Source organism: Hypanus sabinus, chromosome 14, assembly GCF_030144855.1.
Source record: "Hypanus sabinus isolate sHypSab1 chromosome 14, sHypSab1.hap1, whole genome shotgun sequence".
NCBI lineage: Eukaryota > Metazoa > Chordata > Chondrichthyes > Myliobatiformes > Dasyatidae > Hypanus > Hypanus sabinus.
The window spans coordinates 103,334,224-103,406,312 of NC_082719.1; positions in this window are offsets into that span (position 1 = coordinate 103,334,224).

Sequence of the window (72,089 nt, forward strand, 5' to 3'; positions counted from 1 at the left end):
TGCCTGTGATGGACTGGTTTTGTCTGTGATGGACTGTGTTTACCTCTGATGGATTGGGTTTACCTGTGAAGTCCTGGGTTTACCTGTGATGGACTGGGTTTTCCTCTGAGGGACTGGATTTACCTGTGATGGATTGGCTTTGCCTGTAATGGATGGGGTTTTCCTGTGATGTATTGGGTTTACCTGTGATGGAGTGGTTTTGTCTGTGATGGACTGTGTTTACCTCTGATGCATTGGGTTTACCTGTGATGGATTGGGTTTACCTGTGAAGGATTGGGTTTACCGGTGATGGACTGTGTTTCCCTATGATAGACTGGGTTTACCTGTGATGGACTGGGTTTACCTGTGATGGATTGGGTTTGCCTATGATGGTCTGTGTTTTCCTGTGATGGATTGGCTTTTCCTGTGATGGAGTGGTTTTGTCTGTGATGGACTGTGTTTACCTCTGATGCATTGGGTTTACCTGTGATGGATTGGGTTTACCTGTGAAGGATTGGGTTTACCGGTGATGGACTGTATTTACCTATGATAGACTGGGTTTACCTGTGATGGACTAGCTTTGCCTGTGATGGACTGGTTTTCTCTGTGATGGACTGGGTTTACCTGTGATGGATTGGCTTCGCCTGTGATGGGCTGGGTTTACCTGTGATGGACTGGTTTTGCCTCTGATGGACTGGGTTTACCTGTGATGGATTGGATTTACCTGTGATGGACTGGGTTTACTTGTGATGGACTGGGTTTACCTGTGATGGACTGGGTTTACCTGTGATGGATTGGATTTACTTGTGATGGACTGTGTTTACCTGTGATGGATTGGGTTTGCTGGTGATGGACTGGGTTTACCGGTAAAGGACTGGGTTTACCGGTGAAGGACTGGTTTACATGTGAAGGATGGGCTTTGCTGGTGCTGGTTTGGAATTGCCTGTGATAGACTGGGTTTGCCTGCGGTGGTCTGGGCTTACCTGTGATGGACTGGCTTTGCCTGTGATGTACTGGTTTTCTCTGTGATGGACTGGGTTTACCTGTGATGGATTGGCTTTTCCTGTGGTGGTCTGGGTTTACCTGTAATGGACTGGGTTTACCTGTGATGGATTGGGTTTACCGGTGATGGACTGGGCTCGCCTGTGATGGATTCAGTTTACTTGTGATGGACTGGGTTCACCTGTGAATGATTGGGATTACCGGTGATGGACTGTGTTTACCTATGATAGACTGGGTTCACCTGTGATGGTTTGGGTTTACCTGTGATGGACTAGGTTTAACTGTGAAGGATTGTGTTTACCTGTGCGGTATTGGGTTTGCCTGTGATGGTCTGAGTTTGCCAGTGATGTATTGGCATTTCCTCTGATGGACTGGGTTTACCTGTGATGGACTGGGTTTACCAGTAATGGACTGGGTTTACCTGTGAAGGATTGAGTTTACCTGTGCGGGATTTGTTTTGCCTGTGATGGATTGGGTTTACCTATGATGGTCTGGGTTTACCTGTGACGTATTAGCTTTTCCTGTGATGGACTGGGTTTACCTGTGTTGGAATGGGTTTACCAGTGATGGACTGGGTTTGCCTGTGATGGATTGGATTTGCCTGTGATGGATTGGGTTTACCTGTGAAGGATTGGGTTTAACTGTGATGGACTGTGTTTACCTGTGATGGTCTTGCTTTACCTGTGAAGGACTGAGTTTACCTGTGATGGATTGGGTTTACCTGTGATGGATTGGGTTTACCTGTTATGGACTGCCATTTTCCTGTGATGTTTTTGTTTCGCCTGTGAAGAGTTAGGTTTGCCTGTCCTGAATTTTGTTTTCTTGTGATGGACTGGTTTTACCAGTGATGGACTGGGTTTACCTGTGATGGATTGGCTTTGCTGTGATAGACTAAGTTTACCTGTGATGGACTGGGTTTTCCTGTGAAAGATTGTGTTTACCTGTGCAGGATTGAGTTTGGCTGTGATGGACTGGGTTTACCTGTGATGGATTGGGTTTACCTGTGATTGTTTGTGTTTGCCTGTGATGGGTTGGCTTTTCTTGTGATGGACTGAGTTTACCTGTGATGGATTGGGTTTACCTGTGAAGGATTGGGTTTACCTGTGATGGACTGGGTATGCCTGTGATGGATTGCGTTTACCTGTGATGGATTTGATATACCTGTGATGCATTGGGTTTACCTGTGATGGACTGGGTTTACCTGTGATGGATTGGGTTTACCTGTTATGGACTGCCATTTTCCTGTGATGTTTTTGTTTCGCCTGTGAAGAGTTAGGTTTGCCTGTCCTGAATTTTGTTTTCTTGTGATGGACTGGTTTTACCAGTGATGGACTGGGTTTACCTGTGATGGATTGGCTTTGCTGTGATAGACTAAGTTTACCTGTGATGGACTGGGTTTTCCTGTGAAAGATTGTGTTTACCTGTGCAGGATTGAGTTTGCCTGTGATGGACTGGGTTTACCTGTGATGGATTGGGTTTACCTGTGATTGTTTGTGTTTGCCTGTGATGGGTTGGCTTTTCTTGTGATGGACTGAGTTTACCTGTGATGGATTGGGTTTACCTGTGAAGGATTGGGTTTACCTGTGATGGACTGGGTATGCCTGTGATGGATTGGGTTTACCTGTGATGGACTGGGTTTACCAGTAATGGATTGGGTTTGCCTGTGAAGGATGAACTGGGTTTTCCTGCGATGTATTTTCCTTTCCTGTGATGGGCTGGGTTCGCCTGTGATGGTCTGGGTTTTCCTGTGATGGATTGGCTTTGCCTGTGATGGACTGGTTTTGTCTGTGATGGACTGTGTTTACCTCTGATGGATTGGGTTTACCTGTGAAGTCCTGGGTTTACCTGTGATGGACTGGGTTTTCCTCTGAGGGACTGGATTTACCTGTGATGGATTGGCTTTGCCTGTAATGGATGGGGTTTTCCTGTGATGTATTGGGTTTACCTGTGATGGAGTGGTTTTGTCTGTGATGGACTGTGTTTACCTCTGATGCATTGGGTTTACCTGTGATGGATTGGGTTTACCTGTGAAGGATTGGGTTTACCGGTGATGGACTGTGTTTACCTATGATAGACTGGGTTTACCTGTGATGGACTGGGTTTACCTGTGATGGATTGGGTTTGCCTATGATGGTCTGTGTTTTCCTGTGATGGATTGGCTTTTCCTGTGATGGAGTGGTTTTGTCTGTGATGGACTGTGTTTACCTCTGATGCATTGGGTTTACCTGTGATGGATTGGGTTTACCTGTGAAGGATTGGGTTTACCGGTGATGGACTGTATTTACCTATGATAGACTGGGTTTACCTGTGATGGACTGGGTTTACCTGTGATGCATTGGGTTTACCTGTGCAGGATTGTGTTTGCCTGTGATGGACTGGGTTTACCTGTGATGGATTGGGTTTACCTGTGATGGATTGGGTTTACCAGTAATGGACTGGCTTTACCAGTGAAGGATTGGTTTTACCTGTGATGGATGAACTGGGTTTTCCTGCGATGTTTTTGCTTTTCCTGTGATGGGCTGGGTTTGCCTGTGATGGTCTGGGTTTTCCTGTGGTGGATTGGCTTTGCCTGTGATGGACTGGTTTTGTCTGTGATGGACTGTGTTTACCTCTGATGGATTGGGTTTACTCGTGAAGTCCTGGGTTTACCTGTGATGGACTGGGTTTACCTCTGAAGGACTGGGTTTACCTGTGATGGACTGGGTTTACCTGTGATGGACTGGGTTTACCTCTGAAGGACTGGGTTTACCTGTGATGGATTGGCTTTGCCTTTAATGGACTGGGTTTTCCTGTGATGTATTGGGTTTACCTGTAAAGTACTTGGTTTACCTGTGATGGTCTTGGTTTTTCTGTGAAAGACTGGGGTTATCTGTGATGGACTCGGTTTACCTGTGATGGACTGGGTTTACCTGTGATGTATTGGGTTTACCTGTAAAGCACTTGGTTTACCTGTGATGGTCTTGGTTTTTCTGTGAAGGACTGGGTTTACCTGTGATGGATTGGGTTTACATGTGAAGTAATAGATTTACCTTTGATGGACTGGGTTTACCTGTGATGGATTGGGTTTGCCTATGATGGTCTGTGTTTTCCTGTGATGGATTGGCTTTTCCTGTGATGGAGTGGTTTTGTCTGTGATGGACTGTGTTTACCTCTGATGCATTGGGTTTACCTGTGATGGACTGAGTTTACCTGTGATGGATTGGGTTTACCTGTGAAGGATTGGGTTTACCGGTGATGGACTGTGTTTACCTATGATAGACTGGGTTTACCTGTGATGGACTGGGTTTACCTGTGATGCATCGGGTTTACCTGTGCAGGATTGTGTTTGCCTGTGATGGACTGGGTTTACCTGTGATGGATTGGGTTTACCTGTGATTGTCTGGATTTGCCTGTGATGGATTGGCTTTTCCTCTGATGGATTGGGTTTGCCTGTGATGGATTGGGTTTACCTGTGATGGATTGGGTTTACCAGTAATGGACTGGCTTTACCAGTGAAGGATTGGTTTTACCTGTGATGGATGAACTGGGTTTTCCTGCGATGTTTTTGCTTTTCCTGTGATGGGCTGGGTTTGCCTGTGATGGTCTGGGTTTTCCTGTGGTGGATTGGCTTTGCCTGTGATGGACTGGTTTTGTCTGTGATGGACTGTGTTTACCTCTGATGGATTGGGTTTACTCGTGAAGTCCTGGGTTTACCTGTGATGGACTGGGTTTACCTCTGAAGGACTGGGTTTACCTGTGATGGATTGGCTTTGCCTGTAATGGACTGGGTTTTCCTGTGATGTATTGGGTTTACCTGTAAAGTACTTGGTTTACCTGTGATGGTCTTGGTTTTTCTGTGAAAGACTGGGGTTATCTGTGATGGACTCGGTTTACCTGTGATGGACTGGGTTTACCTGTGATGGATTGGGTTTGCCTGTGATGGACTGGTTTTGTCTGTGATGGACTGTGTTTACCTCTGATGCATTGGGTTTACCTGTGAAGGAGTGGGTTTACCTGTGATGGATTGGCTTTCCCTGTAATGGACTGGGTTTGTCTGTGATGGACTTGGTTTTCCTGTGATGGTCTTGGTTTACCTGTGAATGACTGGGTTTATCTGTAATGGGCTGGATTTACCTGTGATTGATTGGGTTTACCTGTGATGTACTTAGTTTACCTTTGATGGATTGGGGCTCCCTGTGAAGGACTAAGTTTACCTGTGATGGACTGGGTTTACCTGTGATGTTTTGTGTTTGCCTGTCATGTGTTGGGTTTGCCTGTGATGAATTGTGTTTACCTGTGATGAACTGGGTTTAGCTGTGATGGATTGGGTTTACCTGTGAAGGGATAGATTTACCTGTGATGGATTGGGATTACCTGTGATGGCATGGGTTTACCTGTGATGGGCGGGGTTTACCTGTGATGGATTGGGTTTATATGTGATGGAATAGGTTTACCTGTGATGGACTGGCTTTAACTGTGACGGATTGGGTTTACCTGTGATGTATGGACTGGGTTTGCCTGCGATGTATTAGCTTTTCCGTTGATGGGCTGGGTTTGCCTGTGATGGTCTAGGTTTTCCTGTGATAGATTGGCTTTGCCTGTGATGGACTGGTTTTGTCTGAGAATGTCTGTGTTTATCTCTGATGCATTGGGTTTACCTGTGAAGGAGTGGGTTTACCTGTGATGGATTGGCTTTCCCTGTAATGGACTGGGTTTGTCTGTGATGGACTTGGTTTTCCTGTGATGGTCTTGATTTACCTGTGAATGACTGGGTTTATCTGTAATGGGCTGGATTTACCTGTGATTGATTGGGTTTACCTGTGATGTACTTAGTTTACCTTTGATGGATTGGGGCTCCCTGTGAAGGACTAAGTTTACCTGTGATGGACTGGGTTTACCTGTGATGTTTTGTGTTTGCCTGTCATGTGTTGGGTTTGCCTGTGATGAATTGTGTTTACCTGTGATGGACTGCCATTTTCCTGTGATGTTTTTGTTTCGCCTGTGAAGAGTTAGGTTTGCCTGTCCTGAATTTTGTTTTCTTGTGATGGACTGGTTTTACCAGTGATGGACTGGGTTTACCTGTGATGGATTGGCTTTGCTGTGATAGACTAAGTTTACCTGTGATGGACTGGGTTTTCCTGTGAAAGATTGTGTTTACCTGTGCAGGATTGAGTTTGCCTGTGATGGACTGGGTTTACCTGTGATGGATTGGGTTTACCTGTGATTGTTTGTGTTTGCCTGTGATGGGTTGGCTTTTCTTGTGATGGACTGAGTTTACCTGTGATGGATTGGGTTTACCTGTGAAGGATTGGGTTTACCTGTGATGGACTGGGTATGCCTGTGATGGATTGGGTTTACCTGTGATGGACTGGGTTTACCAGTAATGGATTGGGTTTGCCTGTGAAGGATGAACTGGGTTTTCCTGCGATGTATTTTCCTTTCCTGTGATGGGCTGGGTTCGCCTGTGATGGTCTGGGTTTTCCTGTGATGGATTGGCTTTGCCTGTGATGGACTGGTTTTGTCTGTGATGGACTGTGTTTACCTCTGATGGATTGGGTTTACCTGTGAAGTCCTGGGTTTACCTGTGATGGACTGGGTTTTCCTCTGAGGGACTGGATTTACCTGTGATGGATTGGCTTTGCCTGTAATGGATGGGGTTTTCCTGTGATGTATTGGGTTTACCTGTGATGGAGTGGTTTTGTCTGTGATGGACTGTGTTTACCTCTGATGCATTGGGTTTACCTGTGATGGATTGGGTTTACCTGTGAAGGATTGGGTTTACCGGTGATGGACTGTGTTTACCTATGATAGACTGGGTTTACCTGTGATGGACTGGGTTTACATGTGAAGTAATAGATTTACCTTTGATGGACTGGGTTTACCTGTGATGGATTGGGTTTGCCTATGATGGTCTGTGTTTTCCTGTGATGGATTGGCTTTTCCTGTGATGGAGTGGTTTTGTCTGTGATGGACTGTGTTTACCTCTGATGCATTGGGTTTACCTGTGATGGACTGAGTTTACCTGTGATGGATTGGGTTTACCTGTGAAGGATTGGGTTTACCGGTGATGGACTGTGTTTACCTATGATAGACTGGGTTTACCTGTGATGGACTGGGTTTACCTGTGATGCATCGGGTTTACCTGTGCAGGATTGTGTTTGCCTGTGATGGACTGGGTTTACCTGTGATGGATTGGGTTTACCTGTGATTGTCTGGATTTGCCTGTGATGGATTGGCTTTTCCTCTGATGGATTGGGTTTGCCTGTGATGGATTGGGTTTACCTGTGATGGATTGGGTTTACCAGTAATGGACTGGCTTTACCAGTGAAGGATTGGTTTTACCTGTGATGGATGAACTGGGTTTTCCTGCGATGTTTTTGCTTTTCCTGTGATGGGCTGGGTTTGCCTGTGATGGTCTGGGTTTTCCTGTGGTGGATTGGCTTTGCCTGTGATGGACTGGTTTTGTCTGTGATGGACTGTGTTTACCTCTGATGGATTGGGTTTACTCGTGAAGTCCTGGGTTTACCTGTGATGGACTGGGTTTACCTCTGAAGGACTGGGTTTACCTGTGATGGACTGGGTTTACCTGTGATGGACTGGGTTTACCTCTGAAGGACTGGGTTTACCTGTGATGGATTGGCTTTGCCTTTAATGGACTGGGTTTTCCTGTGATGTATTGGGTTTACCTGTAAAGTACTTGGTTTACCTGTGATGGTCTTGGTTTTTCTGTGAAAGACTGGGGTTATCTGTGATGGACTCGGTTTACCTGTGATGGACTGGGTTTACCTGTGATGTATTGGGTTTACCTGTAAAGCACTTGGTTTACCTGTGATGGTCTTGGTTTTTCTGTGAAGGACTGGGTTTACCTGTGATGGATTGGGTTTACATGTGAAGTAATAGATTTACCTTTGATGGACTGGGTTTACCTGTGATGGATTGGGTTTGCCTATGATGGTCTGTGTTTTCCTGTGATGGATTGGCTTTTCCTGTGATGGAGTGGTTTTGTCTGTGATGGACTGTGTTTACCTCTGATGCATTGGGTTTACCTGTGATGGACTGAGTTTACCTGTGATGGATTGGGTTTACCTGTGAAGGATTGGGTTTACCGGTGATGGACTGTGTTTACCTATGATAGACTGGGTTTACCTGTGATGGACTGGGTTTACCTGTGATGCATCGGGTTTACCTGTGCAGGATTGTGTTTGCCTGTGATGGACTGGGTTTACCTGTGATGGATTGGGTTTACCTGTGATTGTCTGGATTTGCCTGTGATGGATTGGCTTTTCCTCTGATGGATTGGGTTTGCCTGTGATGGATTGGGTTTACCTGTGATGGATTGGGTTTACCAGTAATGGACTGGCTTTACCAGTGAAGGATTGGTTTTACCTGTGATGGATGAACTGGGTTTTCCTGCGATGTTTTTGCTTTTCCTGTGATGGGCTGGGTTTGCCTGTGATGGTCTGGGTTTTCCTGTGGTGGATTGGCTTTGCCTGTGATGGACTGGTTTTGTCTGTGATGGACTGTGTTTACCTCTGATGGATTGGGTTTACTCGTGAAGTCCTGGGTTTACCTGTGATGGACTGGGTTTACCTCTGAAGGACTGGGTTTACCTGTGATGGATTGGCTTTGCCTGTAATGGACTGGGTTTTCCTGTGATGTATTGGGTTTACCTGTAAAGTACTTGGTTTACCTGTGATGGTCTTGGTTTTTCTGTGAAAGACTGGGGTTATCTGTGATGGACTCGGTTTACCTGTGATGGACTGGGTTTACCTGTGATGGATTGGGTTTGCCTGTGATGGACTGGTTTTGTCTGTGATGGACTGTGTTTACCTCTGATGCATTGGGTTTACCTGTGAAGGAGTGGGTTTACCTGTGATGGATTGGCTTTCCCTGTAATGGACTGGGTTTGTCTGTGATGGACTTGGTTTTCCTGTGATGGTCTTGGTTTACCTGTGAATGACTGGGTTTATCTGTAATGGGCTGGATTTACCTGTGATTGATTGGGTTTACCTGTGATGTACTTAGTTTACCTTTGATGGATTGGGGCTCCCTGTGAAGGACTAAGTTTACCTGTGATGGACTGGGTTTACCTGTGATGTTTTGTGTTTGCCTGTCATGTGTTGGGTTTGCCTGTGATGAATTGTGTTTACCTGTGATGAACTGGGTTTAGCTGTGATGGATTGGGTTTACCTGTGAAGGGATAGATTTACCTGTGATGGATTGGGATTACCTGTGATGGCATGGGTTTACCTGTGATGGGCGGGGTTTACCTGTGATGGATTGGGTTTATATGTGATGGAATAGGTTTACCTGTGATGGACTGGCTTTAACTGTGACGGATTGGGTTTACCTGTGATGTATGGACTGGGTTTGCCTGCGATGTATTAGCTTTTCCGTTGATGGGCTGGGTTTGCCTGTGATGGTCTAGGTTTTCCTGTGATAGATTGGCTTTGCCTGTGATGGACTGGTTTTGTCTGAGAATGTCTGTGTTTATCTCTGATGGATTTTGTTTACCTGTGACGGTCTGGGTTTGCCTGTGAAGTATTGGCTTTTCCTGTGATGGACTGGGTTTACCTGTGATGGATTGGGTTTACCTGTGAAGGACTGGGTTTACCAGTGATGGACTGGGTTTGCCTGTGAATGATTGGGTTTGCCTGTGATGGACCGGGTTTTCCTGTGATGGACTGTGTTTACCTGTGATGGATTGGGTTTGCCTGTGCTGGGTTGGCTTGGCCTGGGATGGACTTTGTTTACCTGTGATGGTCTTGGTTTACCTGTGAAGGACTCGGGTTATCTGTGATGGACTGGATTTACCTGTGATGGATTGGGTTTACCTGTGATGGATTTGATATACCTGTGATGCATTGGGTTTACCTGTGATGGACTGGGTTTACCTGTGATGGATTGGGTTTACCTGTTATGGACTGCCATTTTCCTGTGATGTTTTTGTTTCGCCTGTGAAGAGTTAGGTTTGCCTGTCCTGAATTTTGTTTTCTTGTGATGGACTGGTTTTACCAGTGATGGACTGGGTTTACCTGTGATGGATTGGCTTTGCTGTGATAGACTAAGTTTACCTGTGATGGACTGGGTTTTCCTGTGAAAGATTGTGTTTACCTGTGCAGGATTGAGTTTGCCTGTGATGGACTGGGTTTACCTGTGATGGATTGGGTTTACCTGTGATTGTTTGTGTTTGCCTGTGATGGGTTGGCTTTTCTTGTGATGGACTGAGTTTACCTGTGATGGATTGGGTTTACCTGTGAAGGATTGGGTTTACCTGTGATGGACTGGGTATGCCTGTGATGGATTGGGTTTACCTGTGATGGACTGGGTTTACCAGTAATGGATTGGGTTTGCCTGTGAAGGATGAACTGGGTTTTCCTGCGATGTATTTTCCTTTCCTGTGATGGGCTGGGTTCGCCTGTGATGGTCTGGGTTTTCCTGTGATGGATTGGCTTTGCCTGTGATGGACTGGTTTTGTCTGTGATGGACTGTGTTTACCTCTGATGGATTGGGTTTACCTGTGAAGTCCTGGGTTTACCTGTGATGGACTGGGTTTTCCTCTGAGGGACTGGATTTACCTGTGATGGATTGGCTTTGCCTGTAATGGATGGGGTTTTCCTGTGATGTATTGGGTTTACCTGTGATGGAGTGGTTTTGTCTGTGATGGACTGTGTTTACCTCTGATGCATTGGGTTTACCTGTGATGGATTGGGTTTACCTGTGAAGGATTGGGTTTACCGGTGATGGACTGTGTTTACCTATGATAGACTGGGTTTACCTGTAATGGACTGGGTTTACCTGTGATGGATTGGGTTTGCCTATGATGGTCTGTGTTTTCCTGTGATGGATTGGCTTTTCCTGTGATGGAGTGGTTTTGTCAGTGATGGACTGTGTTTACCTCTGATGCATTGGGTTTACCTGTGATGGATTGGGTTTACCTGTGAAGGATTGGGTTTACCAGTGATGGACTGTGTTTACCTATGATAGACTGGGTTTACCTGTGATGGACTGGGTTTACCTGTGATGCATCGAGTTTACCTGTGCAGGATTGTGTTTGCCTGTGATGGACTGGGTTTACCTGTGATGGATTGGGTTTACCTGTGATTGTCTGGATTTGCCTGTGATGGATTGGCTTTTCCTCTGATGGATTGGGTTTGCCTGTGATGGATTGGGTTTACCTGTGATGGATTGGGTTTACCTGTGATGGATTGGGTTTACCAGTAATGGTCTGGCTTTACCAGTGAAGGATTGGTTTTACCTGTGATGGATGAACTGGGTTTTCCTGCGATGTTTTTGCTTTTCCTGTGATGGGCTGGGTTTGCCTGTGATGGTCTGGGTTTTCCTGTGGTGGATTGGCTTTGCCTGTGATGGACTGGTTTTGTCTGTGATGGACTGTGTTTACCTCTGATGGATTGGGTTTACTCGTGAAGTCCTGGGTTTACCTGTGATGGACTGGGTTTACCTCTGAAGGACTGGGTTTACCTGTGATGGATTGGCTTTGCCTGTAATGGACTGGGTTTTCCTGTGATGTATTGGGTTTACCTGTAAAGTACTTGGTTTACCTGTGATGGTCTTGGTTTTTCTGTGAAAGACTGGGGTTATCTGTGATGGACTCGGTTTACCTGTGATTGACTGGGTTTACCTGTGATGGATTGGGTTTGCCTGTGATGGACTGGTTTTGTCTGTGATGGACTGTGTTTACCTCTGATGCATTGGGTTTACCTGTGAAGGAGTGGGTTTACCTATGATGGATTGGCTTTGCCTGTAATGGACTGGGTTTGTCTGTGATGGACTTGGTTTTCCTGTGATGGTCTTGGTTTACCTGTGATGGTCTTGGTTTTTCTGTGAAAGACTGGGGTTATCTGTGATGGACTCGGTTTACCTGTGATGGACTGGGTTTAGCTGTGATGGCATGGGTTTACCTGTGATGGGCGGGGTTTACCTGTGATGGATTGGGTTTATATGTGATGGAATAGGTTTACCTGTGATGGACTGGCTTTAACTGTGACTGATTGGGTTTACCTGTGATGTATGGACTGGGTTTGCCTGCGATGTATTAGCTTTTCCGTTGATGGGCTGGGTTTGCCTGTGATGGTCTAGGTTTTCCTGTGATAGATTGGCTTTGCCTGTGATGGACTGGTTTTGTCTGAGAATGTCTGTGTTTATCTCTGATGGATTGTGTTTACCTGTGACGGTCTGGGTTTGCCTGTGAAGTATTGGCTTTTCCTGTGATGGACTGGGTTTACCTGTGATGGATTGGGTTTACCTGTGAAGGACTGGGTTTACCAGTGATGGACTGGGTTTGCCTGTGATGGACCAGGTTTTCCTGTGATGGATTGTGTTTACCTGTGATGGATTGGGTTTGCCTGTGCTGGGTTGGCTTGGCCTGGGATGGACTTTGTTTACCTGTGATGGTCTTGGTTTACCTGTGAAGGACTCGGGTTATCTGTGATGGACTGGGTTTACCTGTGATGGACTGCAGTTTTCTTGTGATGTTTTTGTTTCGCCTGTGAAGAGTTAGGTTTGCCTGTCCTGAATTTTGTTTTTGTGTGATGGACTGGTTTTACCTATGAAGGATTGGGTTTACCTGTGATGGATTGGCTTTGCCCGTGATAGACTAAGTTTACCTGTGATGGACTGGGTTTACCTGTGAAGGATTAGATTTATCTGTGATGGACTAGTTTTGTCTGTGATGGACTGTGTTTACCGCTGATGGATTGGGTTTACCTGTGGTGGATTGGGTTTATATGTGATGGAATAGGTTTACCTGTGATGGACTGGCTTTACCTGTGATGGATTGGGTTTACCTGTGATGTATGGACTGGGTTTGCCTGCGATATATTGGCTTTTCCTGTGATGGGCTGGGTTTGCCTGTGATGGTCTGGGTTTTCCTGTGATGGATTGGCTTTGCCTGTGATGGACTGGTTTTGTCTGTGATGGGCTGTGTTTACCTGTGATGGATTGGGTTTACCTGTAAAGTACTTGGTTTACCTGTGATGGACTGGGTTTACCTGTGAAGGACTGGGTTTACCTGTGATGGATTGGCTTTCCCTTTAATGGACTGGTTTTGTCTGTGATGGATTTGGTTTTCCTGTGATGGTCTTGGTTTACCTGTGAAGGACTGGGTATATCTGTGATGGACTGGATTTACCTGTGATGGACTGGGTTTACCTGTGATGGTTTGTGTTTGCCTGTCATGAGTTGGGTTTGCCTGTGATGAATTGTGTTTACCTGTCATGGACTGGGTTTACCTGTGATGGATTGGGTTTACCTGTGATTGTCTGGGTTTGACTGTGATGGATTGGCTTTGCCTGTGATAGACTGCGTTTACCTGTGATGGACTGGGCTTACCTGTTATGGACTGTGTTTACCTGTGAAGGACTGGGTTTACCTGTGAAGGACTGGGTTTACCTGTGATGGATTGGGTTTACCTGTAAAGTACTTGGTTTACCTGTGATGGACTGGGTTTACCTGTGAAGGACTGGGTTTACCTGTGATGGATTGGCTTTCCCTTTAATGGACTGGTTTTGTCTGTGATGGATTTGGTTTTCCTGTGATGGTCTTGGTTTACCTGTGAAGGACTGGGTATATCTGTGATGGACTGGATTTACCTGTGATGGACTGGGTTTACCTGTGATGGTTTGTGTTTGCCTGTCATGAGTTGGGTTTGCCTGTGATGAATTGTGTTTACCTGTCATGGACTGGGTTTACCTGTGATGGATTGGGTTTACCTGTGATGGACTGGGTTTGACTGTGATGGATTGGCTTTGCCTGTGATAGACTGCGTTTACCTGTGATGGACTGGGCTTACCTGTTATGGACTGTGTTTACCTGTGAAGGACTGGGTTTACCTGTGAAGGACTGGGTTTACCTGTGAAGGACTGGGTTTACCTGTGATGGATTGGGTTTACCTGTGATTGTCTGGGTTTGACTGTGATGGATTGGCTTTGCCTGTGATAGACTGCGTTTACCTGTGATGGACTGGGCTTACCTGTTATGGACTGTGTTTACCTGTGAAGGACTGGGTTTACCTGTGAAGGACTGGGTTTACCTGTGATGGATTGGGTTTACCTGTGATTGTCTGGGTTTGCCTGTGATGGATTGGCTTTTCCTGAGATGGACTGGGTTTACCTGTGATTGATTGGGTTTACCTGAGATGGACTGGGTTTACCTGTGATGGATTGGGTTTACCTGTGATGGACTGGGTTTACCTGTGATGGACTGGGTTTACCTGTGATGGATTGGGTTTACCTGTGATGGACTGGGTTTACCTGTGATGGATTGGGTTTACCTGTGAAGGATTGGGTTTACCTGTGATAGATTGGGTTTACCTGTGATGGATTGGGTTTACCTGTGATTGTCTGGGTTTGCCTGTGATGGATTGGCTTTTCCTGAGATGGACTGGGTTTACCTGTGATTGATTGGGTTTACCTGTGATAGATTGGGTTTACCTGTGATGGACTGGGTTTACCTGTGATTGATTGGGTTTCCCGGTGATGGGCTGGGTTTACCTGTGATTGATTGGGTTTCCCGGTGATGGACTGGGTTTACCTGTGATTGATTGGGTTTACCTGTGATTGATTGGGTTTCCCGGTGATGGACTGGGTTTACCTGTGATTGATTGGGTTTACCTGTGATTGACTGGGTTTACCTGTGATGGATTGGGTTTACCTGTGATTGTCTGGGTTTGCCTGTGATGGATTGGGTTTACCTGTGATGGATTGGGTTTACCTGTGATTGATTGGGTTTACCTGTGATAGATGTGCTTTGCCGGTGATGGACTGGGTTTACCTGAGATGGACTGGGTTTACCTGTGAAGGACTGGGTTTACCTGTGATAGATTGGGTTTACCTGTGATTGATTGGGTTTGCCTGTGATTGATTGGGTTTCCCGGTGATGGACTGGGTTTGCCTGTGATGGATTGGCTTTTCCTGAGATGGACTGGGTTTACCTGAGATGGACTGGTTTTACCTGTGAAGGACTGGGTTTACCTGTGATAGATTGGGTTTACCTGTGATTGATTGGGTTTCCCGGTGATGGACTGGGTTTACCTGTGATTGATTGGGTTTCCCGGTGATGGACTGGGTTTACCTGTGATTGATTGGGTTTACCTGTGATGGACTGGGTTTACCTGTGATTGATTGGGTTTACCTGAGATGGACTGGGTTTACCTGTAATTGATTGGGTTTACCTGTGATTGATTGGGTTTACCTGTGATAGATGTGCTTTGCCGGTGATGGACTGGGTTTACCTGAGATGGACTGGGTTTACCTGTGAAGGACTGGGTTTACCTGTGATAGATTGGGTTTACCTGTGATTGATTGGGTTTACCTGTGATAGATTGGGTTTCCCGGTGATGGACTGGGTTTACCTGTGATTGATTGGGTTTCCCGGTGATGGACTGGGTTTACCTGTGATTGATTGGGTTTACCTGTGATGGACTGGGTTTACCTGTGATTGATTGGGTTTACCTGAGATGGACTGGGTTTACCTGTGATTGATTGGGTTTACCTGTGATAGATGGGTTTGCCTCTGATGGACTTGCTTCTCTGTAGACTTTTCCTACTTTGAGCATTGGTGTTTCTATATGACCATGATGCAACCAGTTAGGATACAATTTTATCTTGTTGGACAATAGACAATTGACAATAGACAATAGGTGCAGAAGTAGACCATTCAGCCTTTCGAGCCTGCACCGCCATTCTGAGATCATGGCTGATCATCTGCTATCAATACCTGGTTCCTGCCTTGTCCCCATATCCTTGATTCCCCTATCCCTTCTTCAAAGCATCCAGAGAATTGGCCTCCACTGCCTTCCAAGGCAGTGCATTCCAGACCATCATAACTCTCTGGGAGAAGGCGTTTTTCCATAACTCTGTCCTAAATGACCGACCCCTTATTCTCAAACCATGCCCTCTGGTACTGGACTCTCCCAGCATCTGGAACATATTTCCTGCCTCTATCTTGTCCAATCCCTTAATAATCTTATATATTGCAATCAGATCCCCTCTCAATCTCCTTAATTCCAGCGTGTACAAGCCCAGTGTCTCTAACCTCTCCTCGTAAGACAGTCCAGACATCCCCGGAATTAACCTTGTTAGAGTTACCAGTTCGAATACAATTTTATCAAGGAAAACAACACTTTGGAGTGCTTTGAAAAGTTAAAGCTACGGCACAGAGTGGCCACTTTATTATTAGATACCATAAGACCATATTACACAGGAGCAGAATTCCGCCATCTGGCCCATCGAGTCTGCTCCACCATTCAATTCTTTTTACGATTTCCTCCTCAACCCCAGTTCCTGGCCTTCTCCCCATAGCCTATGATGCCATGTCCAATCATGAAACTATCAATCTTTGCCTTAAATACACCCAACAACCTGCCCTCCACAGCTGCATATGGCAAAAATTCCACAAACATACCACCTCTGTCTCAAGAAATTTTGCTGCATCTCTGTTTAGAATGGACACCCCTCTATCCTGAGGCTGTGCCCTCTTGTCCTAGACTCTCCCACCATGGGAAACATCCTTTCCACATTTACTCTATCTAGGCCTTTCAACATTCAAAAGGTTTCAATGAGATCCCCCCCTCATCCTTCTAAATTCCAGTGAGTACAGATCCAGAACCATCAAATGTTCCTCATATGATAACCCTTTCGTTCCTGGAATCATCCTTGTGAACCTTGTCTGAAACCTCTCCAATGCCAGCACATCTTTTCTAAGATGAGGGGTCCAAAACTGTTCACAATACTCAAGGTGAGGCCTCACCAGTGCCTTATAAAGCCTCAGCATCACATCCCTGCTCTTGTATTCTAGTCCTCTTGAAATGAATGCTAACATGGCATTTGCCTTCCTCACCACCGACCCAAACTGCAAGTTAACCTTCTGGGTGTTCTGCACAAGGGTTCCCAAGTCCCTCTGCATCTCAGATTTTTGGATTTAAAAATAGTCCACACATTTATTTCTACTACCAAAGTGCATGACATGCATTTTCCAACTGTACCATGTTCAGAAAGCCTGTTGTACACCATTTCTCTAAAATAATAAATGCAGACTCTAATTATTTACCTTATATGTAACTGTAAATATAAAGACAAGATAAATTCTAATATTTACTCAGTGGCTACTTTATTATTTAATTCCTGTAGCTAATAAAGCAGCCACTGAGTGTGTGTTCATTGCCTTCTGCTGCTGTAGCCCATCCACTTCAAGGTTCAATGTGTTGTGCATCCAGAGATGCTCTTCTGCACTCCATTGCTGTGGCGCATGAGTATCTGAGTTACTGTCACTCTCCTGTCAGCTTGGACCGGTCTGGCCATTCTCCTCTGATCGCTCTCGTTAACAAGGCATTTTTGCTCACAGAACTACAGTTCACTGGATGTTTATTTTTGTTTTTAACACAATTCTCTGTAAACTCTAGAGTCTATTGTGCATGAAAGTCCCAGGAGAGCAGCAGTTTCTGAGATACTCAAACCACCCTGTCTGGCACCAACAATCATTCCACAGTCAAAGTCATTTAGATCACATTGCTTCCCCATTCTGATGTTCGGTCTCAACAACAGCTTTTGGCGTTCTCTCTTGACCATGTCTGCATGCTTTGAGTTGCTGCCATGTGAACGCTTTCAAAAGTTTCAAAGATATATTTAACATCAGAGAAATGTATACATATACATCCAGAAATACTTTTTCTTTGTCTGATCAGATATTTGCATTCATAAGCAGGTATTCAGGTGTACCTAATAAAGTGGCCACTGAGTGTTTATCAACACTCATGAATTGTGCGCCAACACAAAGATACTATGCCCTTGAAGTCATCTGTAATCTGACCCTCGTTATCCTTTCTATTCCCCGCCCTTAGAAATAGTTAAAGCACAAACAAAACAGTTGTGGCTCCATAGCCTTAAACCTGTAGATATCTGATATCTCAGAGGAAAGTCTGTGAAAACATCACCCTGCATCTGTTAATTACAACATTCAATTACAGATATTTCAGGGATCAAGGATTGACTTTGTTTGGCACATACGTCAATATGTACTCGGGATTTGTGGTGGTGGTTGTGTTGGTGAGGATGTGACATGCAACAAAAAACAACAACGTTCAACTCCTGCCTGAGAAGAGACACGGATCTACTCCAATTTTCCTCCGGGCACAGCAGATCCCATCTCAACCCAGAACACCTGGACTGCAAAGATGCATACATTAGGAAGCTCTTTATCAACTACAGCTCAGCATTCAATGCCATCATCCCCTCAAAACTAATTAATAATCTTCACCTCCTTGTGCAATTGGTTTCTCAATTTCCTCACTTTTATATCCTAGTCAGTTTGGATTGGCAGCAACATCTCCTCCATGGTCTCCATTAGCACAGGTGTCCCATAAGGTGTGTCCTTAGCCCCCTGCTCTACTCACTTTACATATGACTGTGTGGCTAAGCACAGCTCCAATATCATATTCAAGTTGTAGGCCGAATCAAAGCTGATGACAAATCAGCATGTAGGAGGGAGATTGGAAATCCGCCTGATTGGTATCACAACAACTACCTCCCAAAACCAAGAAACTGATTATTGACTTCAAAAGGAGGAACCCAGAGATCCACGAGTCAGTCCTCATCGGAGGATCAGAGGAGGAGAGGGTCAGCAACTTTAAATTCCTCGATGTTATTATTTTGAACTACCTGTTCTGGGCCCAGCACATAAGTGAAATTACAAAAACAGCACAGCAGCTTAAGAGTCTGTGGAGATTTGGCATGACACCTGTAACTTTGATGAACTTCTATAGTTGTGTGGTGGAGATCATATTGACTGGCTGCATCACGGTCTGGTATGGAAACACAAATGCCCTCGAATGGAAAATCCTACAAAAAGTAATGGATATGGCCCAGTCTATCACAGCGAAAGCCTTCCTCACCATGAGCACATCAGCACGGAGCATTGTTGCAGGAAAGCAGAATCCATCATCAGAGACCCCCACCACACAGGCTCTTCTCGCTATTGCCTTCGGGAAGAAGGTACAGGAACCTCAGGACTTACTCTACCAGGTTAACTTATTACTCCTCAACCATCAGGCCCTTGAACCAAAGTGGATAACTTCAATTGCCCCATCACTGAACATTTCCCACAACCTATGGATCACTTTCTAGGACTCATTTTCTTTGTTATTCCATCATAATTGATTTATTATCCCACTCAACCCATTTTCCTGCCTTCTCCCCATAACCTCTGACACCCTGGCTAGCCAAGAACCTATCAACTTCCGCTTTAAACATACTCAGAGACTTGACTTCCACAGCCGTCTGCGGCGAGGAATTTCACAAATTCACCAACCTCTGGATAAACTTTTGAGATAGCATGAAGTTTTTGTTTTAATAGCTCTGCTTTGAACCTTTTTGAGCTGCTTTCAAAAAAGAATCAGTCAATTTGATGATGGCTTCTATGTCCTAGTAATCTTATACTTTGATGAGATGCACTTTTATAATGTGCTAGTGCAGAGAGTAAAAGGTAGTTAATACCAACACAGAGTGTGTAAAGGCATTAACAGTGAGACATTGATGTGTGTGGCAAAATTTCCCATTAGTAGACAAAAGAGAAAAAATACAAAAGGCACACAAAACATTGGAAGTACATTTTTAAGGTGGAAATGAATCAGATTGGAGAAACCACTGTAATCAGATGACAAGAAATAATCAGATTATTTTCACTGCCCAGGAAAAGAAGCGGTAAGCAAGCAGTGATTAAGAGTTGTGGTTTATTTATCTACTTACTCATATAGCTGGATAGCCTATTATTATGTAAGCTTTGAAAATTCCGCTTCAAAATTCTCCCTAAATCTCTTGCCAGCTTTGAAAACCCATTAGCTACTTCTTTGTTCCACAGAACATTTTGCTTTTTTAATGACTTTTCCTCCAACAGCCTTCAATTTTGAATTTGTTACCAGCTCTTCTTAGTCAATGCAACATGACAACTTGTGTTTGGCCATATATTTACTACTGTATAGAGTGGTGAGGGAGGGCGAGGTTCTTTCATCCATAGAACATAAAGCAAAGTTAAAGATCAAATTAAAGTTATGGCCAAAGTATGTATGCGTCACTATTTACTACCCTGAGATTCACAGTAGAATCACAAAAGAATCAATGAAAAGTTATATGCAAAGGACGGACAAACCACCGATGTGCAAAAGACAACAAAATGCACAAATACAAAATAAAAAAGCAAAATAATAACTATCGATAAATATGTCACAAATGATTTTGAGAACATGAGTTGTACAGTTCTTGAAAGTGAGTCCATAGGTTGTGGAATCAGTTCAGTGTTGAGTTGAGTGAAGTTATCCACACTGGTTCAAGAGCCTGATGGTTGAAAGGTAATAATTGTTCCTGAACTGGTGGTGTGAGATCTAAGACTCTTGTATTTCCTTCCTGATGGCAGCAGTGAGAAGAAAGGCACCAGAGGGGGATCGCAAGGATGGTTCCGGAAATGAAAGGGTTATCTTACTAGGAACATTCAATGGCTCTGAATCTGTACTCGCTGGAATTTAGAAGGATGAGGCGAATCTCATTGAAACCTTTCGAGTGTTGCAAGACCTAGACAGAGTAGATGTGGAAAAGATGTTTCCCATGGTGGGAGAATCTAGGACAAGAGGGCACAGCCTCAGGATAGACGGATGTACATTTAAAACAGAGATGTGGAGAAATTCCTTCCCAGAGGGTGGTGAATTTGTGTAATTTGTTGCCACAGGCATCTGTGGAGGCCAGGTCATTGAGTGTATTTAAGATAGAGCTTGATAGGTTCATGATTGGACACGGCATCAAAGGTTACAGGGAGAAAGCTGGGCAGTGGGGCTGAGGAGGAGAAGATGAGGATCAGCCATGATTGAATGTCAGAATAGACTCGATGGGCTAAATAGCCTAATTCTGCTCCTATGTCTTATAGTCTTATGGAAAGCATGGCCTGGAAGGTGGGATCTCTGATGGGTTCTGCTTTTCTGCAACAGCACTCGGTATAAATATTCTCAATGGTGGGGAGGCCTTTACCCGTGAGGAACTGAGCTGGGGTACTCATTAATTTTTGTAGGCTCTTCCATTCAAGGGCATTGGTGTTTCCAAACCAGGAACCATTACAGCACAGTACAGACCTTTCGGCCCACAATGTTGTGTCAACCTTTTAACCTCCTCTAAGGTCAATCTAACCCTTCCCTCCTCCATGGCCTTCATTTTTCTATCATCCATGTGCCTAGCTAACAGTTTGTTAAAATGTTCCTAATGGATCTAGCTCCACCAGCACGGTCCACAAACCCACCACTCTCTACCTCTGACATCCTCTTATACTTTCCTCCAACAACCTTAAATAACCCCCCTGTATTAGCCATTTCTGCCCTGGGTAAAAGTCTCTGAATGCCCTCTCGATCTTTGCCTCTTTTCATCTGTACCAGGTCACCTCTGCAGCAGAAGTATATAAAAAAGGAAAATTGAATTGAGTAGTACCGAAAGGGAGCGAAAATACAGTGGTAATGTTCATGGGTCCATTGTCCACTCTGAAATCTGGTGGAGGGGAAGAAGCTGTTCCTGAATCGCTGAGTGTGTGTCTTCAGGCTCCTGTACCTCCTCCCTGATGGCAGAGGGGAAGAAGCTGTTCCTGAATCGTTGAGTGTGTGTCTTCAGGCTCCTGTACCTCCTCCCTGATGGCAGAGGGGAAGAAGCTGTTCCTGAATCGCTGAGTGTGTGTCTTCAGGCTCCTGTACCTCCTCCCTGATGGTGGCAATGAGAAGCGGGCAAGTCCTGGATGCTGAGGGTCCTTCATGATGGATTTTGCCTTTTTCTGGCATCTCCTTTTGGCAATGTCCTCGATGCTGGGGAGACTGGTGTCTATGATGGAGCTGGCAGAGTTTACAACTTTTTCCATTCCGATGCAGTGGCCTCTCCATATCAGACTGTGATACAAATATGAACATGACACAAGTAAGATGCAAGTATGGTATCCCTATTACTCTTTACTTCAGTAAAGTCTATTACTCTATAAAGTATGGTATTCCACGATCCACTGTCCTCTCCTATCACACCTTCCTCTTTTTCAACCGTTTAGCTCTTCCGCCAATCAGCTTGCAGATTCTGATTTCATCACACACACACCCACTTCCTTATTCTGGTTTATGCCCACATGCTTGATAAAGGTCTCGGCACTGTTTATTCATTTCCATAAAGACTGCCTGACATGCTGAGTTCCTCCAGCATTTTTCACATGCTACTCAGGTAACAGTGCCCTGCACTAGGGGAAACTTTCACTAAGAACGTCGCAAGAACAGGATTTTCAGGTTTTGATAAGAACCGATCACACACGTATCTGTTGTCCAGTGACTCCATGACTCTACAATTAGTGCGACATTTTAACAGCTCAGGGCATCAGAATTCGGAGTTCAGTTCTGATGTCCTTTGGAACTGTGTTTGTACCTTGCTTACCATGTGACCACGTGGGTTTCCTCCAGGTGCTCCAGTTTCCTCCCAGAGTCCAAAGATGTATGGGTTATTAGGTCATTGTAAATTGTCCTCGGGTTAAATCGGTGGGTTGCTGGGCAGCACAGCTGGCTGGGTGGGCTGCATTTCTAAATAAAGAAATAAATAAACCTGAGAATAAAGAACTGAAGTTTCGGGCTGAGACCCTTCATCAGAACTCAGGATTTTGGCCCAAAACATCAGTTGTTTATTCCCATTCACAGATGCTGCCTGGCCTGCTGAGTTCCTCCAGCATTTTGTGTGTGTTGCTCTGGATTTCCAGCATCTGCAGAATCTCTCACGTCTGCAAATAAATAAACTTATTGGTCACATCTCCAATACAAACTTTTAGAGCTTGATTTGTGATGTGAATAACAATTGAATTCAAAAGATTCATTGAAACATGCATTAACCACTGTTACGGATTCAGCAACAATAAATATATGAGTGAGGCAGGGGTTTTTATAACAAACAAAAAGTTTATTAAACACTGAAAAACAAACCCCCAAAAGTAAACAAACCATTCACGTAACCGGAAATCAGCTGCTGTGCTTAAACGGTTCTTAAAGCAATGAAGCTTAAACAGTTCTTAAAGCAATGTTGCAAAAACAGTTCTTCAAAGTAGTATTGCAAAAGTTCAAAATGCTTACAGTCCATTTAAGGGAGAGACTTTTTAAGACTATTTAAATTCTCTTTCACATAGTCTTGCTTCGATTCCCAGTTGAACTACTTTTCCCATGAAGAATTTATGAAGATGGAAAATGAAACAGCTGAAAGGCACTGACCTTTCCTTTACAACACTGTACTCAATCTTCTGCTATTTCACAGGGATTAACATGAGCATAGTCAACGAATTCCTTCCGAATGAGGATCAAACAAGGTCAAACCTATTTCACCGTCGAGATCGACTTTCCTCGATCTTTTAACTCCTGAACTCCGATCTTCACTCTCCACTGATTCTCAACTAGCAGTATTATAAAGAAACTGCTGGCAGTGACCTTTTAAACTTTAGGCATTAAATAAAACTCCATCTTTCAACTAAACTGTGTCATAACATTAAATCACGCAGTGGCATGAAGTCAACATGGCAAATCCAGCCACGAATTGCCCCTCCTCACAGGGAGGGGTCCTCCTTTTATACCCTGTAAAAAAAAACCTGTCACATGACCTCTACTGGCAGGAAAATGATGTCACTCCACCATCACAAGACCATTACCTCAAGTCCAGTATAGCTTCAACACCTGTCACGTGACAAGTACACCACTGTCACGTGTCACGGGTACGTAACACCACCAACACACCCAAAGATGTGCTGGGGGCAACCCACAAGTGTCAGCACAAAATGTCAACTCAACTCCTATCAAATCCCGACTTATATGTAGTTCACACACTCTGTGTGTGTGTGTGTGTGTGTGTGTGTGTGTGTGTCTGTGTGTGTGTGTGTGTGTGTGTGTGTCTGTGTGTGTGTGTGTGTGTCTGTGTGTGTGTCTGTGTGTGTGTATGTGTGTGTGTGTGGACAAGATTTCCAGCATCTGCAGCATCTCTTGTGTTCGTTCAAAGGAGTGATTTACAGTTTTCCCAATATTAAAGGAATCAAAGAATATGAATATGGTGCTGAATGATGAATGGCAGAAAGACACACAAGATGCTGGGGGAACTCAGGAGGTCAGCAGAATATATGGGGAGGGATAAACAGTTGACGACTCAGGCTGAATTCACAAAGTTCAGGAGGTTCGCGAGTATTATTTCAGTAATGAAAGGGTTAAAGTATGAGGGCTGTTTGATGGCTCCAGACCTGTACTTGCTTGAGTTCGGAAGAATGAGGGGGGAATCTCATTGAAATCTATCAAATCTTGAAAGGCTTAGAAAGGGTGAATGTAGAGAGGATGTCCTATAGCGGAGGAGGCTAGGACCAGAGGGCACAGCTTCAGAATAGAGAACAGAGATGAGGAGGAACTTCTTTCACAAGATGGAGCTGAATCTGTGGAATTCATTGCCACAGACAGCTGTAGAGGTTAAGTTATTGGGTATATTTAAAGTGAAGGTTGATGGGTGAAGGTATATGGACGAGAGGGGCTTGGAGGGATATGGTCCAGGTGCAGGTCAGTGGGACTAGGCAGAAAAATGGTTTGGCACAGCCAAGAAGGGCCAAAAGGCCTGTTTCTGTCCTGTAATGTTCTATGGTTCTATGGGTTCTTGATTAGTCAGGTTGTCAAAGGCAGGAGAATGGGGTTGAAAGGGATAATAAATCAGCCATGATGGAATGATGGAGCAGACTCGATGAGCTGAATGGCCCAAATCTGCTCCTATTTCTTATGGTCTTGTGCTCTTTATTCCTTGTCATGGTTGCTGCCTGATCTGCTGAGTTCCTCCAGTATTTTGTGTGAGCTTCTCTGGACTTCCAGCTTCTGCAGAATCTTCTGCTGTTTCCTCAGCAGAATTCTTGTGTTTATATTTCACGGCTGACATACATTCCGCACCCTGTTTGGTGTGAGGAAATTCTGGGCAATTTTACTATGGGAGTTTTACTTTAAATGTTTTTCTGTTATCTCTAATTGCACATAGTGGCATGTTTAACACTAATGTTGATTATTATCCAAATCCAAACATTGTCAATGTGTTTAAGGTACCATTAAAGCACTTCCTTCAGCAGCAACTACACAACTGCTGCAGTAATAAGAAACATTTGGTTTGTCATATCAATACATCAATCACACACGCAGGCAACACAGACTCCCTGCCGTACACTCAGTGAGAAATTCCCTTTAATTTACCACTACATTGGCAATGTCGTCATTATAGCACGCCAGAGCCTACACGTAAAAGCTTCATCTAACCACTATAATCTCAGTGGATATGTGTGTGGGATAGTCCATTGGTTGAAGTTCCTAAAATGGGACACACTTAGATGGAAAGAATGAAAGGAAGAAATACTAGCTGTATTTGTTACGTGTAGAATGTAGCACAGTTCATCCCACGATATTGTGCTGACCTTTTAATCTAATCTAAGATCAAGCTAACTCTCCCCTCCTCCATAGCCTTCATTTCTCTGTCATCATGTGCCTATCTAAGAGTTTTTTAAATGCCCCCAATGTATCTGTCTCTACCACCACCCATTGAAATGACCAAACATACTGTGAAATATGTCACTTGCGACACAGTCCCAGGATGAGCTGGGGGCAGCCACACTTCTGGCCCAACTTATTAAACTAACCCGTACATGTTTGGAATGTGTGAGGAAGTGGGAGAACCACATGGTCATGGGGAGAATACAAAAACTCCTTACTGACAAGCCCCAGCCTTCTGACCAGTGACACTGTGAAGTGTTACCATGCCGGCCAAGTGTTTAATGAGTTCAATTAATTCAAATTAATAGAGGAAGTAGCAGGTGTAGGTACAAATGCAGGGTTTAACAGGACCTTTGGACGGGTACATGGATAGGATACTTTAGACGGGTATGGACTAAATTATTTATTTATTCACTTTGAGATACAGTGAGGAACGGGCCACTGAGCCACATCGTCCAGCAACCCCCAATTTAACTTCAGCCTCATCAGGGAACCATTGACAATGACCAATTAACCTAATGACTGGTCCATCTTTGGACAGTGGGAGGCAGGCAACCAGAGCAGCTGAGGAAACCCATGCGGTCACAGGGAGGAGTACAAATTCCTTACAGGCTGCAGTGGGAATTGAACCCGGGTTGCTGGTACTGTGAAGAGTAGTACTAACAGTTGTGCTACCGTGATCACCCCCATGCGGGCAGATGGGATCTGCTTGATCCCATTTCTCAAAATCTGGTAATTGCCCCTCTCTGTTGCCATTCCTTTTTCTATTTCCCTCTCTCACCTTACCTCCTTACCTACCCATCACCTCCCTCTGGTGCTGCTCCCCTTCTCTTTCTTCCATGGTCTCCTGTCCTTTCCTATCAAACTCCCTCTCCTCCAGCCCTTTACCTCTTTAACCAATCAATTTCCCAGCTCTTTACTTCACCCCTCCCACTCTCCCAGTTTCACCTATCACCTGCCACCTTGTGCTTCTTCCTTCCCTCCCTCTATCTTCTTACTCTGACTTTCATCTTTCTTTCCATTCCAGATGAAGGGTCTCGGCCCGAAACATCGACTGTACTCTTTTCCATAGATGCTGCCTGACCTGCTGAGTTCCTCCAGCATTTTGTGTGTGTTGATCTGGATTTCCAGCATGTGCAGATTTTCTCATGTTTGGCTCTGCTCCGGTCTGCAACCTGGTCAGATTCAGATTAATGTTTATCACAGGTACATCAAAACCAATGTTCCCTCTAAGGTGTGCACACACACATCCTTTGCTACTAGCACACAAAAGAATTTAAACTGCGCAGTTTGTCACCCTCTATCTCATTGGCACGTTAAGTATATTTCACAATCGTACACATTTCCTTTTCCAGTTTCTGATACACACTGCATTGACAACATGGAGTTAGCAATGATTTGTCTGCAGATTTTAAAACCAGCTTATTTAAGCTGTTTTTATTGAAGAAATTATTGATTCACTCTTTTGAATTCCAAAGAAGGAAACGGAATGAAGCGTGGAAGAACTGCTTGTTCATTTAAAGAGGAATGTTTTACCATCCTTAGAATAACTTCAGGTTTATTTCTACTTAAAAATTCAGTGCGCACACGTTGTTGTCACTGGGCAAATAATTGCACAGCACAAGATTTTTGTGCACAGTGGTTATTGCATATTAGAGGGAACATTGATCAAAATAAACAGTGGAGTGCATTGTTTGCATTAACAGCCGACTCCTCCAGACCTCTGATCAACCTGCAGGCTTCAATCTTCGGTATCGAATCCCTGACAAGCTGATGAAGGACCCAAACACCAGGGGATCGCTGATTTAGCAGCCCTCGTACATCCTGCTCACTCCAACATTTGCTCACAAGACCCATTGCCCTGGGAAGCTGAAAATCCACGGGGGTCCTTCATCATATGACCACATTGCTGGCCTTTCCTCCAGATGTACTTCACTGCCCACTCACGTCACTGGATTTCAAAAGTGGAGTTTGGAGTGGAGGCCTGGCCTCTAACTTCCCTACAAACTTGTCCCTAAACCTTAACTCCAGGCAAGGTGGGAGGCGACATTGGATGGACATCAATTCTGGCACGGTTTGTAGACCATTACTTCCTACAAAGTGAAACCCAATAGCATGAGTGGCAGTGATGCTTCACTACCAGATGAGCTCAACACCTTCTATGCCCCCTTTGAAAGGCAGATTATAACTACCACTGTGAAGATCCCTGCTGCACCCGGTGACCCTGTGATCTCTGTCTCGGAGGCTGATGTCAGGCTCTCCTTCAGGAGGGTGAACCCTGGCAAAGCTGCAGGACCTAACAGAGTACCTGGTAAGGCTCTGAAAACCTGTGCCAACCAGCTGGTGGGAGTATTCAAGGACATCTTCAACCTCTCACTGCAAGTTCCCACCTGCTTCAAAAAGGCAACAATTATGCCAGTGCCTAAGCAGAATAATGTGAGCTGCCTTAATGACTATCACCCAGTAGCATTCACATCCATGGTGATGGAATGCTTTGAGAGGTTGGTCATGGCTAGACTGAACTCTTCCCTCAGCAAGGACCTGGGCCCATTGCAATTTGCCTATCACTACAATAGGTCAATGGCAGACACAATCTCAATGGCTCTTCACGTGGCTTTAGACCACCTGGACAACACAAGCACCTACGTCAGGATGCTGTTCATCAACTATAGCTCAGCATTTAATACCATCATTGCCACATTTCTCATTGATAAGTTACAGAACCTGGGCCTCTGTACCTCTGCAATTGGATCCTCAACTTCCTACCAGAAGACCACAGTCTGTGCGGATTGGTGATAATATATCCTCCTCACTGACAATCAACACTGGTGCACCTCGGGTGTGTTCTTAGCCCACTGCTCTACTCTCTGTATACACATGACTGTGTGGCTAGGCATAGCTCAAATACCATCTATAAATTTGCTGATGATACAACCATTGTTGGCGGAATATCAGATGGTGACGAGAGGCGTACAGGGGTGAGATATACCAGCTAGTTGTGTGGTGTCACAGCAACAACCTTGCACTCATTGTCAGTAAGATGAAAGAGCTGATTGTGGACTTCAGGAAGGGTAGGATGAAGGAACATGTACCAATCCTCATAGAGAGATCAGAAGTGGAGAGAGTGAGCAGTTTCAAGTTCCTGGCTGTCAAAATCTCTGAGAATCTAACTTGAATCCAACATATCGATACAGCTATAAAGACAGCAGCTATACTTCATTTAGTTTGTAACCTAAAACATTTGAAAACTTCTGCAATGTACCATGGAGAGCATTCTGACAGACTGCATCACTGTTTGGTATTGGGGGGGGCGACCACACAGGATTGTAAGGAACTACAGAAAGTTGTAAAATTAGTCAGCTCCATTTTGGGTACTAGACTAGTATCCAAGGCACCTTCAAAGAGCAATGCCTTAGAAAAGCAGCGTCTATTATTAAGGACACTCACTACCGAGGGTGTGCCCTTTTCTCACTGTTGCCACCTGGAAGGAGGTACAGAAGCCTGAAGGCACACACTCAGCGATTCAGGAACAGCTTCTTCCCCTCTGCCATCCGATTCCTAAATGGACATTGAACCCATGATCACTACCTCACTTTTCTTATTTTTCTATTTTTGCACTATTTTTAATTTAACTATTTGATATACATTACAGGTGTAACATCCTGGAAAAGGTTTCACTGCCAATGTAATGGTCTTTCTGTAGAAGCAGTGCTTGGGTTACAGTGAGAGATAACGGGTGCTTTGGAATGTGACCAGGTCCTTTACTCGGTAGCAGATGAAGAGAAAAGACACTAGAGAGAACTGGTCATGATTTTTTTCGATATTATCATGTATTACATTGAACTGCTGCCGCTACATTATCAAATTTCACAACACATGCTGGTGATAATAAACTTGACTCTGATTGTTAACCTGGCCTCTAGCTCCTCCACATCCCTGTACACAGGGCCCTTAGCACTGTCCATGACCACTCCCACCTGTCCCACAATCTCTTTGACTCCCCACCATCAGGCAGGAGGTATTGTAGCATTAGGACAAAAACTGTTAGGATGGGAAACAGCTTCTTCGCCCAGGCCATGAATGTACTGAACTCCCTGTCACCATCAGTTCTCATCATGTATGGAGCACCAGGAGTGCTGTACTGTTCACTTTCTGATTTGTATCATAAATGCACTTTATTATTTGTAAATTAATTAGTGGTAATATTACCTTATGTAGTGTACGCATGAGTTATATGGACCGTGTTGTGCACCTTGGTCTAGAGGAACATTGTTTCATTTGGTTCTACACGTGTGTACAGTTGAAAGACAATAAACTGGAATTGAACTGGAACTAGATGCCACAGTAGTGCAGCAGTTAGCACAACACTATTAGTACTCAGCGTGTTCCCTAAATCCAGCGCTACCTGTGAGGAGTCTGCACACCCTCCCTACGGAAGGCCTGGGCTTTTTTCCGGATCCTTCGATTTCCTCCCACAGTCCAAAGACATACCAGGTAAGTTCATTGGTCATTGTAAACCATCCCGTCATTAGGTTAGGTTGTTGGGAATGGCCAGGTGGGGTGGTTCAAAGGGCTGGAAGGGCCTATTCCACACTGTATCTCTAAAAATAAAAAAAAACTTTATCAACAAAATCCCCTCTCTGCCCCAAACCATCCCTACGAAGTTAAAAAACAATTAATTCTGAGCCATAATCTTGGCGCCATCTTGACTAGCAGAGTTGGGTTGGGCCGAAGGCCCTGTATGACGCCATACCTCAATGACTCGTGGTATTTGCTCATTGTAAAAGAATTCTGTTTAACTCAAAACCATTAATTTTGCTTTGAATCTATTTACGCTGTTTGTTAATAAATAAAGAGGGCTGCTGTTGTGGAAGGTGCAAACATTGAAAAGAGCAGAGTAATCCTCACTAGACATAAACATTACTTCAAAAGGCTTCCTCCAGTTGTACGAACATCAGACCATATCACTTGTGACATGCCCAAGTTACAACATCAAATAACGTAAACAAAAAAGTGCTTTCACAAACTAAGACAGATTCAAGGTTCAAGACTGTTTAATATCATTTCCAATACACAAGTGTAAAGGAGAACAAAATAATTGTTTCTCCGGATCCAGTACAGCACAAAGAAAAAACACAATAAGATAAAGAAAGCATTAATAAAATAACACAGTAAATATAATTCTATAAGGTAGCTTGTACACACAGATTGATTGTATGTCCATAAAGTGACGCTGGGCACAGGAGTGTCTGTACACAAGGTTACCCTGACAGGAAATGATAAAGTAGTGGTGGTTGGTGGTATGGAGGGGTGGGTTAGTGGGTGGAAATATTGATCAGTCTTACTGCTTAGGGAAAGTAACTGTTTTTGAGTCTGGTGGTCCTGGTGTGGATATTACGTAGCCTCCTTCCTGATGGGAGTGGGGCAAACAGTCCATGGGCAGGGTGGGTGGGATCCTTCATGATGTCACTGGCCCTTTTCTGGTACCATTTTGTCTTTGGTAACATGTAGGCTGGTGTCAATGACGTATTGGGCTGTTTTGACGAGCCATTGTAGTGGCTTCCCATCTGCTGCAGTGCTGTAATCAGAATTCTTTGTGTTTGATTTCCAAAGGATCGTTTAATTATGTCTAGGAGCTACCTCATTTGGCTTTTCACTCAGTAAGACCAAAAGACATAAGAGCAACATTTGGCCATTTGGCCCATTGAGTCTGTTCTGCCATTCCATCGTGGCTGACTTATTATCCTTTTCAACCCCATTCTCTTGCCTTCTCCACATAACCTTTGACACCCTGACTAAACAAGAACCTATCAACGTCTGCTTTTAATATACCTAAGGATCTGATGTCCACACCCATAGAACCATACAGCCATAGAACATTACAGCACAGAAACAGGCCTTTTGGCCCTTCTTGGCTGTGCCGAACCATTTTTCTGCCTAGTCCCACTGACCTGCAGCTGGCCCAGTAGAAATGAGCCCATGGCAATGAACTCCACAGATTCAACACTCTCTACCAAAAGAAATTCCTGCTCTGTTCTGAAAGGATGTCATTCTATTCTGAGGCTCTACCAGCTGGTCCTAGGCATATTCTTCACATCCACTCTGTCTAGTTCTTTCAGTATTCAATAGGTTTCAGTCAGATAACTAGCGTCTTTGATGCAAACTGAAGGCTATAAAACTGTTAGTCTAGTTAAGAACTTTTTAATAAATTTATCACCAACAGCTTTGTTAGTATATACAAAAAAGGGGGAAATCACTGTTTATTAATACCTTTAAGCATAGCTAAACAGCTACTGAGAGACGTAAACAGCAATTTCAGCTGCATCATGCAGAGGTTAAGATTTTTTAGGTTACATAATTCCCACTTCAACATCATTGATTTCATCTCCTAGAATAGAGGCATAGAGCACTACAGCACAGAACCAGGCTGTTCAGTCCATTTAATCCATGCTAAACTATTATGCTACCAAATCCCACGGACCTGCACCCAGACCCTAGCCCTTCATACCCCACCCATCCGTGTGCCTATACAGATATCTGTTAAATGTTTAAATCAAATCTGCATTCAACACTTGTGCTGGCAGCTCATTCCACACTCTCACCACCCCGAGTGAAGAAGCTCCTCCTCATGTGCCTCTTCAACATTTCACCTTTCACCCTTAACCCATGATGTCCAGTTGTAATCTCACCCAACCTTAGTTGAAAAAAAAACCTGCCTGCATTTACCCTATTTATACCCCTCGTAATTTTGGACACCTCCATCAAATCTCCTCTCAATATTCTACATTCCAAGGAATGAAGTCCCAACCTTTCCCTATCCCTCGGGTCCTCAAGTCCAGCAACATCTTTATAAATTTTCTCAGAGTTGTTCAGACAAGTATGATGATGAGCCCAATCGTTTGGCAGCAAATCAATGCAGAGAGCATGCAGACATGGACAAGAGGTTCACTTGTTGTTCAGACCAAACATCAGAATGGGGAAGAAATGTGATCTAAGTGACCCTGACTGTTGGTGCCAGATGGGGTGGTTTGATTATCTCAGAATCTGCTGACTTCCTGGGATCTTCATGCACAGCAGTCTCTGGGGTTTACAGAGAATGGTGTGAAAAACGAAAAAAACATCCAGTGAGTGACAGTTCTGTGGGCGAGATCACCTTGTTAACAAGAGAGGTCAGAGTGGCCAGATTGGTTCAAGCTGCCAGAAGCGATTTGAAAGTCGTGTGCATAAGAGCATCTCTGAACGCACAACATGTCGAACCTTGAAATCACTTTTAGATGAAACATTAGCAGACATCCATCAAATCAGCTCAGCTTGAAGGTTTTCCACCTCATTCCTCAAAAACTCCATCTCAGTGGGATCACTTTAGCAGCAGAGGCTATCACTGAAGACACCTTTGGAAATGTTATGCTTCTCAATCATATTTCTGTCCTCTCTGAATAACTTCTCTCAGTAACTCGGTAAAAGGGGGAGGAGAGTGTATCTTGTGGGTCATTTGAATACGTAGAACAATCACATCATGTGACAGCACCTTTCACAACTTGCACCATCCTCAAGCAATTTCTCTCAGACAGCTGAATGCTCCCTTTGAGGCACAAACAATGCAGCAGCTTCTCCAACCTGAAACTACAGGCAGACAACTTCTCTCCTTCCTCCTGGAATACGTGCCTAAACTTCATGCTGAGATTGGTCACACTTCCAGCAGAGCCAAAAGCACCTTCCAGAGCTTGCAAAGGTAATTAGCTGACATGACTAATGGATTTTCTGCCTTCACGAACCTCACTATATCAGCCCCTGGCCCCTTTAAGCTCTCTACCAGTCTCAGTTTTTCTCATATTATCTGCCATTCCTTCATCCAGTAACTGAGATGTCTCATATTCTTCTTCCTCATTAGGTGTGGGCGTGACTCCAGAGAACGCTCCCAGCCTACGATAACTTTGGCTCTCCACAGGTTCACTTTGGCATTTACCAACCAATGATGTATTAGCCAAAACCAGCTCAATTTTAAATTGACTGCTGACGGACCCATTAGACCTTTCACATCAGACAACTCCTTTCCCTCACTTCGCAGAAATGAGGACAACTTGTCCTTAAACTCTTCGTCCTCAGTTACACGATCCCCTTCTCTAAAAATATGGGGAGCCCATGGCCCTGCCTCTCCAGAGTCTCCTAACCTCTCAGGCAACATGACTTCAGCAGGACACACTGCTTTTGCAGAAACTGCTAAGATGAAATACCTACCAATGTAACAAAAAGAGAGGGCCATTCTGTTGAAGTGGAAGGATACATCGGCTCCCACACTGTCACAATGGTTCTCTCGAGTAATGCTATGTCTTAGTTTGAAGAAAATTAGAAGTCAAACCTCTGAACCTATGAAAAGATGGGGTTCATTTGCTCGTTACTATCATTTGAGTTAATTGATAAATTTCCTCCATGATCTAATTGTAAACTTTGGTGCATTTTTTTTCTTGCTGGCAGTTTGATGTTTATCTTTAGAAGCTTTTTGTATGACACATGGCTCCCAGATTTTTTTTCCTTGCTTTAGTAGGGGATTTTTTTCTTTTCTTTCTCACCAAATTTTTCAATCTTTAAAATAATGGTTTTTTCCCTTGAGACATTGTAAATGTTACCTACGTTGATGTACTCTTGTTAATTTTGGATAATAATAATAAAAAGATTTGAAAAAGAAAAGAAATACCTACAGCATAGCAGTAGAAATCTTAACCAGGGCTTTACACCAGCTTGCATCGTACTTATGCTAAGGGGTAATACACAGAAGGCAATTAACCTCTCACTGTATCCTTGGGAAGGATACCCACCAGAAATCGACACTGTCATTAGGAGAACATGCAAACTCCATGCAGACAGCATCAGCGGCTAGGATGGATCCTAATTCCCAGAGTTCTGAGTGGGCAACACCTCCTGCCACACTGCTCTGTCTCCCACATTGACATTCTCTGCACTCAAATGTTTTGAACAAAACAAAAATCAGTCTCAAAAAATGTTAATTGAACCATGAAAGGTGTAATAAGATAATAGCAGGTTTTAATGGAGCAGATTGTATCTCTAAGTTCCCTTGATTCTAAGAAATTCCATTTATACACAGAATTGTCCAGGAATCCTAATGAACCGTACAATCAATCAAATTATGCTGCTGGAATTGCAAGAACATGAATGGTAGCTTTTATTTATAGAAACTCATCAAACCATCAGTATTGTTTAATTAAATAAATCACTCCTTATTTCCATCTCTTTCCTTTTCCTTTTCTTACTGACCCCATTACTCCAGATCTACATTGATGTTGCTAACTCTACACTTGCCTCATCCCATTACTCCAGATCTACACAGATGCTCTCTTCACCCATTACTCCAGATCTACACCCTTCACTTGCCTCACCCCATTACTCCAGATCTACACCCTTCACTTGCCTCACCCCATTACTCCAGATCTACACTGATGTTGCTAACTCTTCACCCATTACTCCAGATCTACACCCTTCACTTGCCTCACCCCATTACTCCAGATCTACACTGATGCTGTCTTCACCCATTACTCCAGATCTACACCCTTCACTTGCCTCACCCCATTACTCCAGATCTACACTGATGTTGCTAACTCTTCACCCATTACTCCAGATCTACACCCTTCACTTGCCTCACCCCATTACTCCAGATCTACACCCTTCACTTGCCTCACCCCATTACTCCAGATCTACACCCTTCACTTGCCTCACCCCATTACTCCAGATCTACACCCTTCACTTGCCTCACCCCATTACTCCAGATCTACACCCTTCACTTGCCTCACCCCATTACTCCAGATCTACACTGATGTTGCTAACTCTTCACCCATTACTCCAGATCTACACCCTTCACTTGCCTCACCCCATTACTCCAGATCTACACTGATGCTGTCTTCACCCATTACTCCAGATCTACACCCTTCACTTGCCTCACCCCATTACTCCAGATCTACACTGATGCTGTCTTCACCCATTACTCCAGATCTACACCCTTCACTTGCCTCACCCCATTACTCCAGATCTACACTGATGTTGCTAACTCTTCACCCATTACTCCAGATCTACACCCTTCACTTGCCTCACCCCATTACTCCAGATCTACACTGATGCTGTCTTCACCCATTACTCCAGATCTACACCCTTCACTTGCCTCACCCCATTACTCCAGATCTACACTGATGCTGTCTTCACCCATTACTCCAGATCTACACCCTTCACTTGCCTCACCCCATTACTCCAGATCTACACTGATGTTGCTAACTCTTCACCCATTACTCCAGATCTACACCCTTCACTTGCCTCACCCCATTACTCCAGATCTACACTGATGTTGCTAACTCTTCACTTGCCTCACCCCATTACTCCAGATCTACACCCTTCACTTGCCTCACCCCGTTACTCCAGATCTACACTGATGTTGCTAACTCTTCACTTGCCTCACCCCATTACTCCAGATCTACACTGATTCGACTTTTGAAGGTGCCCTCAATACTTGTTGCAGAAATCTATCTAATCTCTGAATGAACTCTACAGTCTGCTGGAGAACTCCCAGTCCTCAACCAGATAACTTCACTCACAGAACAATGAGGTCCCAACTGATCCCACTACCTATGGACTCACCTTCAAAGACTCTACAATTCATGTTGTCAATATCATTTATTTCTTATTGATATACATATTATTATTTTGCTTTTTTTTGTATTTGCACAACTTGCTATCTTTTGCACATTGGTTGTTTGTAGATTTCTCATTGATTCTATTCTGTTTCTTCGTACTTATTGTGAATGCTCGCTAGAAAATGAATCTTAGGGAAAATAGTGTGGTATGGTGGTTGTCTGTCATGTCAGACGATGACAGGACCCTGTGTAGGGGGAGATTTTAAAGCAGAAAAGCCGATGCATGGGGCAGTTCCACTCTCTTGCACTTGGAAGTCTGTGTCCAGTGATACAAACCAGCATCACAGACTGGGGTCTTCCTTGGTTACAGTGGATGACCATGACATCTTTTGTGCCTTGTTATGCCCTTCGCTCTCCACAGAGCATTGGAGTATTGCCTTCCTGGCTGTTGGATAAGGAATATGTAGTTCATTAATATATTTACTTTCAACTTTAAACTTTTCTGAGTGAAGAAATTCTTCCTCCACGTAGACTTTAACTATGTTTTATCGTGAGTCTGAGATCCTTTGTTCAAAACTTCTTAAGCCAGGGAGACATCTTGCCCTGTCAAGAACTGTGAGAATTTCATACATTTCCATGGCATCTCCTCTCACTTTTATTAACTCTCTAGAATACAGGCTAGTCTACAAATCCTTCCTTACAGAGCAAGCTTGTCAACCTGAAAACCAGCTCACAGACTTCACCTTCAACAGTTACACTTTGAAAGTAACTATGAACACAAGGGATTTTGCAGAAGCTGAAAGGTCTGAAGGTAGATAAGTCGCCTGGACCTGATGGACTACACCCCAGGGTTCTGAAAGGTCTGAAGGTAGATAAGTCACCTGGACCAGATGGTCTACACCCCAAAGCTCTGAAGGAGGTGGCTGAAGAGATTGGTAATGATCTTTCATGAATCACTAGATTCTGAAATGGTCCTGAAGATCAGGAAAATTGCAAATGTCACTCAAAGTTTAAAGTTCAAAATAACTTTATTATCAAAGTACATATATGTCACCATCTACAACCTTGAGATTCATTTTCTTGTGGGAATATGCAATTAGTCCAGAATAGAATAATAACCATTACAAAATCAATGAAAGACCGCACCAACTTGGGCACTCAACCAGCATGCAGAATACAACAAAAAATAATAATAAAAACAAATAAACAATAAATCATCATCGTGGCTATCCCTCAAAGTCGAGGATGATGGTCTTCGTTCCATTAGTCACAGAGCGAAGACGCCTGCGCATGTGTTTGTTTAACGTGTACTTGATGTTGCACTCCAAGAAGCACACGATACTTCACAAATCAACCAACTGATTCCAGTGGCACGGAAACCATGATGATTGGAGCTGATGGATTTGTTGCAGTCTTCATCTGCTCACACAGCCGTTGAGTTTGAAGTAACTTTGTCCGCCTGTTCCGCCGTTGAGGTCCTGGTTGGATTGTTCTTTGTCAGAGACCTCACCCTCGACCTTACCACCATGGGTGACCCTACCAGGAGCATAGTTCCAGACGGCATTGCTCTCGGGATCTCAGCACCACACAAGCTTCTCCACCATGACAAGGTGACAATGCGTGGAGAAGCAATAAAAATTGAGAACATGAGATAAAGAGTCCTTGAAAATTAGTCCATGGGTTGTGGGAACATTTCAATGATGGGGCTAGTAAAACTGAGTGAAGTCATCCCCTTTGGTTCAAGAGCTTGATGGTTGAGGGGTAATAACTGTTCCGGAATCTGGTGGTGTGAGTCCTGAGGCTGTTGTACCTCCTTCCTAATGGCAACAGTGAAAAGAGAACATGCCCTGCATGGTGGGGGTCCCTGATGATGGATGTTGCTTTCCTGCAATAACATTTCATGTTGAAGTGCTCAATGGTGAGGAGGCTTTATCTGTGACGGACTGGGCTGCATCCACTACTTGTAGGACTTCCTGTTTGAGGACATTGGTGTTTCTCCGAGAGGCACAGCCAGTCAATATACTCCCTGCTACACATCTATAGAAATTTGTCAAAGTTTTAGATGTCATGCTGAATCTTCGCAGACTTCGAAGAGTGTAGAAACGCTGTCGTGCCTTCTTTATAATTGCACTTACGCGCTGGGCCCAGGACAGGTCCTCTGAAATGATAACACTGAGGAATTTAAAGTAGTTGACCCTCTTCAGCTCTGATCCTCCAATGAGGACTGACTCATGGATCTCTGGTTTCCTCTCCCTGAACCCAATAATCAGCTCCTTGGTCTTGCTGACATTGAGTGAGAGGTTGTTATGGTACCACTCTCCTTCCTATATGCTGATTCATCACCTGTTTTGATTCAGCCAACAACAGAGGTGTTGTCAGCAAACTTCAATATGGCATTAGAGCTGTGCTTAGCCACACAGTCGTAAGTGTAAAGTGAGTCGAGCAGAGCGCTAAGCATGCAGCCTTGTGGTGTGCCTGTGCTGATGAAGATTGTGGAGGAGATGTTTTTGCTAATTTATAGAGGCCAAGGTCTTGGAGCTTATTGATTAGTTTTGAGGGGATGATGGTATTGAATGCTGAGCTGTAGTCAATAAAGAGCATGTGATGTATTCATCTTTGCTATCCAGATGTTCCAGGGTTGAGTGAAGAGCCAGTGAGATGGCATCTGCTGTGGACCTGTTGTGCCAGTAAGCAAATTGGAGCTGGACAAAGTTGCTTCTCTGCCGGGAGATGATACGTTTCATCACCAACCTCTCAAAACACTTCATCACTGTGGATGTAAGTGCTACTGGCTGATAGACATTGAGGCAGGTCACCACGCTATTCTTGGACACTGGTATAATTGAAGCAGGTGGGTACCACACAGTGTCGAAATGAGAGGTTATAGATTCAGTGGTCAGTTGGTCAGCACAGATCTTTAGTACTTGACCAGGTACTCCAGCTGGGTAGAATGCTTTTCATGGGTTCACCCTTCTGAAGTCTGCTCACACATCAGCTTCAGAGACTAAAATCATTGGATCATCGTGGGGTGTGGGAGTTTGTGATAGTTTCTCCATGTGCTGACAGTCAAAGTGAGCATAGCAGGCATTGAATTCATCTGGAAGCAAAGCCGGTTGATGTCTAGGTTGCCTAATCTGACTTTATCAGAGGTGATAGCATTCAAGCCCTGCCATTACTGTCAAGCATACTTCATTGATTCAAGTTTAGCCCGGAATTGTTACTTCGCTCTGTTTGCTTTCCAGAGATCATACCTGGACGTCTTACAACTTACTTGGTCACAAGACTTGAACGCCACTGACCTGGTCCTCAGCAGACTGTGGATCTCATGGTTCATCCAGGGCTGTGGGGCCCAAATCTAAACACAAAATCCATTTACATTCCATACACAGCTTACGTATAGCTGGCCTGAAGCTCACAGAGTGAACAGCCCACAGCCGGAGCACAGTTTGACGTGAGGGAGCACACAAGATGAAAAAACAATCAATGTGCAAAAGGCAACAAATTATGGAAATAATAGAAGAAAAACATAATAATAATAATAATAATAATTAATAAATCAGCAATAAGTTAAATGAAGAATCCTTGAAAGTGAGTCCATGGTTATGGGAAAATTTCAGTGAAGTGGTGAGTGAAGTTATCCACTCTGGTTCAGGAGTCTGATGGTTGAGGGGTAATAACTGTTCCTGAACCTGTGGTGTGGGTCCTGAGGCTCTTATACCTTCTTCCTGATGGCAGAAGCAAGAAGAGAGCATGTCCTGGATGGTGGGGGTCTTTCATGTGTCCATACTAAGAAACAAATTCTAGCAGTAAATGGTCAAATAGAATTGCCTGCTGTTATCTGAATATTGTTGAAGATGAATTTGTGGGTTGAGTTGATGGTGAGGAAGGCAAATGCAATGGGTCACATTCATTTCAAGGGGATTAGAATATAAGAACAAGGATGTAATTGGTCGGACTGCACATGGAGTATTGTGAGCAGTTTTGAGCTTCTATCTAATAAAAGATGTGTTGGCATTACAGAGCATCTAGAAGAGGCTCAAAAGGTTAATTTTAGAAATGAAAGAGTTAATGTATGAGGAGCATTTGATGGCTCTGTACCTGTACTCACTGGAGTTTAGAAGAATGAGGAGGGATCTCATTGAAACCTATTGAATACTGAAAGGCCTGGATAGAGTGTATGTGGAAAGAATGTTTTTTGTAGTAGGTGAGCCTTGGACCAGAGAGCACAGCCTCAGAATAAAGGCTTAGAACAGAGATGAGGTGGAATTTCTTTAGCCAGAGGATGGTGAATCTGTGGAATTCTTTGTCACTGTCAGTTGTGGAATCCAAGTCATTATGTATATTTAAAGCAGTAGCTGATTGGTTCTTAATTAGTCAGGGCATCAAAAGTTATGGGGAGAAGATGGGAAGTGATAGGTGGAAAAAGTCAAAGGCCAGTGAAGAAGGAATCTGATAGGAGATTGGACCATGGAAGAAAGGGAAGGAGGAGGTGAATAGCAGAGGAGGAGAAGAGGTAAGGGGGGGCTAAGAGGGGAAATGAAGAAGAGGGAGGGGGTAATTACTGGAAATTAGAGAAATTGATGTTCATGCCTTCAGGATGGAGGTTCTTAGAAAAATAGTGGGCTATACGGTAGGGAAATTCTAGGCAGCTTCTAAAGTAGGTTACATGGTCGGCATAACATTGTGGGCCGACGGGCCTGTAATATGCTGTAGATTTTCTGTGTTCTATGTTCTAAGGCAGGAAAATAGGGTTGAGAGGGATAAATATTGAACCATAATAGTATAGTGGAGCAGCCTTAATAGGCCGAATGGCCTAATTCTGTTCCTATGTGTTATGGTCTTATGAAGATACTATAACAATGAGCTGATACACAGTCCTAGTTATTGCAGTCCTCCAGGTTGGTTAGAACTCTATTAAACCTCCCTTGGCTCAGTGATGGAGAGTGAACATAGAATACTACAGCACAGTACAGGCTATTCGGCCCACTATGTTGTGGCAGCCCTTTAACCCACTCAAACCTCTGCTCCCACATTGCCCTCCATTTTTCTTTTACCCATCTGCCTATCCAGAGTCTTTTAAATGTCCTCAATATATCTACACCCCCATCCCTGTAAGAGTAGGAAGGGGTCCTCTTCTGTAGTTAATTCAGGTCAAACAAAGTTTTTAGTTAATGCCAGAGACAACAGCATGCAGTTCCCAAATTCCTCCCAATTACAACACTTCAATTTATTACATGGGGTTTTGATTTGCTTGACTACTGAAACACAGGGTTTACCACAGTGATCTCAACAATGAAAGGAATTAGCTTCCATTTTATTGTTGCTCTGTTCACATTTTGACTGGAATTTTGAATGAATCAGCAATGTTCTTTGTTTCTTCAGGCTACAATGAGCCAATTCAACCTCAGAGTCACCATGCATTCAATATTACCACTTTTATACATCATTTTTAACATAGTGAGACATCCAGGGGAGCTGAACCAATTAAATCTCTGCAGTAAGCCACACACAGTCGAGTTATTGCAGATGACAGGAAACTTGAAAAGTCACCTCAAGGATGGTGAGAGACAGCAGTGGTGGGAGAAAACAGAAATTGGGTTGGGGAGAGAGACGAAGAGGAGAGATATGAAGAGGTTTAGGAAGAATTTTCAAGGATATAGGGTGTTGGGACTATTAATATAATATTATGGAAGAACAGAGGGATCTTGTGTGCACGTCCATAGATTCATCAAAGTTGCTGCGCAGGTTGATAAGGGGTGTATGGTGCCTTGGCCTTCATTAGTTGGGGGATGAGTTCAAGAGCTGCGAGGTATTGTTACAGTTCTATAAAACCCTGGTTAGACCACACTTGGAGTATTGTGTTCAGTCTGGTCGCCTCATTAAAGGAAGGATGTGGAAGCTTTAGAGAGAGGGCAGAGGAGATTTAGACTAATCTTCCCTCATTCTTCTAAACTCCAGCGAGTACAGGCCCAGAGCAAAGAAATACATTAACCCATTCATTCCTAGGATTCTTCTCGTGAACCTCCTCTGAACCCTCCCCAGTGCAGGCATATCCTTTCAAAGATAAGAGATCCAAAACTGTTCACAATGGTCTGAGTGTGATCTGACCAATACCTTATAAAGCCTCAGCGTTATGTGCTTGCTCTAATATTCCAGTCCTCTCAAAATGAAAGTTAACATTGCATTTGCCTTCCTCACCACCGACTCAGCCTGCAGGTTAGTCTTCAGGGAATCCTGCATGAAAACTCCCAAATTCCTTTGCACCTCTGATTTCTGAATTTGTTCCCCATTTAGAAAATAGTCTGTGCCTTTATTCCTTCTGCCAAATTGCATGACCATAGACTTCCTACACTGTATTCCATCTGCCATCTCATTGCCCTTTCTCCTCATCTAAGTCCTTCTGCAGACATTATGGTTCCTCAACACTACCTGACACCCACCTATCTTTGTATCATCTGCAAATAGCTACAAAGTCAACAATTCCATTATCCAAATCATTGACATATAATGTACAAAGAAGCTGTCCCAACAAATAATCCCTGTGGAACACCACTAGTCACTGGCAGCCGACCAGAAAAGGCTCCCTTTATTCCCACTCTTTGCCTCCTGCCAGTCAGCCAATCTTCTATTCATGCGAGTACCTTTCCTGTAATACCATGGGGCTCTCAGCTTATTTAGCACCCAAAATCCCAAAAATTCCAAAATTCAGAATATTTCTGGCCCCAGATATTTCAGATAAGGGCTGCTCACAGTTCATTCTCTTTTGCACACTGGCTGTATGTCCAACAAGTCCCATCTTTTGTTGTTTCTACTGTCTTTCTTATTGAGTATGCCCGCAAGATAATGAATCTCATATTCCATATATATGGTGATTATATATGTACTTTGATAATAAATTTACATTGAACTATGATCACCACAAGGAATCTCAAAATTCTTATTTGCCTTAAGATGGTTTTGAGAGAAAATGCTCAGATTCTCAACAGTCAGTGTGATGCTCCTCGTTCCAAAGTATTCATCCATATCCTAACTAATCCTTAGACCCTTTTGCAACCAGAAGAACTAATTTTCTTCCATATACCCAAACCATTAATCATTTCACATCAGTAAAAAGAGGAAAGTCTAGGGAGGATGATAAAGGTAATTTTTTGTTACCCGAAGTCTGGCGGGTTTGTGGAACACACTGCCGGGGGTGGTGGTGGATACAGATGCATTAGGAACTCTTAGATAGGAACATGGATGATAGAAGAATGGACAGCTATGTAGGAGGGAAGGATTAATTGATCTTAAAGCCAGTTAAAAGGTCAGCACAACATTATGGGCCGAAGGGTCTGCGCTGCACTGTAATATTCTATATTCTCTATACGTAGAACATTACAGCACAAATAAGGCTCATCAGCCATAGCTGGCAGCTCACCTAGGACAGGGAATACTCTGATCTCAAACCTCTGCTGCTTGAAGGTCATACCCACACATGGGGAAGGCTTTGGGAGTAAACCCAAGGAAAAATCCAGAGCTGGTGTAACCAAGGCAGTCCATGTTGAGTTCAGCATTGACAGGCAACTCCTGCTGGTGCCAAGCTGTATTGGTCTGTGCCGTTCCTTTGGATTCATCAGCTCCATGAGAAGGGGGAGTGTGCTGCACGGGCAACAGCTTGCTGTCTATATCATACTGCCCTGGTACAGGCATCATGTCAACAGCTGGGATGCAATATCCTTGGTCAATCTCAAACAATCGAGGGTCGCATAACTCAACCCTTTCAGCCACATTTTCATTGCAGTCGACTGAAGATATATCTGTATTTCTAGCCTGTAGAAGATCTATACCAATTGTCAATAAGAATCATCATCATCATTATGTGCCATGTCTTATAATATAAACAATCATGGTTCATGACCATGATTGTTCTTGACACTTTTCTACAGAAATGGTCTGCCATTGCTGCCTTCTGGGCAGTGTCTATACAAGAAGGATAACCCCAGCCTTTACCAATACTCTTCAGAGATTGTCTGTCTGGCATCAGTGGTCGCATAACCAGGACTTGGGATATACACCAGCTGCTGATACGACCATCCACCACCTGCTTCCATGGCTTCCCGTGATGCTGACGGAGAAGGGGTGGTGGGGAGGGAGCTAAGCAGGCTATAGCTCCCTTAGCTCCCTATACTTTGCCTAAGAGTAACACACACACACACACACACACACACACACACACACACACACACACACACACACACACACACACACACACACATACACACACACACACACACAAAATGCTGGAAGAACTCAGCAGGTCAGGCATTCGATGTTTCAGGCCAAGACCCTTCATCAGGACTGGAAAGGAAGAATGAAAATGCCAGAATGAGAAGAGAAGGGAGGACAAACGAGAAGGTGATAGATGAAGCAAGAGGGTAGAAGAGGGTATGAAGTAAAAAAAAATGTAAAGTGCTGGAGAAAAAGCTATCTGATAAGAGAGGAGAGTGGACCATGGGAGAAAGAGGAGGAGGAACACCAAGAGCGGGCGATAGGCCGGAGTGACAGCCGAAGCCAGGTAGGTGACATCAAAACTGCTGACTTCCAATGAAAACAAGATCACAGGATGTCTAGTATCAAAGTCAAGGAGGCACACAATACCCAACCTACAGAGAAGGCTCCATTGTGTGAGTGGACGGGGTGCATGTAGCCACGATCCCTCAGGTTGTCTGTGGGAGCAACAGCCAACCAGCAAAGAGAACCTGGTGCCATTGCAAGGACGAGAATGCTGGTTGTACAGTGGGTCTTCTTCTTAAGCCCATCCCCAGTGGAGCTGAGCCCCCCAAAAGCAGTGCTGCTCTAGGCTTATATAAATGGGATTGGCCCTGTGCATCCACTTCCACCACACAACTTCATACACCTTCTTGGTGAAGATCCTTCCTCTCGCAGGAAGGAGGACGTTAGACCTTCTGTAGTGCTGGTTTTTTAGGGGATGGGATTGCTAACCCCTGTCCAACCCTCCTCCTTTCGCAGCCGGGCTTGGGACTGTCCGTGGCAGAGTTGGTCACTAGGTGGCCTTATGAATTTTACTCTCTGCATTAACCAGGAGACCAATGTTCAATTCTGAAGGAATCCTGGGTGAGCTCAGAGAGTCAGATAATTCACATGAGTCATATGATCTCGTTGAACAAAGCATTGAAATGAAACCTTCTAATCTCCTTTTTGAAAGAACTGCTTTAAGAAAGAGGAACTTTGAAAGTCTATTCACAGATTTAGACCATAAAACCATGAGACAAAGGAACAGAATTAGGCCATTTGGCCTATTGAAGTATTGAAGTAAGAAGTTAGGGGCATCTTGCTTCAAGGGTAACGTTACTATCCAAACCAGTTTAATTTTCCTGTAAACTGAGAGAAACATTAAACAGATTTGGCAAAAGATACCTGCTGAATGAATTTATGCAACCAGGTTCCTTGAACAGACTGTACATCCCTCCACACCCCCACCACCACTAACCCACCCCTCCACACCCCCACTAACCCACCCCTCCACACCCCCACCCACTAACCCACCCCTCCATACCCCCACCACCAGTAACCCACCCCTCCACACCCCCACCCACTAACCCACCCCTCCATACCCCCACCACCAGTAACCCACCCCTCCACACCCCCAACCACCACTACTTCATCATTTCCTATCAGAGTCACCTTATGTACAGACACTTCTGTGCCTAGAGTCACTTTATGGACATACAATCAATCTGTGTGTCATGTTCAAGTTCAAATTTAATTGTCATTCAACCATGCATGAATACCCATGAACGCAGACAAATGAAACAGCATTATGCCAAGGTCAAGGTACAAAGCACAGTGCCAGCAGTCATATACAGCACATATAACACGCATAAGATAGCAAGCCCGTATACAATATCAGTAAAATACAGTCACACAGAAACTAGACGAAGTCTCTGAGTCCATAAATGTTGCATCAGTCTGTATAGTCATAACTTATGCATAGAAGCTATCTTATGTACTGTATTTATATTTATTGTGTTATCTTTTATTAGATCTTCATTTTTTGTGTGTTTTTTTGTGCTGCATCAGATCTGAAGTAACAATTATTTTGTTCTCCTTTACACTTGTGCACAGGAAATAACATTAAACAATCTTCAATCTTGATGGATTCATTGCACCAAATTCTTTGTTTCCATGAGTTTTTTTTTTAACTCTCTGACAGTGGTGATTAGATATTAAAAGTACATTCTTCCAGTATCACTACCATGTCTCTGGGCTACCCTGAATTAATACAAACTTAACTGGATTCTGTTTTTGAATTTGCCACAGGGAACCTTACATCAAGACAAAGATTAAACATAAAAGGAGGACAATTGCAGCAATTTTGTCTGAATTCTTCAGAAACATCAACAGTCTAATAAGCAAAGGAGAAGTTTCCTATAATTTTAGGGAGTGAGTTTTCTTTAAAATCTTTCCAGGGTGTCAGGAGATATAAAGCTTTTTGTTTTGTAATGATTTATCTCAACCTTTTGATTGCAAAAGTTTGCCTTCAGCCCACTCCAAGATGAGGTGGAATGACTTGCTGACTATTTCTGGCATTCTCTGTCTGTACTGCAGTCTAACATCAAAATCAGCCTGAAGAAATTCAATATTGCAACTAAAAACTGCAAAGGCGTTTCACTCAATAGAGACACCTAGAGAAAATCTGTTGAAGAGGGAGCTATGCTACTATGAGACTGTAAGGTATAGGAGCAGAATTAGGCCATTTGGCCCATTCAGCCTCTTCCACCGTTTCATCATGGCTGAAACAATTTTCCTCTCAGCCCCAATCTCCTGTCTTCACCCCGTATCCCTTCATGCCCTGGCCAATCAAGAAGCTATCAAATTGTGCCTTAAATACACATGAAGACTTGGCCTCCATAGCTGCCTGTGGCAAAGTATTCCACAGATCCACCACTCTCTGGCTAAAGAAATTCTTCCTCATCACCATTCTAAAAAGATGACCCTAAATTCTGAGGCTGTGTCCTTTGGTCCTAGACTCTCTCACCATAGGAAACATTCTCTCTGCTCTATCAAGGCCTTTCACCATTCAATATGTAGTCTCCCCTCATTCTTTTGAATTCCAGCCAATGCAGGCCCAGAGCTCTTCAAATGACAAGCCATTCAATCCTTGAATCATTTACATGAACCTCCTTTGAACTCTCTTCAGTTTCAGCACATCCTTTCTACGATCAGGCGCCCAAACCTGCTCACAATACTCAGACCTCACCAGTACTTTATAAAGTCTCAACATTACATCCTTGCTTTTATATTCTAGTCTTCTTAAAATGAATGCTAACATTGCATTTGCCTTCCTTATCACAGACTCAACCTGCAAATTAACCTTTCGGAATCCTGCACAAGGACTCCCAAGTCCCTTTGCACTTAATTTTTTTGTATGTTCCCTCCTTTTGGAAAACAGTCAACCCTTTCATTTCTTCTACCAAAGTGCATGACCATACACACCCAACACTGTATTCATTCCATCTGACATTTCATTGCTCATTCTCCAAATGTGTCTGAGTCTTTTTGTAGCTTTTGTACTTCCTCAAAACTACCTTCCCCGCTCCCACCTATCTCCATATCATCTGCAAAGCCACCAATTCCATCATCCCAAACATTGACAAATAATGTAAAAGGAATTGGTCCCAGCACAGACCCCTGTGGAACACCACTAGTCTCCGGCACCCAGTCAGAAAAGGCTCCTCTTATTCCCACACTTTACCTCCAGCCGTTGCTTTATCCGTGCTAGAATCTTTCCTGTAATATCATGGGCTTGTAGCTTGTAAAGCAGCCTCATGTGTGGCACCTTGTCAAAGGCCTTCTGAAAATCCAAGGACACTGTATCAACTAATTCTCCTTTGTCTGCCTTGCTTGGTATTTCTTCAAAAAATTTCAACAGATTGTCAGACTAGATTCTCCCTTGAGGAAACCATGGTGACTACAGCCTGTTTTTATCATGTACCTCCAAGTACCCTGAGATCTCATCCTTAATCATTGATTCCAACATCTTTTCAACCATTGAGGTCGGACTAACTCACCTATAGTTTCCTTTTTTCTGCCTCTCTCCCTTCTTGAAGTGTGGAGTGACATTTGCAATTTACCAATCTTCTAGAACTATTGTGGAATCTAGTGATTCTTGGAAGATCATTACTAACACCTCCACAATCTCTTCGGCCTCCTCTTTCAGAACTCTTTACTCCACTTTACTCCACTGTAATACTGATGTGTCTGACTTTGGCTTCTCCTTCTCAAGCTCCAGGGTGAATTTGATCATATTATGATCACTTGCCCCTAAGGGTTCTTTTTTCCTCAATCTCTCTAATCAGTTCTGGTTCATTGCACAACACCCAATCCAGAATAGCTGATCCTTTAGTGGGCTCAACCATAAGCTGTTCTCAAAAGCCATCTCATAGGCACTCTAGAAAGTCCCCTCAGCATTAACCTGATTTTCCCAATCTGTCTGCATATTGAAATCCCCTCATGGCTACGTGACAGCGATCTCTGCTCTGCCACAGGGAACAGGTGGCAGCTGCGAAAGGAGAGACTGAAAAATCAAAAGACCCAACCAGTAACCACGGCAACCACTTACTTGTGCCCACACTGCTCCAGAATGCAGCCACCCGAGGACCCCTCAATGGGGCAGATACATGTCCTAAGGGGGTATTAGGGGAAATAGAAGTCATCGGGGGGCATTCAAGCAGCACCCTGATTTGAGGCACGAGACTTAACCACCATTTAGTAGAGCAGATAATTACAAAAAAGGGCACGAGGCACTAGAACACAGGAAGAATCATAGCTCTACAGGCAGCGAACACGTCGTCACAACACATCTGAAACTCAGCAATCTAGTCTGACCCAAACAGATATCATTGGGGGTGCGTAAATCACCAAGCTGGTGCCCAGCAGTTACCCTTGACTCATGGCACAAAGCGAGTTCATGCAATTTAACAGTTGGAAAGTCAAGTACAGCCTCTTGACTTTCTCTTTAGATCTATGGTGGGAACCAAACGGTGAAATAGAGCCCATCAGTGAAACTACTGACCCTGAGGATTCCTGTTGAGGTGTTCAAAGCAACCTCAGCTTCATATGTGCAGTCAAGAACCATCTTTGGAAATTATGAGACCTTCCATGATTGGTCAATCGTGCTAATTCAAATAGTAACTTTATACTATTGTAGCTTGCCGAACACCAGCTCTGTCCCGACTAACACTCAGATTCCAATCTGAATTCCTGTCAAAGTAATTTTCGCTGTTGAGATCGTCTTCATCTTCACCTCATCATTCCTTTGCGTGCCGCTACCATCATCCCATCCACGTCAGCTCGCTGTCATCATCAACATCCGATAGGCATTCCCAGTTTGTGTTAATTTTTTATTTTAATTTAGCCCTGTTTATGATGGATAAATAAATACATACTGTGTGATCTCTAGGAATCTGAAGGCAGTGAAGCCTTGAATTCTAATCCTGCTAAGAAACAGAAACTACAGAAAACGTGTCAATACAATGTTACATACCTGGAGTATGGTTTTATTCCACTCCCATCAGATCAGCGATGCCCCATGTGTCTTATCTGTAACACTGTACTGTCTATTGAAGCCATGAAACCATCAAATATTTGCAAAGCATTGCACATTCGAGTCTTTTGCCAAGAGAGTTAAAAGTGACCTTCATAGTGGTCTCATTATAACATTTCCAAAATGAAAGCAAAATGTGGAAAATCTCACACAATTAGTGAATAATTAATAATGCCTGCTGTATCATAAGTGTTCACCACTGTTCTCAAAATGGATACCAATATCTTAAAATTAATTTCTTGTGGTAATAACTCTGTAGTTTGTCGTATAGACAAACTGAGTGAAGACATTGAATATCAACAATTCACAGAACTACAAAAAACAGAATTTGGGATACAGCTGAATGAGTCAACTATGCGAGACGAGTCATTGCTGATGGTAAATGTACAGTTCATCAAAAATGGAAAAGTTCATGAAGAGATCCTCTTTTGTAAGATGTTAAAAACAATTATCAACAGAATCAATCTACAATGAGCTCAAAATGTATATTAAGGATGAAAGGATTCTGAATCAGAACATGATTTCTTGTGCAACAATACATGACAACTGGTTTAGTGGCATTTATGAAAAAAGAAATTCCAAGTCTGTTTGTAATCCATTGTGTAATTCATTATCAACATCTCACAGCTAAAAACTTTAGCCAGCAACTTTTCCAAGTATGACTCTTATGACTGTTATCAACAAAGTTAAAGGTCATCCATTAAATAGCAGAATATTTTGTCAGTTGTGCTAAGATAATGATGAAAAATTTAATGCTTGCCTCTTCACACTGAAGTGCGCTGACTGTCAAAAGGCTGCTGCTTAAAACGTTTCTTTGATCTTTTTGACACTGTTTTTGAATTTTTGCTCAAAGTCAACGAGAGCTTGAGAAACAAGATTAAACTTCCGTGTGAAGATGTGGCACACCTAACCAATCTGTATTTCAAAATGAATATTCTTAATACGAAACTGCAGGGAGACAATTTCAATTCAATCCAGGCATAAAGTGCAGTCTCCAACTTTATCAGAAAATTGGAGAATATTACCTGAACAAAGCATTGGGAGAAAGTTCTCACAGCTTCCCTGCATGGAAAGTTTGGCACTCTCTTTCACAAACAAGTGATTTGCAAGAATACTGCTTACACCTGCAGTCACTGAAGAAGGTTTTTCAGAATCAGTTCAAGGATTGGAATGATCTGGAAATTCCAGTCTTGGTAATTAACCCATTTCTTTGCAAGGTGGAGGAACGAGAAGAGAGATTGCAAGAAGAAATTACCAAAATTCAGAAGGAAGAAGCAAAATGCTTTTCAAAAATGTCAGCTTTTGTGGTTTATGGTTGTACAGTCATACAAAGTTGCCTGTCTTTGGAGAAGAGACAAACTGCTCTTCATTTCATTTCCATCTCCTAGCTTGTTGAAAGCTTGTTGTGGGGGGAGGACAAGCTGGCAGGTGATAAGTGAAGTCAGGTGAGACAAAAAGGTTAAGGGCTGGAGAAGAAGAGAAGAGTGAACCATGGGAGAAAGGGAAGAAGGAGAGGCATCAGAGGGAGGTGATAGGTAGGTGAAGAGAAGAGGCAAGAGGCCAGAGTGGGGAATATGAGGGAAATGGGGGAAGAAAAACAGAAAAATAAAATTATTGAAAGGAGAAATCAATGTTCACACCATTGGGTTGGGAGCTGCCTCGATGGAACATGAGATATTGTTCCTCCAACTTGAGAATGGCCTTATCATGGCAGAAGAGGAGGCCATGAACCAACATTTTGTAACTCCAAACATTAATTGGAAGAGAAACATTGGAGCTGGTGATACTCATGTACCTATTTCCTCTTAAGTGAAGTGCTCACATATGGGATGGTGGATTAATGATATATGCTGTCACATATAACCATATAACAATCACAGCACGGAAACAGGCCATCTCGGCCCTCCTAGTCCGTGCCGAACTCTTAATCTCACTTAGTCCCACCTACCCGCACTCAGCCCATAACCCTCCACTCCTTTCCTGTCCATATACCTATCCAATTTTACCTTAAATGACACAACTGAACTGGCCTCTACTACTTCTACAGGAAGCTCATTCCACACAGCTATCACTCTCTGAGTAAAGAAATACCCCCTCGTGTTTCCCTTAAACTTTTGCCCCCTAACTCTCAAATCATGTCCTCTCGTTTGAATCTCCCCTACTCTCAATGGAAACAGCCTTTTCACGTCAACTCTATCTATCCCTCTCAAAATTTTAAATACCTCGATCAAATCCCCCCCTCAACCTTCTACGCTCCAATGAATAGAGACCTAACTTGTTCAACCTTTCTCTGTAACTTGTGCTGAAACCCAGGTAACATCCTATTAAATCGTCTCTGCACTCTCTCTAATTTATTGATATCTTTCCTATAATTCGGTGACCAGAACTGCACACAATATTCCAAATTTGGCCTTACCAATGCCTTGTACAACTTTAGCATTACATCCCAACTTCCGTACTCAATACTTTGATTTATAAAGGCCAGCGTTCCAAAAGCCCTCTTCACCACCCTATCTACATGAGACTCCACTTTCAGGGAACTATGCACAGTTATTCCTAGATCTCTCTGTTCCTCTGCATTCCTCAATGCCCTACCATTTACTCTGTATGTTCTATTTGGATTATTCCTGCCAAAATGTAGAACCTCACACTTCTCAGCATTAAACTCCATCTGCCAACATTCAGCCCATTCTTCTAACTGGCATAAATCTCCCTGCAAGCTTTGAAAACCCACCTCATTATCCGCAACACCTCCTACCTTAGTATCATCGGCATACTTACTAATCCAATTTACCACCCCATCATCCAGATCATTTATGTATATTACAAACAACATTGGGCCCAAAACAGATCCCTGAGGCACCCTGCTAGTCACCGGCCTCCATCCCGATAAACAATTATCCACCATTACTCTCTGGCATCTCCCATCTAGCCACTGTTGAATCCATTTTATTACTCCAGCATTAATACCTAATGACTGAACCTTCTTAACTACCCTTCCATGTGGAACTTTGTCAAAGGCCTTGCTGAAGTCCATATAGACTACATCCACTGCCATACCCTCGTCAACATTCCTCGTAACTTCTTCAAAAAATTCTATAAGGTTTGTCAACCATGACCTTCCACGCACAAATCCATGCTGGCTACTCCTAATCAGATCTTGTCTATCCAGATAATTATAAATACTATCTCTAAGAATACTTTCCATTAATTTACCCACCACTGATGTCAAACTGACAGGTCTATAATTACTAGGCTTACTTCTAGAACCCTTTTTAAACAATGGAACCGCATGAGCAATACGCCAATCCTCCGCAACAATCCCCATTTCTAATCGCATCTGAAAGATCTCCGTCAGAGCTCCTGCTATCTCTACACAAACTTCCCTCAAGGTCCTGGGGAATATCCTGTCAGGACCCGGAGACTTATCCACGTTTAAATTACTTAAAAGCACCAGTACTTCCACCTCTTTAATTGTCATAGGTTCCATAACTTCCTTACTTGTTTCCCACACCTTACACAATTCAATATCCTTCGCCTTAGTGAATACCGAAGAGAAGAAATTGTTCAAAATCTCTCCCATCTCCCTCGGCTCCACACATAGCTGACCACCCTGATTCTCTAAGGGACTAATTTTATCCCTCATTATCCTCTTGCTTTTAATATAACTGTAGAAACCTTTCCGATTTACTTTCACCTTATTTGCCAAACCAACCTCGTATCTTCTTTTAGCTTTTCTAATCTCTTTCTTAAGATTCCTTTTACATTCTTTATATTCCTCGAGCAATTCCTTTACTCCATGCTGCCTATATCTATTGTAGACATCCCTCTTTTTCTGAACCGTTTCTAATATCCCTTGAAAACCATGGTGCTTTCAAACCTTTAACCTTTCCTTTCAACCTAACAGGAACATAAAGATTCTGTACCCTCATAATTTCACCCTTAAATGACCTCCATTTCTCTATTACATCCTTTCCATAAAACAACTTCACCCAATCCACTCTCTCTAAATCCTTTCCCATCTCCTCAAAGTTAGCCTTTTTCCAATCAAAAATCTCAACTCTAGGTCCAGTCCTGTCCTTCTCCATAATTATATTGAAGCTAATGCTATTGTGATCACTGGACCCGAAGTGCTCCCCAACACATACATCTGTCAGCTGACCTATCGCATTCCCTAACAGGAGATCCAATACTGCCCCATCTCTAGTCGGTACTTCTATGTATTGTTGCAAAAAGCTATCCTGCACACATTTCACAAACTCTAAACCATCCAGCCCTTTTACAGAATGAGCTTCCCAATCTATGTGTGGAAAATTAAAATCTCCCACAATCACCACCTTGTGTTTACTACAAATATCTGCTATCTCCTTACACATTTGCTCTTCCAACTCACGCTCCCCATTAGGTGGCCTATAATACACTCCTATCAGTGTTACTACACCTTTCCCATTCCTCAATTCCACCCAAATAGTCTCCCTAGAGGAGCTCTCTAATCTATCCTTCCAAAGCACTGCCATAAGATTTTCTCAGACAAGCAATGCAACACCTCCTCCTCTGGCTCCTCCTACTCTATCACACCTGAAGCAACTAAATTATAATCATAACATAATTATAATCATCAACTATAATCATAACAAATTATGTAATGAAATAAAGAATACTTAATCAAACAAAATATTTACAAAAATGAGGAAGTTTGCAGATGCTGGAAATCCAGAGCAACACATAGAAAATGTTGGAAGATCTCAGCAGGTCAGGCATTGTGTATGTAAATAAATTAACAGTTGACATTTTGGGCCAAGACCTGTTGGCCATTGTGGATTTAAAATATGGAAGAAAACATCGAACTCGAATGGGTCAAGGACAGTGGATGCAGACAGATCCATTGTCTTTGTTCCTGCCATGTGCCTGGAGACGGAGGCTGCCATTTTGTGGAACTGTTTTGCAAACTCCATTTTGTGAGATGGAGTTGCTTTGCTTTCTGTTTTAAAGTGGATGCCATGATGTTTCAGATAACCCGTGGGAGTAGAGATAATTTCCAAATAAGGTTATTTGTGAGGTGTTTTTGATATAATATAACATGCAGGTTTGTGTATGTTGGGGTTGGGGCCTGCCTGGAGTGATTTGAGCTCATTGATGATTGAGAACAAAGAGCCATAAATTACTGATTGTCACTTGCTGGGAAGAGGGCAATAAATGGATGCTGGCCTGGAGCAGAGCGAATAAAAAGGTGTTTAAAATCAATCAGATGACCTACAGCTAATGACACTGGAATGCAACATTTGAATTGGTAAGAAACAAGGATAAAAGTGGACACTTTCAGTGTGCTATCAGTGATAACTCTCTCAAGAGACCCACCATGCCAGGGGCTGGGGAAAGAAAGAATCGATCATCTGGCTAATGGAGTCCCCATTTTTGGTGTTATAAATTGGAAAAGTAGTCTGAGTGAGTATTGGTACAGAGGGAACAATAGAATTCATGTTCTAAGCTGTTGGCCTGGGGTTAACACCGTTACATTGTTGTTTGTGCAAAGACAATAAAGTGTGAGCTTCGATTAATTATGAGTTGTGTAGTGTATTTCCTAATCCAATTCCATTGACAAACAGTCAAACAGTCAAACCCTTCATTACTTGAAAGCAGCAAGGGACCCATGGGGAGGTAAGAAGAGATAAAGGCCATAATGGGGAACAGAAGAAAAGGGAAGGGGAGGGAAAAAAATTTACTTGATGGAGAAATCAATATTCATGCCTTCAAGTTGGAGGCTACCCAGGGGCAATAAAGGGTTTTGCTCCTCCACCCTCAAGGGTGGCCTCAACTTGGCACAAGATGACATGGATCAGGAATGAGAATCGGAATTAAAACATTTGGCCTCCAGGAAGTTTCACTTTTGACAGATGGAGCAGAAGCTCTTGATGAAGCTATCTCCCACTGGGAGCACTGGACACAACTCACATGGGAAGTGTTGCCTCACATGGAAGGACTGTTCGGGGCCCTGAATGGAGGTGAGAGAAGAGGTGAACAGGCAGGCGTAGCAATCCCTGCAGAAAGTAGAGAGAGTGGGGGTGGTAGTGACATGCTTGGTAGGTAGGATACCTTTGTAGATGGTGGAAATTCTGGAGGATGATGGGTTGGATGCAGTGATAGGTAAGGACAAGAGGAACTCTATCACTGTTAAAGTGACAGGAAGGTGGAGTGAGCGCGACTGTTTGGGAAATGGAGGAGATGCTGTTGAGGATAGTATCAATGGTAGAAGAAGGACAACCCCATTCTTTAAAGAACGGGTTCTTCAAAGAAGGGGGTTATCAGCTCAATCTTTGACGTCCTAGAAAGGAAAGCCTCATCCTGGGAACAGATGTTTTGGAGACAAAGGAATTGAGAAGAAGGAATAGCATTTCTACAGGAGGCAGGGTGTAGTCACGATCACCGTGGGAATCAAATAGGTTTATAAATGATGTCGGTCAGCAGTTTGTCTTCACAGGTGGAGGCAGAGAGAGAAATCGAGAAAGTGGAGGGTGGTGTCAGAAATAGACCAAGTGAACTTAAGGGCAGGGTGGAAGTTAGAGGCAAAGTTGATGAAATTTGCAAGCTCGGCATGGGTGCATGAAGGGGCATTAATGCAGTCATCAATGTAGCGGAGGAAGAGTTGGTAAGCGTTACCGGGGAAGGCTTGGAATGTGGACTGTTCTACGTAGCCAGTGAAAAGGCAGGTATAGCTGAGGTCCATGTAGATGCCCAGGGCTATCCCTCTAGACTGGAGAAAGTGGGAGAAGCCAAAGGAAAAGTTGTTGAGGGTGAGGACCAGTTCTGGCAGACAGAAGGATGGTGATGGAGAGCTGGTTAGTTCTTTTATTAAGAGAGCATATGTTTGCAATATTACTGATACACACTCCTCCCTGCTCAGCCGTAAATTCCGGCACAATGTAGACTGTGGCTGTTAAACAATCTCAGGTTCTGGGGCCTTCTCTGTGGTGGTTGTGGGAGCTGTCTCCTGGACTGCAGGAAATGGCTTTAACATCTCTTCTGGTTCTGTTTGCTTCCCAAGCACTGCATGGCAAGCTGCTCAATCCCAGGCCACTAGACGAAGCAAACAGTTTCATTTTGAATATGCCTCATTGATTGCATGCAGATCCTCCAACACTTTAGCTCTCAGCTTGAATGTACTGTACAACAACTCTCAATCCCCACATTAGGGAACCTCTGTCAGGGGCAGGTTCATCCCAGTGCTGGTAGAAATGGGGGAACTGGAGTTCCTGCTTCACATTCCAGCTAGGTTGGGTTGCCACGTAGACCTGAGAGAGTGTGGGTTCTTCTCTGGTTTCCCTTTCCATCATCTCTGCTGTTACAGGGAAACTTTCAATTTGCATCAGGGAGAATGTGTCAAGAGTGATGCACCATCAATAACTCTGAGACATAAAGGCGAGATATCGGCTTTTATTGACTGGAAGAAGGAACAAGCAGTGAGTGACCACCATACTACATCCTGGAGACTGAGAGGCCGGGCTCAGGCCTTGATCGCCTTTATACAGGGGTCTGAGGGAGGAGCCACAGGAGCAGTCAGCAGGGGGCGAGTCCAGACAGGTATATGTAGTTCACCACAAAGAGTGAATGTCATGTTCTGTAAATTTTTCAGGTATTTCCTTTCCAAGGTAAAAAGAACAACCCATTAGCATTTTCATGATTAGTTGTCCTCTCGAATTCAATCTTCTAATTGTTGCTCTAAAAACCAGAGCCCACTCTGGCTGTTAGTTCCACCCTGCTACGGATGGAGAATGGATACCAGTGTTTAATAGAAACATGGAAATCTATGGCACATTACAGGCCCTTCGGCCCACAATGTTGTGCCGACCATGTAACCTACTCTAGAAACTGCACAGAATTTCCCTACCGCATAGCCCTCTACTTTTCTAAGCTCTGTGTACCTATCTAAGAATCTCTTAAAAGACACGATTGTATCCGCCTCTACCACCATCACAGGCAGTACACTCCAAGCACCCACCACTCTGTATGAAAAATTAACCTCTGATATCCCCTCTGTACCTACTTCCAAGCACCTTAAATTTATGTCCCCTCGTGTTAGCCAATTCAGCCCTGGGAAAAAGCCTCTGACTATCCACACAATCAATGCCTCTCATCATCTTATATACCTCTATCAGGTCACCTCTCATCCTCCATCGCTCCAAGGAGAAAAGGCCAAGTTCACCCACCACTCTCTGTGTGAAGAAGCCCCCCTAATGTTCTCTTTAAACTTTTCCTCCTTCACCCTTAGCCCATGTCCTTTGGTTTTTTTCTCCCCTAGCCTCAGTGGAAAAAGCCTTCAAGAGGACCACAAACGTGTGGTTGAGTTTGGAGTTTGGAGGCTTGCGTGCCCCAATGACCAGGAGAGTAATGGTGGCCATGTGATTGTTGATGGGACTTGGCAGATGCGATTCAACATGGACTAGATGGGCTGAAGGGCTAGTTTCTGTGCTATAATTTTCTGAGACTCTGATTTTAATAAATTACTTGGTGTGGAAGTGTGCTTGGTAAGTTTGCAGATGACGACTTATTAATATACTTAATGAGAATACTCCACACATCTGTCCCTCTTTGCAGGCTAGTGTGTAAACTGTCTTCAACTATACCATCACGGCAGATCCCATCCGTGAACTGACTTTATCATTTAGAGTCTTAGGGTCAGAGAACTACATTCAGTACCACTTTATTAGGTGCACCTGTACACCTAATGCAAATATTTAATCAGCCAATCATGTGGCAGCAACTCAATGCATAAGATCATGCAGACATGGTCAAGCGATTCAGTTGTTGTTCAAGCCAAGCATCAGAATGGGGGAAGAAATGTGAGCAGAGTGACTGTGGAATGATTGTCGGTGCCAGAAGAGGTGGTTTGAATACCTCAGACGCTGCTCTACTCCTGTTGTTTTTTTCATACAACAGCCTCTAGAGTTTACAGAGAATGGAACAAGAAACCAAAAAACATCCAGTGAGTGGCCATTCTGTGGGTGAAAAAACCTTTTATAATGAGAGAGGTCAGAGAAGAACGTCCAGGCTAACAGGAAGGTGACAGGAACTCAAATAACCACTCATTACAACAGTGGTGTGCAGAAGAGCATCTCTGAACACGCAACACGTCGAATGTTGAAGTAGACGGGCTACAGCAGCAGAAGACCACAGCAGGTTCCAGTCCTGTACCTAATAAAGTGGCCACTGATTCTAGATTAATTCATGACAACGATGCTTTGAGGAAGCATAAGGCAAAAAAAAAACAAGGTACCTCATTCAAGGCATTTAGAGGTGACCAACAAAATGCTGATGTAAATATACTGTGAATATATTTTATTTATTTAGTGATGCAATGTTCCAGATCAATGAGGTGCACCATCCAGCAACCCACCCATTTAAAACTAGTCTAATCACAGGACAACTTGAAATAACTAATTGACCTACTAACTGGCACGTGTTTGGACTGTGAGAGGAAACTAAAGTACCGGAGGAAACACACATGATCACGTGGTGAATGTACAAACTCCTCACAGACAGCACTGAAACTGAACTCTGAACTCCAAAGCCCTGAGCTGTAATAACTGCTAAGCTACCATGGCACCCCTGTATTCTAATATCTCACGATTCAACACATCAAAAAGATATTCATAGCTTCCTATTGAGGTATCGAGTAACATGTGAAAAATACAGTTAAAATTACAGTTTTGAAAATTCTTCAAATTTGGAGTGTGGACTTCACTGTTCCCATGACCTGTCTGACCTAAATCCACTGGGGTTCCTTGAAACCACAGAGCCTGCTGGGCTGAAGCATGGTGAATTATTTATTGCATATTGTACAACCGGTTCTGTTGAGAACAAAGTAGTTCAAACAAAGTACTTCTGCCTTTGTGCCTGTGGTTGGTGTCAGGAACAATGAGGCATTGTGAAGATTTCTGGCAGGAGCGAGCTTAAGCTTAATTAAAATATACCATTTTTTTTCCTTTATTTTCTCTTGCCTTGCACTACTTATTTAATTTATATATACAGTAAATTGTTGTAATTTATAGTAGTTTTATTACGTATTGCAATATATTGCTGCTGCAGATCAATGTTACCTCTCAACCACCAGGCTACTGAAACAGATGGGATAACTTCACTCACCCCATCACTGAACTGTTCCCACAAACTATAGACTCACTTTCACAGACTCTTCATCTCATGTTCTCAATATTTATTGCTTATTTATGTATCTATTTTTGTATTTGCATTTGTGCTCGTCTTTTGCACACTGGTTATTTGGTGTAGTCTTCCATTGATTCCATTGTGGTTCTTGTATTTATTACGTACGCCTGCAAGTAAATGAATGTATACGGTGACAAAATTTGTGCTTTGCTCATAAATTTACTTTGAACTTTAAACTTTGAACATATTTCACAACATTTGCCAATAATATTAAACCTGATTCTCTGAAAATATTTCCATTTTGTATATTCTGGGAAGAGATTTAAACTAAAAAAAATTTGCAAACCAACTTCCAGTAGCAAAAGGTTACAGAAGTTCATTTTTAGTTATGCTGCAAGAACAAATTTTATCATCTTTGCATCTTCTTAAAAAGCTTTGAAAACCCCCACAGGGTGAATGTGGTGTGCACGCCTTAACTATTCTGGGCCAGGGTGGGAACTGTAGCAAGTGCCATCATTGTCTGATGCTGAGGCGGGTGGATGACAGTGGGAGGGGGAGTGCTGTTAAAATGCTACAATCCCCAACAGAAAACACTGTGGATCACAGAATGACCAAATGGTTATGGCACTGATGGAGAATAGCATCTCTATCAAACCTTCCCTCATTCTCCTGTACTCTGGGGAATAAATTCCTACCCTATCAACCCTTTCCCTGCAATTCAGGGCATCAAGTCCTGGCAACATACTTGTAAATTTCCTCTGCACTCTTGCAACCTTATTTACATCTTTTCTGTAGGTAGGTGACCAAAACTGTACACAGTACTACACATTCGGCCTCCCAAATGCCTTGTACAATTTCAGTATAACAGCTCAACTCCTATACTCAATATTTTGATTTATGAAGGTCACTGTGACAAAAGCTTTCTTTTATATTCATGACCACATTATTAGAAACACCAGCACACCTGCTCATTAATACAAATATCTAACAAACAATCATGTGGCAGCAACTCAATGCATAAAAGCATGCAGACATGGTCAAGAGGTTCAGTTGTTGTTCAGATCAAATATCAGACTGGGGAAGAAATGTGATCTAAGTGACTTTGACTGGGGAATGATTGTTGGTGCCAGATGGGGTGGTTTGAGTATCCCAGAAACTGCTGATCCCCTGGGATTTTCCTGTGCAATGGTCTCTAGAGTTTACAGAGAATGGTGCGAAGAATTTAAAAAAACATCCAGTGAACGGCAGTTCTGTGGTTGAAAACGTCTTGATGATGAAAAAGATCAGAGGAAAATGGCCAGACTGGTTGAAGTCGAAAGGAAGGTGAGAGTAACTCAAATAACCTCGCATTAAAACATTGGTGTGCAGAAGAGCATCATGAACACGTGTCGAACCTTGAAGCAGATGGTCTACAGCAGCAGAAGACCACAGACCTCCACTCAATGGCTACTAATCAAGTGGCCGCTGAGCGTGTATCTGTCCGGTGCTGTCTTTTGAGCAATGTTAAACTGTTCCCCGCCAGCCAACTATTTGGAATTGTGGGGCCTGCCAGAACCCACCCACAATGATGTAATTAAACAATTAAATTAGTAATCAAATGGCCATCTAATCACTTCTGTCTAAACAATGCTCATATCCCTTTTCACTCGTATCCACATGCCTACCTAAATGTCTCTTAAAGTCCTTAACGTATCTGCCTCTACCACCACCCAGGCACCCACTACTTTGTATGCATTTTTTTTAAAACCTGCCCTCGCATCTCCTTTGAAATTACCCCCTCTCACCTTAACTGCATGCCCTCTGTGATTAGATTTTTCAACCCTGGGGAAAAGAGTCAGATTACATTGTCTCTGCCTCTCATAAAATTATAAACCTCCATCAGATCTCCTCGTCAGCCACTAAGTACATGTCAATGTTCCCTCAGTGAAGTGCCTTCCCATCAGCAAGATTCAGCCCTTCCAGAATATGAATCATCTTATGCTTTGCTGCAGCATCTTCGTTAATGGTGACAATTATTGTAATATATTACCACATCCTTTCCGATATATTAGCATATCCTCGCCCTCCACCTTAGTCAGTAAATTTCTTTTCTGAGTACTTCTCCTTTCCTCTTGCGATTATTTTATGATGAAAAGAATATTTTTGGATTCCACTGAATGTTTTTCTCTCATGCCCTCTCTTTGCCCTTTTTATTTCCTTCTTTCACTTCTCCCCGCAAGCTTTCTGTGACTGAGCAGGTACTCACTGGGGTGCTGATCTCTGTGCTGGTTCTCCATCGCATCCTACAATGACAGGAGACTTGTATGGGAGATGGTTTAACATGGAAAAACCGTTGTACTGGGACAGTTCCACTCTCAACCTCAGAAAGCCAAATTCAGATGTAGGAGTAGTCAGCACAACTGGGGTCTTCCTTCATTACTACAGATGACCATGACCTCTTCAGTGCCTCACGTACCCTTTGCTCACCAAGCAGCATCCTGGTCACCTGATCTCACTGCTGGTCTCATCCGCCCAGTCTGTCAGAGCTGACTTCACATGCTAGGACAGGCATGACCCTATCTCTCTCTGCCAGCTACTCTCACCTGGTCTAGCCCACTTGTCAAAGTGGTGTACCTGGGGGCGGTCGCTGTCACATGCAAACAGCTACTTGGAGAGACAGGTGAGAGCTGAGTGTCCGGTGAGGACCAAAGGTGAGTGAGCTGATCCAGAATGGGCACGACAATCCCCTTCACCAGAGCTGCTACCCCTCCCTACACACCAAATCTGGTGATCTATGTACCAGAGAGCAAAAACATGCAGAAGTTGGAACCCTGAAAAATAAATAGGGAATACTGGAAACCTCCAGCAGCATCTATTGAAAGAGGTTAATACTTAAAATGACATCTATACTTCTGAACTTGAGTTAGAGGGAAAGGTTGAAATGGTTAAGACCTTTTCCCTAGATCGTAGGAGAATGAGAGGATATTTGATAGAGGTGTAATACATTAGGAGGAATATAACACAGAACATAGAACACAGAAATCTGCAGCACATTACAGGCCCTTCGGCCCACAATGTTGTGCTGACCATGTAACCTACTTTAGAAACTGCCTAGAATTTCCCTAATGCATAGGCCTGTATTTTTCTAAGCTCTATGTACCTAACTAAGAGTCTCTGAAAAGACCCTGTTGTTGGCAGTGCATTCCTCGCACCCACCGCTCTCTGTCCTATCTATCCTATAGAGAGGATAAATCAAGCAGGTTTTTTCCACTGACGTTGTGTGAGACTAGAACATGGGTTAAGGGTGAAAGGTGAAAAGTTTTAAGGTGGTTGTGAACTTCTTCATTCACGTGGTGGATGTGGGTTTGATGGAAATCTTTAAATGAAGTTTAGATAGGTACATGGGTGGAAGAGTTATTAAATCATCTGGCCCATCGAGTCTGCTCCACCATTCAATCATGGCTGATCCTTTTTTCTATCTCCTCCTCAGCCCCAGTTCCCGGCCTTCTCCACATAACCTTTGATGTCATGTCCAAACAAGAACCTATCCTTTTCCCTTTCAGGGTGGATGGGGTTCCGTTGAAGACCCTCACCTGGAGTTACACTCTGTCTCTTGTTCATGGAGGCCGCCCTCCGGGCCTCATGACCGGCTGCTTTTTCGATATCCCCAGGATGCGGCCGAGAAGACCAGCGTGCCTTCGGGGGTTCTGAAGTTTCGTGGCCCCGTGGACAGGCTGATTCTAAGCTGATGCCATCGACTGAAGTGTCACGGGAGAAAGTGGAACATCGGGAACAGCAGACCAGCTGTCGGAGGCTCTGTATTCAGCGAATCACTCTCTCTCTCGTCGGTGAGGAAAAGATTGTTGCAGATATCTGAGTCGCAGAACTCAGTGAGGAGTCCTGGGGCAGTGCGACAGACTTTTCACATCATAGATCGGCAGGTTGTTTTGTTATGTCTCCCCCCTCGCTGTGAAAGGGGACACCTCTTTTGCCCTCTATTAGGAAGAGAGAGGGCCTGTCTCCCCCCTCGCTGTGAAAGGGGACACCTCTTTTTCCCTCTATTAGGAAGAGAGAGGGCCTGTGCCATGTCGAATTGTCGAGTGATCGATGAGATTTTGTTGCACTGCAGATCATGGTTTTATTGGGGGCTTCACTATTGCTTGCTTGGTGGGTGGGGGTGCTGATGCTTTTTTGCAGAAGTGGGTAGGGTGGGGGAGTGTTGTTACTTTGCTGCTGCTAGCGGATGGGGGGAGTAGGGGGCTTTGGGGTTCCAACAGTTTTGCTCTCACTCGTTCTTTGGGGTACTCTTCTGTATTTGTGGATGGCAATGAAGAAAAAGAATTTCAGGATATATATTGTACACATTTCTCTGATATTAAATGGAACTATTGACTGAATGGGCTGAAGTCCTGATTCTGTGCTGTAGTGCTGATTCTATGACACTGACGCTAACCATTCGTTAGACTCTCTCTGAGGGTCGAAATCCTGTCTCACACATGTCCATGATCTCTGGCTGTTCAAAGTCTAAGTAAATTAATTATCAGAAAGTGTGTCACCACACCTTGAGAAAGTAGTGGACAGGGCCCAGTCCATCACCAGCAAAGGCTTCCCGCCACTGAGCACTGTCACAGGAAAGTACCGTCAGGGACCACCACCATCCAGGTCATCCCTGTGCTGCTGACAGGAAGGAGGAACAGGAGCCTCAGGACCCACACCACCAGGTTCAGAAACAGTTATTACCCCTCAAACATCAGGAACCACCATCCAGGACGTGCTCTCGTCTCACTGCTGTCACCATCAGGCAGGAGGAACAGGAGCCTCAGGACCCACACCACCAGGTTCGGGAACACTTATTACCCCTCAACCATCAGGTTCTTGAACCAGTGGGGATAACTTCATTCAATTTCACTCACCCCAACACTGAACTGCTCCCACAAACTATGGACTCACTTTCAAGGACTCTACATCTTCTGTTCTCAATATTTATTGTTTATTTATTTATTCTTTCTTTTAGTATTTGTGTTTCTCATCTTTGGCACATTGGTTATTTGGACATAGCCTTCCATTCATTCTATTGTGGTTCTTACATTTACTGTGATCGCCTGCAAGGCAATGAATCTGGGGACTGTACAGTATATGGCGACGTACAGGATACGTACTCTGATAACAGTTACTTTGAGCTTTAAAATTTGAACATATTTCACAACATATGCCAATAATATTAAACCTGATGCTGATTCTGAAAATATTTCCATGTAAGGTATATTTTGTATTCTAGGAAGCGATTTAAGCAAAAAGACTTCCAGTAGTGAGAGGTTGTTGAAGTTCATATTTAGTTATGTTGTAAGAACAAATTTTATCTTCTTTACGTCTTCTTTAATTACAGAAGTGAAAACACCCGCAGGGTGGAATTAGTGTGTAAGACTCAACTAATCCATGCCAGGGCAGGAGCTTCAGTAAACGCCATCATTGTCAGCTGCTGAGATGGGTGTGTGATGGTGGGAGGGAGAGCGGTGTTAAAATGCTACAATTCCTAATGTAAAATACTGCGGATCACAGAATGACCAACTGGTTACAGAACTCTGTCAAATCTCCCCTCATTCTCCTAGGCTTCAAAGGGAGTAAAGTCCTAATCTATTTATCCTTTCCATATAACTCAGGTCCTCAAGTCCCACCAACTGCTTTGTAAATTCTCTCTGCACTCTTTCAACCTTATTGGTATCTTTACTGCAGGTAGGTAACCAGGACTGCACACAATAGTCCAAACCAGACCTCACCAATGTCTTATACAACTTCAGCATAGCATCCCAACACCTGTATTCAACACTTGGATTTATGAAGGCCAAGGTGCCGAAAATTCTCTTATCTTCCTGTGACACCACTTTCAAGGCATTATGGATCCATCTTCCCAGATCCATCTCAGTCCTCAGTGCCCTATTGCAAAGTGGTTGGTCCTCCCAAAGGACAACACCTCACACTTGTCCGCATTAAATTCCGTTTAAATTAGAGGAAGAGAGGTGGCTTTAGAGAGGGTGCAGGGGAAATTTACCAGGATGCTGCCTGGATTAGAGAGCGTGTCTTATGAAGATAGGCTGAGCAAGTTAGGGCTTTCCTCTTTGGAGCAAAGGAGGAAATGAAAGAAAATTTGCAGATGCTGGAAATCCAGCTAACACACACAAAATGCCTGCTGAGTTCCTCCAGCACTTTGTGAGGATATGACGTGACTTGATGTGACAAGATGATGAGAGGCATGGACCAAGTGGACAGCCAGAGACCTTTCTCCCAGGGCAGAAATGGCTAATACCAGAAGGAATGATTTTAAGGTGATTGGAGGAAAGTACAATGGGGTATGTCAAAGGTAAATTTTTTGGAGAGTGGTGGACACGTGGAACACCCTGTCTGTGGTGGTCGAGGCAGATACATTAGAGACTTTAAGAGACTCTTAGGCAGGCACACAGATGATAGAAAAATGGAGGGCCATGTAGGAGAAAAGGTTGATCATCGGGTAGGCTAAAGGTCAGCACAGCATTGTGGGCCAAATGGCCTCTGCTGTGCTGTACTGTTCTATGTTCTATGTTCTGTGTTCTCAGATGCAAGATGGGGTGATTTAGCCAGTTTAGTAAAGTATAATTCTCTTTTCTCGACAAAATCAAAGTCAATTTATTCTCAAAGCACATGCTGTGCATGTCAGCATATATTACTTGAGATTAACTTTCTTCTAGCTATTTACAGGAAAATAAAGAAATACAATAGAATTTATGAAAGCCTGTACATAAACTGAGCCTGAAGCAACCTACGTGCAGATAAAAATAAATAAATGAGGTTGAGAACATGAGCTGGAGAGTCCTTGAAAGTGAAACTGTTAGGTGTGAAATCAGTTCAGAACTGTACTGAGTGAATTTCTTCAGACAGTGGCCACCTTATTGGGTGTGCCTGTACTCCAGCTTGTTAAAGCAAATATCTAACCAGTTAGTCATCTGTCAACAACTCAATGCATAAAAGCTTACAAATACAGTGAGAAGCTTCAGTTGTGGTTCAGACCAAACATCAGAATGGGGAAGATAAGTGATCTAAGTGACTTTGACCATGGAATGATTGTTGGTGCCAGACAGGGTGATTTGAGTATCTCTGCTGATCTCCTGGGACTTTCTCACACAAGAGTTTACAGAGAAACGAAAACACCCAGTGAGCAGCAGTTCTGTGGGAGAAGATGCCTTGTTCACGAGAGAGGTCAGAGGCGAGCAGCATGTCTGGTTCCAGCCAAGAGGAAGGTGGCAGTAACTGAAAAAACTACACGTTACAACAATGGTGTGCAGAAGAGCCTTTCTGAACGCACAACAGGTGAGCTATAGAAGTAGGAGACCGCAAACATACACTCAGTGACTACTTTACCAGGTACAGGAGGTAACTAATAAAGCGGCCACTGACTGTGTATCTGTCAGGTTTTGTCCCTTTGATGTTAAACTGTTCTCCTCCTGCCAACTATTCTTATTTGCTGAACCTGCCAGAATGCTATTTCTTTATTCTTTTGGAACGTAGAACAGTACAGCACAGGAATAGGCCTTTTGGCCCCTCTAATATTTACCTCCATCTCCTCCACAGGCTGTGCTTTCCAGGCACCCACTAATTTCTTGTAAAAATGTGCCCCTCACATGTCCTTTGAAATGACCCACTCTCACCTTAAATGCATGACTCTGGTATTAGTCATTTCAACACCAGGGAAAAGATACTATCTGTCTACTTTGTCTATGCTTCTTCCAATATTATAAACCTCTATCAGATAACCCTTCAGCCATATGTTCCCTCAGGGAAAGTGCCTTCCCATCAGCAATCATTCAGCATCTCAATCACATCAACCCTAGAGCAAAAATTAGTGGGAAGTTAGAGGATTGGAAGGTTTTAAAAACCAACAGAAGGTAACTAAGAAGGTCATTATGAAGATAAAGATGGAATACAAAAGTAAGCTAGCCAATAACACTAAAGAAGACACCAGGAATTTCTTCAGATATATGAAGTGTGAAAGAGAGGAGAGAGAGGATATTGGCCCACAGGAAAACGATGCTGGAGAGGTAGTAATGGGGGATAAGGAAATGGTGGATGAACTCAATAAGTATTTTGCACCAGCCTTCACTGTGGAAGACACTGGCATTTTTGTGGAGGTTCCAGGTGTCAGGGGCATGAAGTGTGTGAAGTTATCGCAACTAGAGAGAAGGTTCTTGGGAAACTGAAGTCTGAAGGTGGACAAGTCACCGGCCAGATGGTGTACACGCCAGGGTTCTGAAAGAGTTGGCTGAAGTCATTGTGGAGCCATTAGTAATGATCTTTCAAGAATAATATAACCATATAACAATTACAGCACGGAAACAGGCCGTCTCGGCCCTTCTAGTCCGTGTCGAATGCTTACTCTCACCTAGTCCCACCGACCTGCACTCAGCCCATAACCCTCCCTTCCTTTCCTGTCCATATACCTATCCAATTTTTTTTTAATGACAAAATGGAACCTGCCTCTACCACTTCTACTGGAATCACTGGATTCTGGAATGGTTATGGAAGACTGGAAAATTGCAAATGTCACTCCACTCTTCAAGAAGGGAGAGAGGCAGAAGAAAAGAAACTATAGGCCAGTTAGTCTGACCTCAATGGATAACAAGATTACTTTTCACATTGTTTGTCAGTGATTTGGACAATGGAAATGATGGCTTTCGGGCAAAATTTGCAGATGATAAGGAGGTAGGTGGAGGGGTAGGTAGTGCTGAGGAAGCAATGCGATTGCAGCAGGACTTAGGCAAATCAGAAGAATGGGCAAGAAAGTGGAGATGGAATACAGTGTTGGGAAATGTATGATAATGCATTTTGGTAAAAGGAACAATAGTGCAGACTATCCTCTAAATGGGCAGAAGGTTCAAATATCAGAGATGCAGAGGGACTCAGGAGTCCCCGTGCAAGACTCCCAGACAGTAAATTTCCAGGTTGAGTCTGTGGTAAAGAAGGCAAATCCAATGTTGGCATTTATTTCAAGGTGAATAGCATTCAAAAGCAAGGAGATAACCAGCTACTCTCACCTGCTTTAGCCCACCTGTCAAAGCGGTACACCTGGGGTGGCCGCTGTCACATGCAAACAGCTACCTGGAACCACAGGTGACAGCTGAGTGTCCAGTGGGGACCAAAGGTGAGTGAGCTGCCCCAGAATGGACAAGCCCCTTCAACCAGAGCTGCTACCCCTCCCTACACACCAAATCTGGTGATCTATGTACCAGAGCGGCAAAAACATGCAGAAGACGGAACTCTGAAAAATAAATACTGGAAACCTCCGGCAGCACCTATGGAAAGGGAAATGTAGTTAATTCTTCAATGACTTCTATACTCCTGGGCTTGAGGACTCGAGTTCGAGCGAAAAGTTGAAAAGTCTAGGACTTTATTCCCTAGATTGTAGGAGAATGAGAGGAGATTTGATACAGGTGTACTAAATTATAAGGGGTATAGATAGGGTAAATGAAGCAGGCTTTTTCCCATGAGGTTGGGTGGGACCAAAACTAGAAGTCATGGGTGAAAGGTGAAGAGTTTAACATGAACATGGGAGGGAGCTTCTTCACTCAGAGGGTACTGAGTGTGTGGAATGAGCTGACGGTAGATGTGGTGGATTAAGAGCAGTGTGGATAGGTACATGGATTGGAGGGTTATGGAGGGCTGTCAGGGTGCAGGTTGATAGGACTAGGCATGTTTGATAGGACTAGATGGGCTGAAGGATCTGTTTCTGTGCTGTAGTGTTCTATGATTCTATGACGCTAACCATTCATTAAACCTCTCTGAGGGTCGAAATCCTGTCCCACATATGTCCATGATCTCTGGCTGTTCAAAGTCTAAGTAAATCTATTACCAAAGAATGTGCACTCTGTGTCACCGCACCTTGAGAAAGCTGTGGACATGGCCCAGTCCATCACAGGCAAAGCCCTCCTATCATGAGCACATCTACTGTGCACAGAGCATTATTGCAGGAAAGCAGCATCCATCATCAGGGACCCCCACCGTCTAGGTCACGCTCTCTCAGGAAGAAGATACAGGAGCCTCAGCACCTGCACCAATCATCAGCCTCTTGAACCAGAGGGAATAACTTCACTCACCCCAACACTGAACTGCTCCCACAACCTACTGTCAGGACTATAACTGGAGTCACAGGTGAAGGGTGTTGAAGGGGAACGTACCAGGGAACCTCTCCACTCAGAGGGTGGTGAGAATGTGGAATGAGCTGTCAGCAGAAGTTGTGAGTTTGAGTTTGGTTTCAGGATTTAAGAGAAGTTTGTATTATATATTGATTATCATATATTTGAATGTCTATTTAAACTATTAACTGTGTACTCTCAAACTCTCTGTATTCATGTTTCATTTATGTTTGCTTAAAAATTAATAAAAAGATTTTTAAAAAAAAGAAAAGAAAGAGAAGTTTGGATAGATGGGAAAGGTGTAGAGGACAATGGTCACTGTGCAGGCTGAGAAACAGTTCAGCATGGACTACATGAGCCTGTTTCTCAGCTGTAGTGTTCTATGATTTTATGAAATTGACATTGACTTCTCACCCAAACCATTTTGCAACTGCTCTGTATATAAACTCCTGACTGTCTGAAGGTCTGTCCTGGGCCCTACATTGGATGCAATGCGAGTGGCTATATTTCATTGGAAGTTTGAGGAGATTTGGTATGTGACCAGACACTGGCAAGTTTCTCCAAATGCAGCATGGAGAGCATTCTGACTGGTTGTATCACTGTCTGGTATGGAGAGGCCACTGCACAGGATCAGAAAACACTGCAGACTGTTTGCAAAGCCACACACACACAAAATGCTGGAGGAACTCAGATATCTATGCAGGCGATAGCAGTCAACACTTTGGGCTGAGGCCCTACCTCCAGACTGAAAAGGAAGGAAGAAGCCAGAATAAGAATGTGCGAGGCTAGGAAGGAGGACAGCCAGCTGCTGATAGCTAAACATGGTCAATGATCAGAGTAGGAAGGTTTTGACTCAACCAGGCTTAGGCGTTAACGAGTCGAGGCGAGATAGGTCGCCTGTGTAGAATACAGACAAGAAGTATGTGTGTGAGGCCGGTGTTCTGTGCTCGGTGTCAGACGTGGGAGGTCCTGGAGTCTCCCAGCCTCCTGGACAGCCATATCTGCACCCGGTGTGTCGAGCTGCAGCTCCTTAGGGAGCGAGTTTGGGAACTGGAGATGCAGCTGGATGACCTTTGTCTTGTCAGGGAGAGTGAGGAGGTGATAGAGAGAAGCTGTAGGCAGGTAGTCACACCGGGGCCTCAGGAGACAGTGTGGTAAACTATGTATACCTGTCTGGACACGCCCTCTGCTGACTGGTCCTGTGGCTCCTCCCACAGACCCCTGTATAAAAGCAATTGGGGCACTGCTCCTCCCTCAGTCTTTGACATGTCGTGCTCCCTTTTCACTGTTAATAAAAGCCTATCGTTCACTTCCAGTCTCCGAGAGTTATTGACGGTGCATCAGACAGATAAGTGGGTAATAGTCAGGAGAGGGAAGGGCAAGAGTCAGATACTAGAGAATATCCCTGTGGCTGTTCTCCTTAACAATAAGTACTCCTGTTTGAGTACTGTTGGGGGTGGGGGGGGTATGGCCTACCTGGGGGAAGCGACCGTGACCGTGCCTCTGGCGCAGAGTCTTACCCTGTAGCTCAGAAGGGTAGGGAAAGGAAGAGGATGGCGGCAGTGATAGGGGACTCTATAGTTAGGGGGTCAGACATGTGATTCTGTGGATGCAGGAAAGAAGCACGGATGGTAGTTTGCCTCCCAAATGCCAAGATCCAGGATGATACTGATTGTGTCCACGATATCCTGAAGAGGGAAGGAGAACAGCCAGAGGTTGTGGTATACATTGGTACCAATGACATAGATAGGAAAAGGGAGAACATCCTGAAAACAGACTACGGGGAGTTAGGATGGAAGTTGAGAAGCAGGAACTCAAAGATAGTAACCTCGAGATTACTGCCTGCGCCACGTGACAGTGAGTATAGGAATAGAATGAGGTGGAGGATAAATACGTGGCTGAGGAATTGGACCGGGGGCAGGGATTCAGATTTCTGGATCACTGGGACCTCTTTTGGGGCAGGTGTGACCTGTACAAAAAGGACCGGTTGCACTTGAATCCCATGTGGGCAAATATCCTGGTGGGGACATTTT